Raw genomic sequence first — 72,089 nt, forward strand, 5'->3', positions numbered from 1 at the left:
GCGAGACACTGTTTGCAGTGAGACAGCGAGACACTGTTTACAGAGAGACAGCGAGACACTGTTTGCAGTGAGACAGCGAGACACTGTTTTTCAGAGAGACAGCGTGACATTGCTTACAGCGGCTCACAGCGTGACACTGTTTGCAGTGAGACAGCGAGACACTGTTTACAGAGAGACAGCGAGACACTGTTTGCAGTGAGACAACGAGACACTGTTTTCAGAGAGACAGCGAGACACTGTTTGCAGTGAGACAGCGAGACACTGTTTACAGAGAGACAGCGAGACACTGTTTGCAGTGAGACAGCGAGACACTGTTTTCAGAGAGACAGCGAGACACTGTTTGCAGTGAGACAGCGGGACGCTGTTTACAGAGAGACAGCGAGACACTGTTTGCAGTGAGACAGCGAGACACTGTTTTCAGAGAGACAGCGAGACACTGTTTGCAGTGAGACAGCGAGACACTGTTTTCAGAGACACAGCGTGACACTGTTTGCAATGAGACAGCGAGACACTGTTAACAGAGAGACAGCGAGACACTGTTTGCAGCGAGACAGCGAGACACTGTTTACAGAGAGACAGCGAGACACTGTTTGCAGTGAGACAGCGAGACACTGTTTTCAGAGAGACAGCGAGACACTGTTTGCAGTGAGACAGCGAGACGCTGTTTACAGAGAGACAGCGAGACACTTTTTGCAGTGAGACAGCGAGACACTGTTTTCAGAGAGACAGCGAGACACTGTTTGCAGTGAGACAGCGAGACACTGTTTTCAGAGACACAGCGTGACACTGTTTGCAATGAGACAGCGAGACACTGTTAACAGAGAGACAGCGAGACACTGTTTGCAGTGAGACAGCGAGACACTGTTTACAGAGAGACAGCGAGACACTGTTTGCAGTGAGACAGCGAGACACTGTTTACAGAGAGACAGCGAGACACTGTTTGCAGTGAGACAGCGAGACACTGTTTACAGCGAGACACTGTTTACAGAGAGACAGCGAGACACTGTTTGCAGTGAGACAGCGAGACACTGTTTACAGAGAGACAGCGTGACATTGCTTACAGCGACTCACAGCGTGACACTGTTTGCAGTGAGACGGCGAGACACTGTTTACTGTGAGTCAGCGTGACATTGCTTACAGCGACTCACAGCGTGACACTGGTTACAGAGAGAAAGCGAGACACTGTTTACAGAGAGACAGCGAGACACTGTTTACAGAGAGAAAGCGAGACACTTATTACAGAGAGACAGCGTGACATTGCTTACAACGACTCACAGCGTGACACTGGTTACAGAGAGACAGCGAGACACTGTTTGCAGTGAGACAGCGAGACACTGTTTACAGAGAGACAGCGTGACACTGGTTACAGAGAGACAGCGAGACACTGTTTGCAGTGAGACAGCGAGACACTGTTTACAGAGAGACAGCGAGACACTGTTTACAGAGAGACAGCGAGACACTGTTTGCAGTGAGACAGCGAGACACTGTTTTCAGAGAGACAGCGTGACATTGCTTACAGCGGCTCACAGCGTGACACTGTTCGCAGTGAGACAGTGAGACACTGTTTACAGAGAGACAGCGAGACACTGTTTGCAGTGAGACAGCGAGACACTGTTTTCAGAGAGACAGCGAGACACTGTTTGCAGTGAGACAGCGAGACACTGTTTACAGAGAGACAGCGAGACACTGTTTGCAGTGAGACAGCGAGACACTGTTTTCAGAGAGACAGCGAGACACTGTTTGCAGTGAGACAGCGAGACGCTGTTTACAGAGAGACAGCGAGACACTTTTTGCAGTGAGACAGCGAGACACTGTTTTCAGAGAGACAGCGAGACACTGTTTGCAGTGAGACAGCGAGACACTGTTTTCAGAGACACAGCGTGACACTGTTTGCAATGAGACAGCGAGACACTGTTAACAGAGAGACAGCGAGACACTGTTTGCAGTGAGACAGCGAGACACTGTTTACAGAGAGACAGCGAGACACTGTTTGCAATGAGACAGCGAGACACTGTTTTCAGAGAGACAGCGAGACACTGTTTGCAGTGAGACAGCGAGACACTGTTTACAGAGAGACAGCGAGACACTGTTTGCAGTGAGACAGCGAGACACTGTTTACAGAGAGACAGCGAGACACTGTTTGCAGTGAGACAGCGAGACACTGTTTACAGAGAGACAGCGAGACACTGTTTGCAGTGAGACAGCGAGACACTGTTTACAGAGAGACAGCGTGACATTGCTTACAGCGACTCACAGCGTGACACTGTTTGCAGTGAGACAGCGAGACACTGTTTACTGTGAGTCAGCGTGACATTGCTTACAGCGACTCACAGCGTGACACTGGTTACAGAGAGACAGCGAGACACTGTTTACAGAGAGACAGCGAGACACTGTTTACAGAGAGAAAGCGAGACACTAATTACAGAGAGACAGCGTGACATTGCTTACAACGACTCACAGCGTGACACTGGTTACAGAGAGACAGCGAGACACTGTTTGCAGTGAGTCAGCGAGACACTGTTTACAGAGAGACAGCGAGACACTGTTTACAGAGAGACAGCGTGACATTGCTTACAGCGACTCACAGCGTGACACTGTTTGCAGTGAGACAGCGAGACACTGTTTACTGTGAGTCAGCGTGACATTGCTTACAGCGACTCACAGCGTGACACTGTTTACAGTGAGACAGCGTGACACAGATTACAGCGAGACACAGCGTGACACCTCTTATAGTGAGACACAGAGTGAAACTGTTTACAGTGAGACACAGCGAGACACTGTTTACAGCGAGACAGACTGAGACACTATTTACAGTGAGACACATCATGACACTGTTTAGAGTGAGACACAGCGAGACACTGTTTACAGCGAGACAGACTGAGACACTGTGTACAGCGAGACAGACTGAGACACTGTTTACAGGGAGACACATCATGACACTGTTTAGAGTGAGACACTGTTTACAGGTTGACAGATTACAGTAAGACATGCTTGATATTGAGGACCCGTTTACAGCGAGACGTTCTTTACAAGCAATACGTGTAATATGAGAATACTACGGTATGCGTTGCATTGGATTAAAACTTAATATTCTCCTCATGAAAAGATTTGACACCAGCCGGTACCAGTCAGCAAGCCAAGTTAACACCAGTCACATGAAAGAAACACCGAACAGTTAGTGTAAAACTATCTTGTGGATGCATTGTGTCCATTGAACATTACAAAATGAACGCTTTTAGCGTGGCGATCCTTTATGACATCATATCCGCTTGCGGTTCTTTCAATGTAGACAACTGCAGTGTCGAGAAATGTGAGATCGTATTTTTGTATTGGTGGCGTCCCATCATGGATATTGGGCGCTTTTATTCTTGCACCAAATGTCTGATGTTCACTTTCAACATTTTCCTCTGGGTAAGTAGACTAATTTGCCTAATTTTGCACAAATTAATATGTTACTGGAGGCAAAGCAACCCCTTTCCCCAAATCATTGTCAACCATATATGCGTGGCAATTGTTAAACTGTTGTCGTTACAGTCGACGTAAGTCTGGATCGAGTGATGTATTTTGATCCTTGATGTAGAGAGCTGGGGGAACCATGCAAGTAGCAGAAGTACTGTAAGTCCCCATGGTCCCCAGCATGATGTCCTACCTTTGGTTCGATCCCCTGTCGCGTCATACCAAAAGATGTTAAAAGATGGGACTTGTTGTTACCCTGCCTGGAGCTCGACGTTAGGGGGATTAAACAAGGACTGGTCGGCTCGGTTCGGTGTATGAATACTGTGTCTGAGTGGGGTATTCATGTCTCTCTCTCTCTCTCTCTCTCTCTCTCTCTCTCACACACACACACACATACAGTCTCTCTCTCTCCACACACACATACAGTCTCTCTCTCACACACACATACACACATACACAGTCTCTCTCTCTCTCTCACACACACACAATCACATACACTCGTCGCTATATGAGTGCAGTAATCTTGGACGCGACTCTCTCCCTCTCACACACACATACAGTCTCTCTCTCTCTCTCTCTCTCTCTCTCTCACACACACACATACAGTCTCTCTCTCTCACACACACATACACAGTCTCTCTCTCTCACATACACACACACATTCTCTCTCTCTCTCACACACACATACAGTCTCTCTCTCTCTCACACACAAATACAGTCTCTCTCTCTCACACACAAATACAGTCTCTCTCTCTCACACACACATACAGTCTCTCTCTCTCTCACACACACATACAGTCTCTCTCTCTCACACACAAATACAGTCTCTCTCTCACACACACAAATACAGTCTCTCTCTCTCTCACACACACATACAGTCTCTCTCTCTCTCACACACACATACAGTCTCTCTCTCTCACACACAAATACAGTCTCTCTCTCTCTCACACACACATACAGTCTCTCTCTCACACACACACATACACAGTCTCTCTCTCTATCACATACACACATATACAGTCTCTCTCTCTCTCACACACACATACAGTCTCTCTCTCTCACACACACAAATACAGTCTCTCTCTCTCACACACACAGTCTCTCTCTCTCACACACACATACACATACAAAGTCTCTCTCTCTCACATACACACATACACAGTCTCTCTCTCTCTCTCTCTCTCTCTCTCACACACACACACACACCCACACACACACAATCACATACACACGTCGCTATATGAGTGCAATAATCTTGGACGCGACGTTAAACCTTATGTCACCTTGCCTCCTGCCTTTGGTTGCTGGTGATCTATGGTCCATTTTTATATTGTATTGTTATGTATGGTCACATTATTTTATCGTTCCATGCTAGTTTCAAATACAAATCTGTGACTAAATGTATTATTATTAATGAGTAGCTTGTTTGTAATGTATTGACAATGGTCTTGATATATATATTTTACGTATGCTTCGGTACACTTTTATAATAGCGTATGAACACAACCATCTGTACTGAATGTAGTCTGCATTGCCTGAATAAATCAGTTATCGTGTGGAGTGGCCGTGCTGCCGCTGGAGGTGAGGTGAACGTCGTGGGGTTTAACGTCGCGACCAAGATTATAGCACTTATATATACGTGCATGCACGTGTGTGTGTGTGTGTGTGTGTGTGTGTGTGTGTGTGTGTGTGTGTGTGTGTGTGTGTGTGTGTGTGTGTGTGTGTGTGTGTGTGTGATAAAAATAAAAGCAGTTATTATCCCCCGCCACGAGTGGTAGGGGGATATAGGAATGGGTGCTGTCCGTCCCTCCGTCCGTCCTTCACGTTTCGTTTCCGATGCAGTACTAAAAAACATGAGCGATATCTTAACCAAACTTTGCACATAGATAGGTCTAGTGGTGAACTGGTACCTTTTGAAGGTTTGGGACTTTTCAAATAAATATTTTCGGGTTTCCATGGCAACGATTTTGATTTAGACCGGACATGTCATATTGGCGGGGGATATGGGTATTTCATGCTTGTTTTCAATATATTACAGTTCCTGGGAACGGGAGTTCTGACCTTTGGAATTTGGAGTCGTTTTGAACTATGGCAGAGCCCGGTCAACAAAGTCATTTCCACCATTGCCGGAGTATACATGACAGATTACATGTATATTTTTATTGGTTGTATTACGGTCATTCTTGGATCTTGCGGATGTTGCGGAGCTGTCATGCACAACAAATTGTTTCTGACAGGGGTGAGTGTAGTCGTACACGCTTCTGACGCCAATAGTACAAACTGATTTAAAGCAGACGTCTGTGGTCGTACCTACAAGCTGTAGGTGATATCTGTACAAGCTGTATGTGCTATGTGCACACATGTACGGAAGCGTAGTAGGGCCATGGTGAATGTTTTTGTCTAAGTATCTCCTACGTAGGACTTACTATCTCCTACGTAGGACTCATTATCTCCTACGTAGGACTTAGTATCTCCTACGTAGGACTTAGTATGGCCAAGAATAACTATCTAATCCTACGTAGGAGATAATAAGTCCTACGTAGAAGATACTAAGTCCTATGCAGGAGATACTGAGACAAAAAAAATTCACCGTGGCCCTACTACGCCCCCGTACACATGCAATACGTAAACAGAGACAAACGTACTTTTAAGTGTGTTTGGTTTTACGTTGCTTTGAACAGTATTTCAGTTATTTCAACTTGATGTGGGAGGAAAGCGCGAGGTGATTTACCACTATGGTGAAACCACCGAGACGGTGTGGTGTTGACGAACCTTGACATAATTCGAAAGAACGATCAAAGAATTGTGGCAAGCCTAACAGCAAATTAGATGTCTACGACTGGGCTAGCCGTGTTTCCGGTTTTAAAGGCACGTTTTGATAACAATAATAAGAATGAAGACAATTTTTGTGTTTGCAAATATGTCACAAAAGCTAAATTAGAGAAAAGATAAATCACGAAAAAAATTCAACTTACCCCATGTTTTGATCTTCTGACCGCCTCCGTGGTCGGGGTTCGATCCCCGACCGCGTCATACCAAAAGACATTAAAACTTGTTGTTACCCTGTCTGGCGCTCGGCATTAAGGGACTGAAACAAGGACTGGTCGGCTCGGAGTCAGTATACTGTGTCTGAGTGGGGTATTCATGTTAAACTGTGGCATGGTATCTTAGTGAGCTAGCACTATAAATCGGCATCAGTCCGGACTAGTACAAGCAGCTACACACACACACACACGTGCATGCACGTCGCTATATAAGTGCAATAATCTTGGACGCGACGTTAAACCCCATTTCACCCCACCTTTGATCTTCTGTTGAAGTCACCGAACCACAACCGAGACACTATAGCTTGAAAATTGCATTGGACCATTTAAACGTTATCGACACGTTTCTAGTCTGAAAACAGTCCCCGAAACACGGAAGATCCCAAACACAACTACATGTCGTAACATGCATGAAAAACATCACCATCAGATAACCATTTTTTCTTTGCCTCATTTTTAGCCGTGAAGATTCCGGGGTAGAATAGGTCTTCAGCAACCCATGCTTGCCGTAAAAGGCGACTATGCTTGTCGTAAGAGGCGACTAACGGGATCGGGTGGTCAGGCTCGCTGACTTGGTTGATACATGTCATCGATCCCAATTGCGTGGATCGATGCTCATGATGTCAATCACTGGATTGTCTGGTCCAGACTCGATTATTTTACAAACCGCCGTCATGTAGCTGGAATATTGCTGAGTGTGGCGTTAAACAACAAACAAACAAACAAACATTTTTAGCCGCCATATAATATGGGTGTATACCTTCTTTTGCCTGGCGATTTATGTTAGACAATACGGTACTAATACATCCATTTCAGATATCTTTAGGAGCACTTGTAACATCCGCCGCAATGGTTGGGATCGGTGTGAACATTCTGGCACAGAGGGATAGGGTAAGTACTACCCTATACACTTTATGCTTTGTTTTATTTATTTTTGAGGAAACTGTAGCCCGCAAGTGAGTGAGTGAGTTAATGCTTTACGTCACATCGGCAATATTTCAGCCATATCGTGACGAGAGCCCGCAAGTGAGCGTGGCCTTATTGTTTTCAGGTTTATAGAAACATTACGCAAAAGATTGCTTGGTTAGCTAATCAAATGCCATGAAATAACATGCAATTCATTTATATTACGGCTTCTCAGCTTAAAATGTTTGTTTTGTTTGTTTGTTTGTTTGTTTGTGTGTTGTTTAACGCCGCACTCTTTCAGCAATATTTCAGCAATATGTCTGTAAATACAAATGTCAAAACGGTCTAGGGAATACAGTCTGACATTTCTCGCTATCCTGACATTTCTAATCATAATGGAATAATGTTTAAAAAAATCGCGAGACAGTTATTCTTGTGTAAAATGTGCCAGGTGTAAATTGACGCTTACCTTTATGAAACAATTGGTATACGATGAAATGCATCAACCAGGGCAGTGAGCCTGACCACGAGCGGCTGACTGATAATTGGTGTCATGTTCCTGAAATATTGTCTATGGCTGTTTCAACAGATAGGCACAATTTGATGTATTACAGTAAACTACAGTTATAACGAACACGCTTATAACGAACTGACCGATATAACGAACAGTCTTATTTTTTAGTCCCGGACATTTGATGTATATATGCTGTATATAATTATGCTTATAACGAACTACTGTTATAACGAACTAAAATTAGCGGTCCCTTTGAGCTCGTTATAACCGTATTTTACTGTATGTTTTAAAGTGATGATCCTTAGCAAACTTTGAGTAGTATATATGTGTTGATGTTGATATACTCTGCGTATACTCAGTTGGTGATTAGTCGTATCTATAAAAAAAATTATGACCATTGTTTTTCTCTATGAGCAATGTATTTTTTCCTCTCGTTATTGTTTTAGTTGTTTTGTTAGTAATCAATTGCTCTTTCATGTAGTAGCTTTCAATTAAACTGTTATATATTTTTCAGGTGAAAGCGTCTATTGATGGTTTACTGCAAGATTATGTCAGGAAGATTAACAACCCTCAACATGATAAAATAACCATTGATCGACTCCAGAAAACGGTACAAGTCTTTACTCTATATCTTACTTTTCATTTGAAAATATTTAATGTTCACATTTTTCTAAAAATATTGAGTAGTGATAGGTATAGTATAGAATAATACATCACGGTATTGTACAGTATAGTATAGCATAGTGAGTGAGTGAGTGAGTGAGTGAGTGAGTGAGTGAGTGAGTGAGTGAGTGAGTGAGTGAGTGAGTGAGTGAATGGAGTGAGTGAGTGAGTGAGTGAGTGAGTGAGTGAGTGGGTGGGTGGGTAGGTGGGTGGTTGGGTGAGTGCGTGAGTGAGTGAGTGAGTGAGTGAGTGAGTGAGTGTGTGTAGTATAGTACAATATAGTGTGTTAGAGTATGGTACATGTTTAGTATAGTAAAGTGTAACATAGGTTTGGTTTGTTTGCTTGTTGTTTAACGCCGCACTCGGCAATATTCCAGCTATATGACGGCGGTCTGTAAATAATCGAGGCTGGACCAGACAATCCAGTGATTGATATCATGAGCATCGATCCACGCAATCGATGACGTGCATCAACCAAGTCAGCGAGCCTGACCATCCGATCCCGTTAGTCGCCTTTTACGACAAGCATAGTCGCCTTTTACGGCAAGCATGGGTTGCTGAAGACCTAATCTACCCCGGATAGTATGTCCCATGCTGTATAGTATAAAAGTGTTTGTGTGTGTATAGTATAGCATGGTACCGTACCGTACCGTACAGTGTAGTGTAGTGTAGTGTAGTGTAGTGTAGTGTAGTGTAGTGTAGTGTAGTGTAGTGTAGTGTAGTGTAGTGTAGTGTAGTGCAGTGCAGTGTAGTGTAGTGTAGTGTAGTGTAGTGTCGTTGTGTGTATAAATATGTCTATGGTGTAGTATAGTATAGTATAGTATAGTATAGTATAGTATAGTATAGTACAGCACAGTACAGTACAGTACCGTTGTGTGTATATATATGTCTATGGTGAAGTATTGCAAAGTATAGTTAGTAGTTAGTACAGTAGAGTATAGCGATAGGGATTTTAAGCCTCACTAGCGGCGGTGGTGGGCGTAAGGGTTCTCTTAAACTTTAAAACAACACATTTTTCTGACAACTAATTTGTCTTGTGCCATTAGTCTGGGACTGGCTGTCTTTGTGTAAAATCGTATCCCATGTTCAGGTGTCCATAGTAACTGTTATTGTGTACATTTCGCAGTAAAATGGCCTACTTTAAGTACAGTAAACTTCGTTTAAAACGAACTCAAAGGGACGGCTTATTTTATTTCGTTATAACCGTAGTTCGTTATAAGAATATATACAGCACATATACAGCAAATGGCAGGGACCAAAAAATAAATTCGTTATATCCGTCAGTTCGTTATAAGCGTGTTCGTTATAACCATAGTTCACTGTATCTTTAAATGTCATTTATTCAGATGAACTGCTGTTTTATCCACCATGTTGGCAATTACTCCTCATGCACACTGGACAACTTAAATAAGGTATGGCATTTCGTATGCAGAGACAATTATGTATACATATAGGATAGCAATAAAGATTAAGGGGTAGAGGACCTCGTGAAAATTGTAATAGTGGCAGATAACAATTTTATCGCTAACATTTTTGTTTGTTGGTTTGTTGTTTAACACCGCACTCGGCAATATTCCAGCTATATGACGGCGGTCTGTAAATAATCGAATCTGGACCAGACAATCCAGTGATTGACAGCATGAGCATCGATCCAAGCAATTGGTATCGATGACATGTATCAACCAAGTCAGCGAGCCTGACCACCCGATCCCGTTAGTCGCCTTTTACGACAAGCATAGTCGCCTTTTTACGGCAAGTATGGGTTGCTGAAGACCAATTCTACCCCGGAATCTTCACGGGTCTTATCGGTAACAAGAACGATGGACGTTGGGGAGTTGGGCCTATATTTATTGTCTATGTTTTTATGAGATTCTTAAGCCTAGTCGTATGACGTCATATTAAGACTGTAGCAGTTTCTTGTGTTGTAAGTTGTATCTTATTACATGTTTTGTTTCTAGTCTTGTGCTGATCAGATGTTTATCGTCACCTCCCAGAGACACAGGGTTATAGCTGACGTGGCGATAGGATGTGGGTTAGTGATGGTGAGTGTGGTGAACACATCAGTACTTGTTAGCACTTACACTTAACTATGACGGGGATGGTGTTAAGCCCATCGTCTCGGTTGGTGATGGTGGTGAAATTGGGTTTAACGTCGCGTCCAAGATTATTGCACTTTTATAGCAACGTGTGTGTGTGTGTGTGTGTGTGTGTGTGTGTGTGTGTGGCTGCTTGTTCTAGTCCGGACTGATGCCGATTTATAGTGCTAGCTCACTGAGATACCATGCCGCAGTTTAACATGAATACCCAACTCAGACACAGTATGCTTACTCCGAGCCGACCAGTTTTAGCCCCTTAATGCCGAGCGCCAGACAGGGTAACAACAAGTACCATCTTTTAACGTCTTTTGGTATGACGAGGCCGGGGATCCATGGTCTCGGAAAGGATGCTATATTCATAGGTGTCTACATGCATGCACTTCGTTGTTATCCTGACTGCCTCCGTCTAGTCTAGTGGTTGTGAGTGAGTGAGTTGGGTTTAACGCCGCTTTTATCTGTATTGCAGTTATATCAAGGCTTGTCAGCTTAATGTTGGAGGAAAGCTCGAAGTAATGTAGGTGTGAGACGTTTACCACTTCAGTGAAACCCACGAGCACGGTATGGTGCGGACAAATCTAGAAACATAATCGGGGCGACCTGGGATTCGAACCCGCAATCATAGGTTTCTGGCGTGTCCAAGGGACGAAACTCTGCACAGCGAATCGCGGCGCCTTAGACGACTTGGCCACCTGTGCCTCCTCTAGTCGTAGAGCGTCCGGCCGGAGAGCGGAAGGTCCGGGGTTCGATCCCCGGCCGCGTCATAAAAGACGTTAAACGATGGTACTTGTTGTTACCCTGTCTGGTGCTCGGGATTAAGGGGCCAGGGGCACGGGTGGCCAAGTCGTCTACCTGAAAACACCTGGATCTGCCTCTGATAATTAATAATCAATAATAAACATTTATCCAAGAAAATTAACACAAACACTTTTGTTCACGTTGACATTTATCGTAAAATTATTCCCAGGGCAAATACAATTGCTTGATATTTTTTATTGGTGAATTTTCATGACCAAGACATCTTCATTTAATCATCTATCCTGTTAAAACAGTGTATTTTATGTACGTAGTAATGAGAATTAACTTGTTTTATATTATTTTAAAAATGAGAAATCGATTAATTTCAGGGATTGTAGTAACTATGCACACAGAAAATTCTAACCTTCAAGTCTAATGTACCAAAGACGTCTTACAAATGTAATAGTGTTCATTCTGCATGTTTTGCCATCATGAGCATGGATCCACGCATTTTGGACACGATGACATGCATCAACCAAGTTGGCGAGTCTGACCACCCGATCCCGTTAGTCGCCTCTTACGCCACGCTGACATCGCTCTAGCCAAACTTTCCTCCTCGCTAAATCGTCCATTTCGCATGTAAATTTGACGAAATGACACTCTACTTTTGTTTGATGATTTAGTACACACCCACGCAACACAATACCCCATTTCGCGTCTTCATTACGCCGAGGTTAACGAAAAATCACTAGATTAGTAATCACTGTAAACAAAAGAAAATGGCGGACGTCTCTCCGCTATGACGTCACAGCTACCGCGTGGCCTCTAGCTTGGGTTTCGATTTGACTGCGCGCTGGTTTTGGGATCAGTGCAATTGTTTCTTCCTATTAGTATAATGAAATCATGCGTGCGTGCGTGCGTGCGTGCGTGCGTGAGTGCGTGTTTTTCATAATAGATCTCCTATAAGACCAGCATAGGTTCCTGAGGACCAAGCCTCCCAAGGGTGTTTGTGATTTCTTCAATCACACGATTAGTTTAAATTCCGCTGTTAGTAGAGGAAAGCTAGGTGGTTGTCACTATGGATCTACATTTGTGTGTGGAGTATAGTCAACAAGTTGTGTTCTTTTTGGCAGGGCTTAGGGATGATCATCTCGATGTTATTACTGTGCGTCATCAGAGAGATAAGGTGAGTGTTTCGTGTCAGTTCCAACTGATTTGATAATGACAGTTCAACAGGAGTACTGCAGTAGAATTGCACAATTAACGCAGCATCAATGCTGAATAATCGCGGTTGGTTGGTTGGTTGGTTGGTTGGTTGTTTAACGCCGCACTCGGCAATATTCCAGCTATATGACGGCGGTACGTAAATAATCGAGTCAGACAATCCAGTGAATAATATCATGAGCATCGATCCACGCAATTGGGATCGATGACATGTATCAACCAAGTCAGCAAGCCTGACCACCCGGTCCCGCTAGTCGCCTTTTACGACAAGTATAGTAGCCCTTTACGGAAAGCATGGGTTGCTGAAGACCTATTCTACCCCATCGCGGACGTTCATGGAATTGGCGCCTAACATTTGCGGAATGACCGAGGTACATTTGCGGATATACTGTAACGTACTTGCGCGGTATCGCAGACATTACTCAGATATTCCGCGGAAATATAAATTCCTAAAAGTAAATGTGTTTGAATATTTGTTTGGCCATTGTTTTTCTTTCTCGGAGAAGCTGAACCATTCTTTGCGCTTCACTCTTCAGGGCTTCACCATATCCAGTGAACAACTTTACGTTGTGGTTTTTTAGGGAAAATTGTGTTATATACTTCAGTGTGAAAGACTGAGTTTTCTGAAGTTGAGAAAAGTGATATTTTCATTGCAGTGAAGATACCTGTAACACTTGGTATTTCACTGTAGCGAACACGAAATTATTGTTATACAAGAGTTACCTCCCTGCAAATTGTCTCCCTTTATCGTAAGTGTCCAGCCCGTACACAAACTGTTGACTTCCTTGTTACGTTAGTTCCACACTGACAAGACAAAATAATGACAGATGGTCATTTATGGAGATTCCTGCCTTTTGTTTTTCTCTTGAAAATGTTTCGTTATAAACTGTAGATTTCCCATTTAATTCGTCATTCAAGACTGTTCGTTTCGCGATGCACCATTTTTGTTACTTGAATAGCGTGTATTCTTTCGCTTCCCACATCAATTTCATGAATATTATTTTGTTGAAGTTGATTTGGTATACATGTATAATCACATCTAAATGTATGCTAAAGAATGCTGGTGACCCGAAATATTTTGTGTAACTTTTGTTTATATTTTTAAAGATTTCTGTCGCAAATACAATTTACGGAATTTACGTTTCAAGGTTTTACATTTGTAATGAAATAATCTAATTTTCCGGTAGACAACAGCACAAACAGTATACGCCACTCGTGAAAATATCTTCCTCCCTCCTTCACTCGATGAGAGAAACGTGATATTTCACACGACACAGAAAATATTCTCCATATGTTTTCCCGTTTTTATTTTCCGGCTAATCTCTGACTCATGTTTGTTTTTATTTCAGCACGCATCCATACACAGAAACCTCCGTACTATATGTGTCTCAAGTGTGAATGGGGGGCACGGGTGCCCCATTCGTCTAGGGCGCCGCGATTCGCTGTGCAGAGTTGCGTCCCTTAGGATTTTGGGTTCGAATCCCGGTTCGCCCCTATTATGTTTCTAGGTTTGTCAGCACCATGCCCGTGCTCGTGGGTTTCACCGAAGTGGTAACGTCTGAGACCTGCAACACTTCGGGCTTTCCTCCCACATTAAGCTGACACGCCGTGATATAACTGGAATACTGTTAAAAGTGGCGTTGAACCATACTCAATCACTCAACTGTGAATGTCATCAAGTACTTTTATGCATTGCAGTATGTATTCACGTGTCTTTTGCGTGTCAACATCGCCTGTCATTTAATATGTGTAACGCAATTTATGATGTGTTATAAGTCAAATTTCACGTTGCATTTTTTTATATACATTTTTTCATGTTCAATGTTGACTATGTAATGCATGTATACAGTGAAACCTCGTAAGTCCCGAACTCTTCATTTCGGAAACCGCGTAATCCGGACAAATACTATTAGGAAGGCCTTTGATAAGGTCAGTTGACATAACTACTAACCAATGATTATCCGGAAATTCGTTAATCCGGACGATTTCGTTAAAAACGATACCTTCCGGATTAACGAGGTTTCACTGTATCATAGAAATTACGGAGGAGTGCATGAGGCTACAATTGCGGGGATTGATATCAATCACTGGAATGTCTGGTCCAGACTCGATTATTCACAGACCGCCGTCATATAGCTGGAATATTGCTGAAGCACGATGTGTGAAGCCCGATTCTGGTGCATCGGATCAAAATCGTAACAATGTCCTGTGTTATCTCGACGGTGTCTTATGGATCAGGACGCTGTGGTGATGAACGGGCAAGAATTGTTCATTGCCGCTTCTTGTCGATTGAGTCCAGATTGCGTCCAGATCATGCCGAATGCGAACCGTCTTTGTCGGTTCACTGTCTGATCTCTGTCGGATCGCATTCGGTAGAATCGGGACGCTGTCGGGACAGATTCTGTCGTTTTTTCACCATGCGGAAGATACAAATCGGATCAGATTCGGACTGAGAACGGGAGAATCGGGACGCATTCGGCTGAAAACGGCTGAATCTGGACGCTTCCTGAACAATATCTGATTATTTGTAAATTTCCCGCCACAAATCACAGGATCTTGATCAGACTTTTGACAAATTGTAATCGGGAATGTTCCTATCAAGGCGGCAGTAAAAATCCTGAGTGTTTGACTGAACCCTTACACCAGCTCTACAAATAACTGATTAATATCATAATTGATGTATTGTTTCAGTACTCAACAATGTAAACATAATATAAATAAAATAACATGTACTTCATATCTTCATTGTTATGGTCATTGTATTCGTCTATGCTATCAGAATACAAAGCAGGGATGTAAACACACACTGAAATTGTGTGTGTGTTTGTGTGTGTGTGTGTCTCTGTGTGTGTGTGTGCGCGCGCGTGCGTGCGTTCGTGTGTGTGTGTATGTGTGTGCGTGTGTGTGTGTATGTGTGTGTGTGCGTGCGTGTTCGTGCGTGCGTTCGTGTGTGTGTGTATGTGTATGTCTGTGTGCGTGCGTGCGTGCGTGCGTGCGTGCGTGCGTGCGTGCGTGCGTGCGTGTGTGTGTGTGTGTGTGTGTGTGTGTGTGTGTGTGTGTGTGTGTGTTTGTGTGTGTGTGTGTGTCCTTCGCCTAAGGCGCACGCAATTCGACGCCGGTGACATAAAACCATTACAAAACAGTATTTAGATGCTCGATATCGGGGATGTATTTGAACAATGTGAGCATGTTACTCTGTCTACACAAATCAATCTGTTCGTTTGAAAATTAATACAGGAACCGATTCAATAAATGATTTTTTATATACATATGGTACATATGGAGGAAGCGGTTCTGTTGCTTCTTTCCTTAGCCATTGTGATATTTCACTCAGCCGTCTCGTCAGTTGGCATCCCTCACAGCAAGATCTTCCTGGGTTTGATTTAGACCTGGAGACGTTCCTTGGTGACGAACCAGTACAGATCTGGAAATATATAAGGTCAACACAGGAAAATAACCAGTCTCGATTATCTCCCGAATCAGATTCCATAAGGGCGTAAAATGTAAAATAGTGGTAAAAAATGGATGATTTTGTTTGTGTGTTTGTTTGTTTGTTGTTTAACGCAGCACTTAGCAATATTCCAGCTATATGACGGCGGTCTGTAAATAATCGAGTCAGGACCAGACATTCCAGTGATTAATATTGCTGAGTGCGGCGTTAAACAACCAACCATCCAACCAACCAACTTAAAACCGAATTCAGTCACGCCTACACGTGAACATTTGATTTATACGTAATCAGCATCAATTTCAATGACTAGAGAATCAGCATTTTCAAAATAATGAGAAGTAAATGATAATACATATCGAATAACAAGGAAAGACATTAACAGTAATCAATGCAGCGGTCGAAGTGATGAGGAAGTCAGATACAAATACAACATGATATTTCAATAGCGAAACCAACACATGACCTGAATACAAATGTAGTTTTTGATTACGAAATGTTTTGTTTTGCTAGATAAATAATAAGAACGACTGCCTGATCATAAATCTCAATACCTATTTTTGAAAATGGTCAAGCCATTAATTTGATCTGTGTAACGATTTTCATCTTGGGGAATCTCCTTGATTGTCTTCTGATCCATTTCGCAAAATTAAAACCCGGAAATAATTGAAGTAGGACTTTCCTGTTTGGCGCTATCGTACTTTCGTTTTGTGTGTCAGCGCATAGAATACTTTGCGTATCTCAAATCAGTGTGTTGGGTTTATCTTGAAGTTCTGTCAATGCTGTGAACAAGAGTGACATTCTGGAAGTGCCATTTTGGTTGCCTACACTGTCACTGTACTTGGAACCATGAGAACAGGATTATGTCACACTCGGGTGAAGTATTTGCTGCTTGCGTTCAACTTTTTGTTGTGGGTGAGTAAGGTTTTAGTAACACTGATTATACACTCTCGTCACACAAATTAAATACGCTACCTCTGGTTGACATACCCAGCAGGCCATCCCACATGATGCGGTGGAAGTGGTGGTGGGGGGTGGGGGATGGGGGATGGGGGTCACACAGAAATATAGGAAGTTACCAATGGGCAGATTAAGGATCATTTTAAGAAAGTATAGGTTAGACCAGTTAAAATACTGGGTAGGGAGCGAAGATTTAATGGTTATATCTTAATGCTTTGTGAAATCTGTGAAAGTTAACCTGTTTTGGCTTGAACATGAACACTTCGACTTGACTATGGTGACTACGGCTTGACCAGGGTGACTACGACTTGACAAGGGTGACTAGGACTTGACCAGGGTGACTAGGACTTGACAAGGGTGACTAGGACTTGACCAGGGTGACTAGGACTTGACAAGGGTGACTAGGACTTGACCAGGGTGACTAGGACTTGACCAGGGCGACTAGGACTTGACCAGGGTGACTAGGACTTGACCAGGATGACTACGACTTGACCAGGGTGACTACGACTTGACCAGGGTGACTAGGACTTGACCAGGGTGACTACGACTTGACCAGGGTGACTAGGACTTGACCAGGTGACTAGGACTTGATAAGGGTGACTAGGACTTGACCAGGTGACTAGGACTTAACCAGGGTGACTACGACTTGACAAGGGTGACTACGACTTGACAAGGGTGACTAGGACTTGATAAGGGTGACTAGGACTTGACCAGGTGACTAGGACTTGACCAGGGCGACTAGGACTTGACCAGGGAGACTAGGACTTGACCAGGGTGACTAGGACTTGACCAGGGCGACTAGGACTTGACCAGGGTGACTAGGACTTGACCAGGATGACTACGACTTGACCAGGGTGACTACGACTTGACCAGGGTGACTAGGACTTGACAAGGGTGACTACGACTTGACCAGGGTGACTAGGACTTGACCAGGTGACTAGTACTTGACCAGGTGACTAGGACTTAACCAGGGTGACTAGGACTTGACAAGGGTGACTAGGACTTGACAAGGGTGACTAGGACTTGACCAGGGTGACTAGGACTTGACCAGGGTGACTGGGACTTGACCAGGGTGACTAGGACTTGACCAGGTGACTAGGACTTGACCAGGGTGACTAGGACTTGACAAGGGTGACTAGGACTTGACAAGGGTGACTAGGACTTGACCAGGGTGACTAGGACTTGACCAGGGTGACTAGGACTTGACCAGGGTGACTAGGACTTGACCAGGTGACTAGGACTTTACCAGGGTGACTAGGACTTGACCAGGTGACTAGGACTTGACCAGGTCACTAGGACTTGGCCAGGTCACTAGGACTTGGTTCCTGTACCAATATTACACTCTATAAATGGCTTGGCGAGTACATAAAGTTAAATAAAGGACAGTTTCAGGGCAGACGGTTCTTGAGAAACAATAAATTATTTTTACAAGTCTACATTTATAACCGACAATTGATTGAGCTCATAAATCAAAATAATTTCGAACAGTCACACGGAAGTATTTGCGTCAGAAACTATGAATATTCTTAAAGAATTCATATTTCCTGACTTAATTCTTCCCTGTGTCAGATTCAATTGCTCTGGTTGCAAACTTTATCATTTCAAATGAACTAACAATAATGCAACACTTAAACACAACTTTCATGAACTAACAATAATGCAACACTTAAACACAACTTTCATAAATAACAACGAATGCCCGTGTATGTTTAGCAACAAACACCCATGAGTGTACTCATCTGGTATCCATAGAACTACCTATACATAACATGTTTGTTTGTTTGTTGTTTAACGCCGCACTCAGCAGTATTCCAGCTATATGACGGCGGTCTGTAAATAATCGAGTTTGGACCAGACACTCCAGTGATTGACATCATGAGCATCGATCCACGCAATTGGGATCGATGACCTGCATCAACCAAGTCAGCGAGCCTGACCACCCGATCACGTTTGTCGCCTCTTACGACAAGCATAGTCGCCTTTTACGGCAAGCATGGGTTGATGAAGACCTATACCATCCCGGATCTTCACGACTGGTGCAAACAAAAGCAAAATAGCGGTGAAAAGTTATGTGAATGGATAATTGAAAATCCGTGGTGGGTGGGACTGGAAATTTTAATTTAGAATTTTATGGCAGACATTTTAAAACAAAATATTTTGTTCAAATATCAAATGGTCGGTCCCTTGCAATATTTGGTTCTGTCCTTGCCATATGTTGGAACTTGAGGATCGATGCTCATGATGTCTATCACTGGATTGTCTGTGATCCAAACACGATTACTTTACAGACCGCCGTCATATAGCTGGAATATTGCTGAGTGCGGCGTTAAACAACAAACACACAAAACAAAACAAATCCTTGCATTTTCAGCTTCATGGGATGGCAATCGTGGGTTTTGGGATATGGATCCTCGTCTCAATCCCAGAGGAGGGATATACTGAAATTAAAGATGACGAAGTTGACGAAGTGCTGAAGATTGTAGGTGGCACGCTTATCGCTGGGGGTTGTGCCATCGTCATCGTCGGAATTATCGGATGTCATGGAACCATCAAGGAAAACCCGTGTCGTCTCCTTGGGGTGAGTAAAGGTCGATGTTTGATAAGGGCTTCGTTTAGACAAATGTATCTGCACAATTTCATATATGAAGGATTGTTTCAGATTCGAAAATAGTAGCACCGGTCGTAATATAGCTAAGGTTTGCTGAGTGCGGCGTTAAGTTTGGTTTCGTTTGTTTGTTGTTTAACGTCGCACTCAGCAATATTCCAGCTATATGACGGCGGTCTGTAAATAATCGAGTCTGGACCAGACAATCCAGTGATTGACATCATGAGCATCGATCCACGTAATTGGGATCGATGACATGCATCAACCAAGTCAGCGAGCCTGACCACCCGATCCCGTTAGTCGCCTTTTACGACAAGCATAGTCGCTTTTTACGGCAAGCAGGGGTTGCTGAAGACCTATTCTACCCCGGAAACTTCACGGTTTGCGGCGTTAAGGAACAAACAGCTACACTATAACACGAGGTGTGGATGTAAAATTACATTGTGACATGACATTCAATGTTAGCGGTTCTCCGGAACATGAGCAGGTATATTCGACCTCATTTGACATTTTAGTGCGATGCAGGTAAAGAGAGTTTTTGTTTCTTTTGTTTGTGGTTCAACGCCGCACTCAGCAATATTTTAGCCAAATGGCTGCGGGCTGTGTAAATAATCGAGTCTGGGCCAGACAATCCAGTGATTGACATCATGCGCATCGATCTAAGCAAATGGTTGTTTAACGCCGCACTCAGCATTATTCCAGCTATATATGACGGCGGTCGATGCTCATGATGTCAATCACTGGATTGTCTGGTCCAAAATCGATCATTTACAGTCAGACGTCATATAGGAGGAATGTTGCTGAGTGCGGCGTTAAACAATAAACAAACAAAACAAACAAGTAACAACATACGGCAAGGACAGAAGTTGGCTTCATGCTGCCGAGAAACCTATGGCGTATATAATTCTAGTAATGACATGTGGCTGAAATATTGCTGATTGCGGCGTTAAACAACACACAAACAAACAAACAAAAACAACAACAAATGACATGTGCATATGTGTTGACTTCACAGTGGTGGTGTTTGGGTAACCTGAGTATTTATGTTTCAGTACTCTATAAGCTTGTTTATCATCTTCGCCGGCCTACTGGGAACTGGAGTTGTGATAATCATCAAAAAAGACAAAGTAAGTAATATTACAGTTTATTTGATTGTTTCTTGTTTAACGCCGCACTCAGCAATATTCCAGCCATATGACGGCCGTCTGTAAATAATCGAGTCTGGTCCAGACAATCCAGCGATGGACATCATGAGCATCGATCCACGGATTTGGGATACGATGACATGCATTAACCAAGGCAGTGAGCCTGACCACCCGATCCCGTTAGTCGCCTCTTACGACAAGCATAGTCGCCTTTTACGGCAAGCATGGGTTTCTGAAGACCTATTCTACCCCGGATCTTTAAGGGTACATTACAGTTTAACATCATGACGAAAAGGCATAAGTGAGTATAGTTTTACGCCGCTTTTAGCAATATTCTAGCAATATCACGGCGGTGGACACCAGAAATAGTCTTCAAACATTGTACCCATGTGGGGATTGGTCGTATTTGGCGGTCTAACGAACGAGATTATTTCAGGGCAACAGAGTCGGATAAAGGGAATGCTATTTTGTAGTGATGTCGGTAACAATCCAGTAGGATTTCGGGAGAGAATTTGTCCCTAGCTATAGTGACATAATGGGTCGGCTGGTAAGCTTGCTGGCTTGGTTGATGCATGTCATTGTATCCCAATTGTGTAGATCGATGCTCATTATATCAATCACTGGATCGTCTGGTCCAGACCCGATTGTTTACAAACCGCCGTCATATAGCTGGAATATTGTTGAGTGCGGCGTTAAACAACAAAGAAACAATTGCGTGGATCGATGCTTATGATATTGATCACTGGATTTTCTTGTCCAGACTCGATTATTTACAGACCGCCGTCATATAGCTGGAATATTGCTTAGTGCGGCGTTAAACAACAACAACAACAAAAAAAGCGATGTAAACGTCGCCAAACTAAATCTTCAGTACTAATGAAATAGTGTTTAATATGATGATAACACTGATGTCAATAAACACTGTTTTGACGTTTTTCTCACTGCTGTGTTTGGCACGTTTACAAACATCGCAACATAGCAGGCCCGTGAAGATCCGGGGTAGAATAGGTCTTCAGCAACCAATGCTTGCCGTAAAAGGCGACTATGCTTGTCGTAAAAGGCGACTAACGGGATCGGGTGGTCAGGCTCGGTGACTTGGTTGATGCATGTCATCGGTCCCAATTGCGTGGATCGATGCTCATGTTGTCAATCACTGGATTGTCTGGTCCAGACTCGATTATTTACAGACGGCCGTCATATAGCTGGAATATTGCTGAGTGCGGCGTTTAACAACAAACCAAACCAAAGCATGTTCCTACCAATATGGCAACCACTGAGTACATTGAGAATAACGTAATGTCTTCTTGTGCTTGTACAGATTGAAAGTAAGGTTAAAGAGACGCTGAAAACAAACAGTTCAATTTTGACGGTCCTGCGGAAAAAGGTATTTGTAACCATCATACAAATATATACTTACACAACGTTTTAGAGCTTTGTTTCATCATTATCATAAACGGCCATTATCATAATCGGCTATTATCATAATCGTCCGGACTTGATATAACATTGACTATATGTTGTGAATGATAATATATAACAGACGCTAATCAATTCCAACGGTTGTATCAATATCGAGGAAGTGAGTGAGTTGGGTTTTACGCCGCTTTGAACAGTATTTCAGTAATATCACGGCGTGTCAGCTTGACGTGGGAGAAAAGCCCGAATCTTGCAGGTCTCAGACGTTTACCCCTTTGGTGAACCCCCGTGCATGGGTAAGCTGAAAACAATTCAAGAGTAATCCAACATGTCTTTTCCAAGCAATATACGCATGTCAAAATAACATGATGTTTACTGCATTACATATGTTATTGTAGTGCCCCAATGCGACCGAGGACGACGTGACGGTAAGTTGGCGAATTTTTACTTATCTCTTTCAACTTATTTTAAAATTATTTTAGATTCATCATTCCTTCTGTTTGTGACATGTTCACCAGGATAACATAATTCTATCAATAGGGATGATCAACTTCTTTATTACAGTTGTAGCGAAGTTTTTTTAGTAGATTATCATGCAAGTGACTATCGCCTGTAATATTTGTTTGTTTGTTGTGTATCGCCGCACTCAGCAATATTCCAGCTATATGACGGCCGTCTGTAAATAATCGGGTCTGGACCAGACAATTCAGTGATTGACAACATGAGCATCAGCCCGCGCCATTGGGATCGATGACATGCATCAACCAAGTCAGCGAGCCTGACCACCTGATCCCGTTAGTCGCCTCTTACGACAAGCATAGTCGCCTTCTTTCAGGTAGCTGAAGACCTATTCTGCCCCGGAATCTTCGCATGTCTTTACCCTGAATTGTTGATTAAGTGAAAGGACACTTACATTGAGACATATTTATCTATTAGTAAACTGTCTTTACCTAAAACGCGATGTTTCGCGAACACCTGTTTCAGTGAACCAATCATATAATTTCATCACCAATTGACGTCAGGGGCTGGCCATTTCATTATGTAGGTGGCGTGATTATTGGGTCACATAGATCTTCCCGAGGCAATGGAGTTAACTGATTATAAAAGTCCTGTGGAAACTGGACTTTTTAAGTCAATTAACTCTCTTACCTAGGGAAGATGCAAAACATACAGCTATTTCAAAAACACATTTTCGTTTTAACGAAGTCTGAAAGAAGGAGGCGAACAGCTGTATTTTTGTAAATCCCGAGGCAAAATGATATTTTTCCAGCATTTACATGAAAAAAAGAAAGAAAAAAAAAAGACCCGTGAAGATTCCGGGGTAGAATAGGTCTTCAGCAACCCATTCTTGCCGTAAAAGGCTACTGACGGGATCGGGTGGTCAGGCTCGCTGACTTGGTTGATGCATGTCATCGCTCCCAATTGAATGGATCGATGCTCATGATATCAATCACTGGATTGTCTTGTCCAGATTCGATTATTTACAGACCGCCGTCATATAGCTGGCATATTGCCGAGTGCGGCGTTAAACAACAAACCAACCAACCAACATGAAAAAAAATGTTTGTTTCCGTAATCTCAGCCCTTGAAGATGTTACAATGTGAAATTAATTATTATCTCATCGCTGGCGGATTCCGGGGTAGAATAGGTCTTCAGCAACCCATGCTTGCCGTAAAAGGTGACTTTGCTTGTCGTAAAAGGCGACTAACGGGATCGGGTGGTCAGGCTCGCTGACTTGGTTGATGCATGTCATCTATCCCAATTGCGTGGATCGATGCTCATGATATTAATCACTGGATTGTCTGGTCCAGACTCGATTATTTACAGACCGCCGCCATATAGCTGTTATATTGCTGAGTGCGGCGTTAAACAAAAAAACAACCAACCAAGAACTGTAGGAGAGATGATTGATAGTAGAAGCTGGGAGTCTATTACATGGTACATTATAGTATGTGAATAACCAAAAATGTTTGTATTTTATGTGTGATTGTTTAAACTTTAACAGGCCTGTACAGCCACCATCATGAGATACCCTACTATAGTGGCTGGCCTTTCCATCGGTTTTGCCCAAGTCATGGTAAGTTCAAACGATGTTAACATACATCTTATGTTTGTTTGTTAGCTGCTCTCAGCAATATTCCAGCCATATGACGGCGGTCTGTAAATAATCCAATCTAGTAAGATGTACTGATAAGTTGTGCTCTATGTCATGGGCTTTCTGCTACCCTGGGCGGAAGCTCATTTATGTAACAGGTGCGTCTTTCTAAAAATAAAAAAATAATCCAATCTGGACCAGAAAGTCCTGTGATTGACACCATGAGCATCTATATACGCGTTTGGGATACGATGATATGCATCAACCAAGTCAGTGAACCTGACACCCGATCCCGTCAGTCGCCTATTCACACATTGTGCCCATGTGGGGAATCGAACCCGGGATTTCGGCGTGACGAGCGAACGCTTTAACCACGAGGCTACATCACCGCTCGGGAATAATACGGAGTACGGTTTTAAACAACACACTAACAACAATGTATATTTTTATTGTAGTCTCAGTATGTACAAACATGAACACAACTTACACCTCTCTCTTCCCAACAGATTCTTGGACTGGTGTTCTCACTATCATTCCACTGCACCAAGTGACGACGCACCACCAGAGGGACAAGACGATGTGTGTATTCACGACTGGAGAGAGAGCTTTATTTCAGTAAAGGGGCCATGGCCCATTATACAATACATCATATAAGAGTTAGACAATTTCACGACTGCTCTTGATTCACGATGTTTCTGTCCGGCGCCAGGCAACAAACAAACACTTACTTTTTTAAGCAAATTGTGTTAATTGTGTTAATTGTTGGTGCCACCGGCAGAGGGGGACATGCTTACCATTATACTGGTTTTCATTGACCAATTCTATAATATTCACAACTATTTTGCCTTTTACACCCAGTACGTTATATATTCACGATGGCTTACATCCGGCGGTGATGAGCTGTCATTTATGTCCTCATGTTCCTTGAAAGTGGATATATATATCTTTATCGATAATATCGCCTTAGAAAAAAAAAATATTTTGAAAAAATTGGTTAAAGACTTGCATATCTTCAAATATCAAAAGAACAAATCACGGAAGCCTTTAAAATCAGCCCTGCAGACACAGCTGTACTTACATATACATTTAAAGTGTAGTTTTGTCCAAAACACTCATGATTTTCAATGACCAGTTCACATGATTTTTATCACACCTTTTACGCCAATTTGTTTCGGGTGATAATTGAGACTCATTATTTTCAATTGAAATTAATAATGCATAGTACTCATCCATATGAACATATCTAATGGCAATTTCTAAAGCTTTTTCAATGTCCGCAATTTTGAAGATCCAGCGGGACAAACGGGGCTCTTATCACTCCTTGTCACTTTAATCTCAAGAAGATATTCAGTTTGTGTATTGAGTTCGTTTGATCAACTGACGGGGTTGTATGTTATCTCGAATAATAGGGAAGTAGAAACATTTCATTTGTATTTTTGTATACGCCGTTGTTCAAACTGTAAATATATTTGCGAGGGCGTGAACGATCTCTATGGTGAACCCCTATACGGGTTTTCCAGATTGGTAACGCACTGAGCCATTGTTGTGTCAGAGTGAGTGAGTGAATATGGTTTTACGCCGCTTTTAGCAATATTCCAGCAAAATCACGACGGGGGACACCAGAAATGGGCTTCACACATTGTACCCATGTCGGGAATCGAACCCGGGTCTTCGGCGTGACGAGCGAACGCTTGTTGTATCAGAAACTATCACCTGCATTTACATGTACAGTAAACTACGGTTATAACGAACACGCTTATAACGAACTGACGGATATAACGAACTTACTTTTTTGGTCCCGACTATTTGCTGTAGTTATGCTGTATATATGCTTATAACGAACTACGGTTATAACGAACTAAAATTAGTAGTCCCTTGGAGTTCGTTATAACCGTACTTTACTGTACTTTCTTCTCTCACCCGTGGTTTCCGAGGAGGAATATAGTCCCCAACAGCCTTTGCTTTTCCCGAGAGGCGGGACTGCTTCCGTGCTCTAGTAGATAGGCGTGTGCCTGGAGAGCAAAAGGTCGGTGGTTCGATCCCCGGCCGCGTCATACTGAATGAATTAACAGATGGTACTTGTTACTCTTCTTGACCCTCAAAATTGAGGGTCTAAAACAAGGACTGGTCGGTTCGGAGCAGTGTGCTGAGTGGGGTATCCATGTTAAACTGCAGCGGGGTATTTCAGTGGGCTAGCACTATACAGCCGATATTAGTCCGGACAAGTACAGACAGCCACACACACGCGCGCGCGCGCGAGCCACACACCCACACACACACACACACACACACACACACACACCGCTCTATAGAACGTTACGCTTAAACCCCATTTCACGTCACTTCACCTTAAAAGGCGGCTTAATGGATCGGGTGGTCAGGCACAGTGTACAGAACTAACGTTATTTTCTATCATGTATCATACATCAAGCATAATAAAGTAGTTTCGTTTCAAATGTATGTGACTTATTTTTATGTTTAAAAGACACATAATGTCAGTAATCCATCTAATCATTACTTTCAAAAATGTTTTGGCGACTTGGGTATCATTTTTGCCATCCATCACACAGAAACTTGTTTGTTGGTGTTGTCGTTATCATTTGCAGATTAAAACATATAAATCCTTTATAGAGGGTTTGGTTCATCCTGGCAGTCAGGCTGGTTAGGCTCATCATCAGCTCAGGGCCCGTCTACACGCAGCCCAGACGGCGAATGGGACTTCTCCCAGGAAGCACTGCCTAGTCAAACCCACCCAAAAGAATGTGAAGACTCACAGACACTGCAGCCTTCACCATTACCCAGATTGTCAGAAGGGCTGTATTCCTGGTAGCAAACCCGGGTACTCTCCCGATGTCAGTCAACAGATTTGGAGGTACCAAACCTAAAGCATCGAGAGCAATGGGGAGTCGGACAACTTGGTGTTTGGGATGCAAGCGTGACATCTCGAAAGCGAGGTCTGCATATTTGCCATGTTTTTCCTTAATCTTGTCAATCACATTTCTGTCGAAAGGGACTGAAAATTCAATGATATAAATAAATGATTTCATTGGATTTATCAAAAAGGAAAAGATCAGGTTTGTTGGCCTGGATATGTCCGAGGCTGTATACGGGCATATTCCAAAGGATTTTGGATTCATCATTTACCATGACGCCCTCCGGGTCGTACCATGGAAGGACCTATTTGTCAAAACCACAAGCATAGCGAAGACGGTAATAAAATGATCGAGCCCACCTATCATGTCGCTTAAGATACTGTGTCTGTGCCAAAGCTGGGCATCCACTGACAATGTGTTAGACAGTCCCATTAAATTCATTACATAATCTACATTTCATATTCACATTTTAATGCAAAAACACGCACTCACGGAAGTGGCTGGGCTTGAACAGCAAACAGAAAGCCTTCTGTTTCACTTTTCAGGACAGACGATTTCATCCAAGTGAAGAACAGCAGGATTACTGATGTTCTCAACACACTGCACATAAACTCGATGCAGTGGTCGTTCAGACAACCTCTAGAGTCTGGGCTGATTTGATATGGCACTTCGCTTGGTTGACACTCATTTCTGTACCGTCCAGCAGTAAAGAACCATCAACAAAATTAACACTGACATTGAGATTATGTACCTCATCCTTGGCTCGTTTTAGAAAACTGTGGAATGCCTTGTTTTCATTATGAGTCTTGACATGCTTCACAAGAGGATCATCAGACAAATAAATGTGTGCAAAAGTGCACAAAACAATTCTATCATGAAGAGCCTCCGCATTAATCAAACCACGCCCTCCCATCATAATTTGTAAATATAAGTGAGTGAGTGAGTGAGTTTGGTTTAACGCCGCTTTTAACAGTATTCCAGTTATATCGCGGCGTGTCAGCTTAATGTGGGAGGAAAGCCCGAAGTGATGCAGGTCACAGACGTTTACCACTTCGGTGAAACTCACGGGCACGGATATGGTGCTGACGAACCTAGAAACATAATTGGGGCGAACCGGGATTCGAACCCACAATCATAGATTTCTGGCGTGCCCAAGGGACGCAACTCTGCACAGCGAATCGCGGCGCCTTAGACGACTGGGCCACCCGTGCCCCCTGTAAATATAAGCGATTGAGGGAAGAGCGAGGGTGGTGGGATCTATTGTCTGACATGATTCTTCGTGTGAGGGTGTCAATACCCTGAATTTCTTGTTTCGTCCAATCAACAACACCAGAAGAATACGAAAGGACAGGCACAGCAAAAGTATTTGTGGCTTTTTATTATTATTATTAATTTTTTTTCATCATTATTATAGAATTAGCAGTAGTTGTAGTAATCGTCGTAGAAGTAGTAGTTGTAGACAAATAAATGTGTGCAAAAGTACACAGTACAATTCTATCATGAAGAGCCTCCACGTTTGTCAAACCACACCCTCTCATTATAATTATGATAATAATAATTATTATTAAAACAGAGGATGGTCACATTATACTTCACAGGGAAACTAGGCTCCGGTCAAATTTCCCTGATAGTTTAATGCGATTTGTAATGATATATTATCTTTTGACTTTCAGTATCAATTTGATTTAAATGTATATGCATGGACTTATCTGTAAACACGGGGTACATGTCATAGTCATAACGTTTTTTATCATGGCTAGACTTCCTTGTGGAAACTGGATATTTTAGTTTATGGGTGGAACAGCTGACATGCCGATTAACTGTGGGTTAAGGAAGCAGCTTCACACTTGGCATAGGGCAACGCAATTATTACTCAATGGATCAGTGTGTACGCAACTTACATTCTCAGCTTCCTGGGGAGCATACAGCCCAAGCTGCGTTTTAGGGGTTAGGCATTGCGTTCACATTGCTGTCTCATCCTAACTGGTACCCATTCGCTGCAGGGTGAACGGAGGCATATTTCGAACAAAGTTACTTACACAAGGCGACCCGTGAAGATCCGGGGTAGAATAAGTCTTTAGCAACCCATGCTAGTCATAAAAGGCGTCTATGCTTGTCGTAAGAAGCGACTAAGAGAATCGGGTGGTCAGGCTCGCTGACTCGGTTGATGCATGTTATTGTGTCCCAATTGGGCGGATCGATGCTCATGACACCAATCATGCCACGCCTGTCCGAAAATGAGCGTCTGCGAGCCATTGGTATGCTTGAAGCAGGATCGAGCCAACGTGATGTTGCAAGACAATTTAACGTCCACAGAAACACCGTTTGGTGTTTATGGCAACGTTGGCAACAGACGAATGCAGTTGCAGGCAAAGACAAGACATGACAACTGGATTCGAACAAAACACCTACGAAATCGATTCCAGCCAGCAACAGTGACTGCAAGAAGCATCCATGGCATTCGACGAATATCTTCACAAACCGTACGTCGTCGCCTCAGATGTGCAGGGATTGTCGCCAGAAGACCCGTCAGACGTCCCATTTTGACAGGAAACCACCGTCAAGCACGTCTGCAGTGGTGCAGACAGCGTCTACGCTGGACGGCATTGCAGTGGGGACAAGTTCTATTCATTGACGAGTCTCGTTTTCACCTCAGTCACCGCGATGGACGGATTCGAGTGTACCGACGTCGAGGTGAACGTTACGTCAAACATTGTGTCATGAAAGAAGATCGGTTCGGGGGAGGCAGCGTTATGGTATGGGGTAGGACTACATAAAGATAGAGGAGCCGTTTGATAGTGGTAGAGGGAAATCTGAATGGACAGCACTACCGCGACGAGATCATCGGCCCTGTTGTTCTACCGTTTTTGCGTCGTCATGGCCCAGGCATTACCTTTCAACATGACAACGCCCGGCTTCATATTGCTCGACTTGTCCAGGATTCTCTTCAACAAAACAACGTGAATGTCATCCCCTGGCCGGCTCGCTCCCCTGATCTCTCACCAATCGAGAGGGGACGAGATGGATCGGCGCCTTCGACGTCAACCACGTGTTCCACAGACATTCCAGGAACTTCGAAACATGCTCCAGCAGATATGGACAGATATCCCACAGGACTTTGTGCGACGCCTGGTCCATTCCATGAGACGAAGATGTGTTGCTTGAATCGCAACCAGAGGTGGACACACACGCTATTGATTTGTAAACTGACATTTTGGCATGTTCATGGTTTTTTTTTATGAAATCACGCATTTTCTGAAGTCAGTATGGCAAATTAAACCATTTAAACCCTTACAGGAGTCTATTATCTGTTGCAAACCGAAATCATTTCAGATTTGGTAAACAACATAACTTTGCATTTAATCTTATTCAATGTCACAGGAACTTCTGTTGTTCAGTATAAATAAAAAATCTGGAACTCTTAATTACTAGGCCGCCTCCGGGGAGCGGAAGGTTGGTGATACGATCCCCTGCCCGCGTCATGCAAAATCAACTTGTTGCTACCCTGCCTTGCGCTTGGCGTTAAGACGATATATTCGGTATACCGCATAAGGTGTCCATGTTAAACTGCGTCGTGGTATCTCAGTGGGCTAGCACTTTTAAACCAACATTATTCCATAGTATTAGAAGCACATACGCACATACAATCTTATCAACGTCAAACCATATTTCTCGGATTTCCCGGATTTGGAAATTGTGTAAATCCAAATGCCCGAGGATACCATGCAATTTAAACCTAATGAGTGGCGCGTATATACTGGCCAATGTATTTTGTTTCAATACGAAGCTGAACTGTTGCAGGGGGCACGGGTGGCCCAGTCGTCTAAGGCGCCGCGATTCGCTGTGTAGAGTTGCCTCCCTTGGGCACGCCAGAAACCTATGATTGTGGGTTCGAATTCCGGTTCGCCCCGATGATGTTTCTAGGTTTGTCAGCACCATACCCGTGCTCGTGTGTTTCACCGAAGTGGTAAACGTCTGAGACCTGCATCACTTCGGGCTATCCTCCAACATTAAGCTGTCACGCCGCGATATAACTGGAAACCAACCCAACCCACTCACTGAACTGTTGCAGCTTCTGATAAAATTACACAGGAAATAATTCCTTTTTTAAAATTTCAGGGAAATATTTTGACGGGTTGATTGTTACATTTCAGTCCATCGCGGTACATGGGCAAACTGTATACATCCGCATAGCAAGAGACTTGCTCATGTCAATGTAGTTACACACGATGACAAACTGCGTTTCACTGACCAAGAACCACGTGGGCATGCCGAGATATTGGTATCCTATGCTGGTCGTTAGGGGCGATTTTATGAATCAGGTGGTCAGACTCGGTGACTTGGTTGATAGCGTGCCATTGTTAGATTGTTGTTTAACGTCGCACTCAGCAATATTCCAGATATGTGACGGCGGTCTGTAAAATAATCGAATCTGGACCAGACAATCCAGTGATTGATATCATGAGCATCGATCCACGCAATTGGAATCGATGACATGCATCAACCAAGTCAGCGAGCCTGACCACCCTATCACCCTTACGACAAGCATAGTCGCCTTTTACGGCAAGCATGGGTTGCTGAAGACCTATTCTATCCCGGATCTTGATTGACATCATGAGCATCGATTCATTCTACCCCTGGAATATTGCTGAGTGCGGGGTTAAACAACAAACCAACCAATCAACAAATTGCGTGGATCGATGCTCATGAAGTCAATCACTGGATTGTCTTGTCCAGACTCGATTATTTATAGACCGCCGTCATATAGCTGGAATATTGCTGAGTGCGGTGTGAAACAACAAACAATAACTATCACTGGATTATGTGTTCCAGACTCAATTATTTACATTTGTTTGTTTGTTATCATGAGCATCGATATACGCAACTGAGATACGATGACATGCAGCAACGATGACATGCACCGACATGAAATCCGACCGCGACACTGACAACCATTGCAGACGTTGGGCCAACGTCTGAATGCTATCTGGGTGTGGTGTACCAAGTGTTTCGTGTGTCCGGTGAACTAAGTGCATCTTTGTTGCAATGAGAAAAAAGAGATTGTGCACTTGGGTCACTTTTTATCCCCCCGGCATATAATGCGGGGGGGATATAGCGATCAGCAAGTCTGTCTGTCTGTCCGTCCGTCCGTCCGTCTGTCTGTCCGTCCGTAATCATTTTCCTTTTTCGAAAACCATTCAGTGTATTTGATCGAAACTTGGCAAATCTATCAGTCTCATACTGAAGTGGTACCTTTTGCTATTTAGGAATTTTATATTTTTTTTACGTTTCCATGGCAACAAGTTGGATAAGGTTCTATAAGGATGGTGTTCGATTCCGGAGCGTAACTCAAAAACCGTTAAATATGTTCTTACAAAACTTTGCATGTCTATCAGACTCATGCTGCACTGGTGCGTTTTGCTATTTAGGAATTTTAGATATTTTTAGTTTTTGCGTTTCCATGGCAACAAGTTGGACTTAGGTTCAAGAAGGGTGGTGTTCGTTTCCGGAGCGTAACTCAAAAACCGTTAAATACTTTCTTACAAAACTTTGCATGTCTATCAGACTCATGCTGCACTGGTGCGTTTTGCTATTTAGGAATTTTAGATATTTTTAGTTTTTGCGTTTCCATGGCAACAAGTTGGACTTAGGTTCAAGAAGGGTGGTGTTCGTTTCCGGAGCGTAACTCAAAAACCGTTAAATACTTTCTTACAAAACTTTGCATGTTTACCAGGCACATACTGAACTGGTGCCTTTTGATATTTAGCACTTTTTAGAATTTTTTTATTTTTTACGTTTCTATCGCAACAAGTTGGATTTAAGTTTTAATATAGGTAGGGTTCACTTATGGACTATAACATATAAACTGTTATATATTTCCTTGCCAAACATTGCATGTCTATATATAAAGCACATACTGAACTGGTGCCATTTGATATTAAGGAGTTTTAGAAATGTATATTTTAGAATTTCCATTGCAGCTTTTTTGACATGGGCTAACAGAAAAGTTGGGTCAGTTACCTGCAGCTGGTTTGGGACCATAACGTGTTAAAATGCGCGGGGGATATAGATGACTTCGTCGACTATACGCTTGTTTGGTCTATAGTCGTTTGAAGATCTCTCTGAAATAGATGCAGTATTGATGAAAGATCGGGCACTCCATTGTGATATTTGTCCATATTGTATTGAGGATTCAGTTTACATATTTAATGCTACCGATCATCCATTGCCGTAGCTGACAAAGCAACCATTACCGTCGTCGTTAACTGTCACCGCCTTCATATAGCTGGAATATTGCTGAGTGCGGCGTTAAACAACAAACAAACAAATAACAACTATCATAAAGGTTGCCATCGATCGTTCATTTCAAGCGCTGCAGACCCGTGCAGATCCGGGGTAGAATAGGTCTTCAGCAACCCATGCTTGCCGTAAAAGGCGACTAACGGGATCGGGTGGTCAGGCTCGCTGACTTTGTTGATGCATTTCATCGATCCCAATTGCGTGGATCGATGCTCATGATATTAATCACTGGATTTTCTGGTCCAGACTCGATTATTTACAGACCGCCGTCATATAGCTGGATTATTGCTGAGTGCGCGTAAAACAAAAACAAAACTAAACCAATCAAGTGGAAATAAGCATACAATCAGTTTTATTTTCCTCGACATCCTAATTACGAAGGAAATTACAATTGGTACAATGCCATGGAAATCACGCACAAGCTTCCTGTTAATAACAATTAAGAGCAGTATTCTCAGTTTGAATTGCACTTTTGTTGAAAACGAGGAAGTACTGTGTCCACCTCGTATCTATGGTAACGTTGCATTCGTTAATGCACGTAGTGTCTGGCTATAAATATCGCTTTCGCTCAGACTTCTATGAGATCAGAATTTGAAACAATTCCATCAAGGTCGAACGGTCATAGAAAAATACTGTGAGAAATCAAGGTCTGGATCCATAGTATTTAAACCTTGTAGGAGCCGACCAAACAACTGAAGGCTTGTTTTTATATACTCTGCAAAAAAAAGTAGGGGATATTTTGTTTGAGGTGAAACTAAAGGAAAATACACCAATGTCTGGCAATGGCAATAAGTGATTTATGTGGCAAGAACTTTTCCGAAAGAATGTAGCTTCCAAACACAACCTTGTGACACGTCATGAAGCACGTGACCTCAGGCAGCACGTGCAAGGGGTGGTATGCTCACTCAGACTCAGTTGTGAGCAGACGCATTTTGTTTTCTTGAAACCAACCGCTCACAGGCACATTATTAACCACTTTTAATCATTAAGGATTGGTTGGTTGGTTTGTTGTTGAACGTCGCACTCAGCAATATTCCAGCTATATGACGGCGGTCTGTAAATAATTGAGTCTGGACCAGACAATCCAGTGATTGATATCATGAGCATCGATCCACGCATTTGGGATCGATGGCATGCTTCAACCAAGTCAGCGAGCCTGACCACCCGATCCCGTTAGTCGCCTTTTACCACAAGCATAGTCACCTTTTACGGCAAGCATGGGTTGCTGAAGACCTATTTTCCCCCGGAATCTTCACGGGTTAATCATTAAGGAAGCAGGCCAGTGAAGATCCGGGGTAGCATAGGTCTTCAGCCACCCATTCTTGCAGTAAAAGGCAGGATCGGATGGTCAGAGTCGCCGACTTGGTTTATGCATGTGATCATGTCCCAACTGCATGAATCGATGCTCATCATGTCAATCAAGATCCGTGGTAGAATAGGTCTTCAGCAACCCATGCTTGCCGTCAGGCCAGGCTCGCCGACTTGGTTTATGCATGTCATCGATCCCAATTGCATGAATCGATGCTCATGATGTCAATCAAGATCCGGGGTAGAATAGGTCTTCAGCAACCCATGCTTGCCGTAAAAGGCGACATGCTTGTCGTAAAAGGCGACTAACAGGCGGATGGTCAGGCTTCCTGACTTGGTTGATGCATGTCATCGATCCAAATTGCGTGTCTGGATTGTTTGGTCCAGACTCGACTATTTACAGACCGCCGTCATATTGCTGGAATATTGCTGAGTGCGGCGTAAAACAACAAACCAACCAACCAAATCATGATGTCAATCAATGGATAATTATCTGGTCCAGACTGGATTATTTACGGACCGCCGTCATATAGCTGTAATATTGCTGAGTGCGGCGTTAAATAAGAAACAAACTCAGACGTTATCCTTTCAGCAGCAAAAAATGGTCGGTTCACCTAAATTCCAAATAATCGCAATGCAATTGTAATAAAAACGACTTTTATTCAATATTTAAAGATTAAACAATATATACAAAGATTTTGGCAAATTTGTGTCATCAAGTATATGTTGTTCACATCTCAGACATGCAAACAAAGCGCTGTTGAATTAACTAGAGCAACAACTGGAACTCACCTCTTACTTGTATTTTACAAACAGTTAACCTAAGCTTGTAGGTGACATTTTATTCTTGTAGATTAAGTCTTTGAATTTTGGCTGATCACTGGATTGTCTGATTGAGACTCGATTACTTACAGGCCGTCGTTAGCAGGAATAGCTGGAAATTTGCTGAATGCAGTGTTGAACGAAAATATTATTGGGGCGATATTCCCTTGAATTATGTCTTTAAAGCACGTGCGCTACACGTGACAATAACTCATACCCTGAAAGTATTTACAAGAATAACTGATGTTTGTCACCTAAAAGCTTACGTGTACTACTGTACGAGACGATTATCAGAAATAACACCATGTGGTTGTTAGATAATTAATCGATGACAATAATAAAAAAAATGCATCGCAAATACACATGTTGCACCTTAAATGCGAAATACTGACTGAAAGACATATATAGATTTATTTAATAACTTGTATGCTACACATCAATACAAAACCAAATGTGGCAAATCTTCGGACGGATTCATTCTGGAAATGTTTTAGAAATCGGATGTTAAAAGGTGGTTATTAAAATACCGCCTAGACATTTTGATAACTTCATAAATATACACACCCGATAAAGGGTTAAGCACCGCTTTCTCTATAGTTACATATAAAATCGTCATATTTGTTTTATAGTATCCGGCGGCTTTTTCTAACTAAATATATATTTGATTTTGTTTACAATGTGAAATGCTGCTTTTTCTGACAAACATATATTTGATTTTGTTCACAATGTGAAATGGTCATATTGAAATACAGAAAATCTAAATCGAATTTGTACATATTCCATGGCAAGAGTTAATCGCATACTTTCAACTGATGCTTCTGTCCTTATATAATGTTTTAACATGTTTTTGGAATATATAACGCGGCGGGGGATCTAACCACCGGCCTACCGCTCTTCGGGCAAACGCTCTGGACAATGGAGGTGGTCCAGTACTTGTGACCATCTACGATAACATACAGCGTTCCTTTACCAAATACAACAATTGGTTGGTTGGTTTGTTGTTTAACGCCGCACTCAGCAATATTCCAGCTATATGACGGCGGTCTGTAAATAATCGAGTCCGGACCAGACAATCCAGTGATTAATATCATGAGCATCGAACCACACGCAATTGGGATCGATGACATGTTTCAACCAAGTCAGCGAGCCTGACCACCCGATCCCGTTTGTCACCTTTTACGGAAAGCATGGGTTGCTGAACACCTATTCTACCCCGGATCTTCACGGGTCTCAAATACAACAGGTATTGGTAGTATCTAAGACATTTTACCATCAAAATGACATCAATGTGATATGTAAACGTGTCCAAACGAAACAAGGAAATACGGGATGTATAAAAAGTATAGAAGGGGCTTGTGCTCAACCTTTTCCCAGGTGCATAAACAGTCAGATCGAATTTTAGATGTACGAAATATACGTTTGAATATGCAGCGTGATATAATCTGGCAGAAATGTTTTACTATTTTCATTGAATAGACATAACAGAAACGTGTGGGAAGTAAATAGTATCTGACAATTTCAATCTACATAAAATGCTTATGAGTTTTGCTCGTCAAGATCGCCGCCTTCTTTTATACTGGCCTTGTCCTTTTTGGCTCTCGTGTCTGGATAGTTTGTTGATTTGTTGTTTAACGCCGCACTCAGCAGTATTCCAGCTATATGACGGCGGTCTGTAAATAATCCAGTATGGACCAGACAATCCAGTGATTGACATCATGAGCATCGATCCACGCATTTGGGATCGATGACATGTCTGGATAGTTTTAATAAACACGTAAAAAACTTCAAACGTAAACATATTTTGTCTATTAAAGTTGTCATTTAATCTGTAACAACTGGGGCGGTCGGGTAGCCTAGTGGTTAAAGCGTTCGCTCGTCACGCCGAAGACCCGGGTTCGATTCCCGACATGGGTACAATGTGTGAAGCCCATTTCTGGTGTCCCCAGCCGTGATATTGCTGGAATATTGCTAAAAGCGGCGTAAAACCAAACTCACTCACTCACTGTAACAACTAAGTAATGTTCAGTAAACTGGGTCAAATTGGACTCCTTCATAGTAAAAGTTACAAATTATGCTCGTTAAGTAAAAATTTCCGTAATAAAATCCACGATCGCATATTCTTGTAATTGTCCCTGGCTTAAGTGCCAGTTTATTGCAAAATGGAAAAAATTAAATACATAGTTTCGTACATAATTTCATTATTTATACAAAGGAACTTATAAAAAAAACAACTGCAAACTGTGTTTAATCATAAATAATATATAGTTTCCATACAAAAAGGCATGGACTTTCTCTGCACATCAGAAACTGTGATCTTTAAGCAGGACCTGTTGTTCATTTATATTTATGTTCCACCAAGTGTTTTAAACTATAAATCCTTTTGATAGGCTTCCCCAAATTCTGGAACTCGGCAAGAATTGCTGTTGGGACGGGGACATAGATTCTTATGTAGAAAATGAAAATTGCGTATATAATATTGTTTCAATTTTACAATGACATTTAAAAAAAATACTTCAGGCACCATGGTTAACAAATACAATTACACATAAATAAAGCACAACACGAAATGATCTAAATATAGGTTGATGACGTCACGGACGGAAGAGGCCAGGCACCTTTTTCCAACATGTGTAATCGATTGAATGATTTGGACGGAGAATCTCGAATTCCTTGATCGGCAACACTTGTTTCCATGACCCCGATGTGGTTCTTTTTCCCAAACGAGGATGTGTTTGTGATTGCGTAAGTGTTGCTACGGTAACAACGCATTGTAGACATGCACAAAACCTCCTTGCATCCCCGTCGGAAGTTCGAGTTGTAGCACAGATACACGAACGGCTTCGTCACTCCAGTTCCACACATGACCCAGGCCACGGCGATATACAACGCTGGATCCGCGCGGGACGGCTGAGCGAGACAATACCACAGTTGACAAACATAAAAAGGCATATGAAACAACACGGAAAGCAAGGTCACGATTATTATCATCTTCACGACCTTGACCTTTGTCCTTGGAACTGGGTTCATCGTCCTTTGTAATAACCTTGACCCCAGGTGGATCCTCCAAATATGTTTGAACACCCGAATGTAGCACGTTAATAGGATTGTAGATGGAATAACGACTTCGCATGCGAATACGAACAAAATATACACAATCCCGGACCAAGACCCAGTTGAGACGTACGTAGGGCACACGTTTCGCCCTGTGCCGTCAACGTCAGAAATAACGTCGTAGAAATAAAAGCAGAATCCGCTGAGGATGGCCGCAGACGCCCAGCTAAACGTGATCATTCGTTTGGCAGTGCCTTTAGTCACTTTAAAACTAAGGGGATAAATGATGGTGTAAAACCGATCAATGGCTATTGAAACCAAGGTGTACATGTTGACACAAGGCACAAGGAATTGTACAAATCGAACAAATTTGCATATCGCGTCTCCAAGCAACCAACGGCTTGTGATAACGCGCGAGGCGATGAAAGGAATACATAGTAACGCCAAAGCTAAATCGGAGCACGCCAGGGAAATGACAAAATAATTAGTTGTTGATTGAATTCTACGACTTCTGTTAATGACAATACAAACGAATGAGTTTCCCGTCACCGCCAAAATCCAGATAACAATCAAAGTGAACGTCTCGACACCAACTTGTCCGGCATCACGGTCCACAGCGAGTGCACTAATAGCAGGGCTAAGGTCATGAACAACGTTAGTTGCCCGACTTGAAACGTCTTTCATGCCTCTTGTAACGTCATTAGTATCATCGGTGACGTCAGCCATTTGGTCTGGTGACAACCATTCTTTACAAGCCTGTTGAATCTGAAAAAATACGAGAATCAAAATTTTGTCAAAGTCGATAAAGGAAAGGAAGACTAAATAGTTCGTTAGTCTTTATAATCCTAGTGTCGTTCAGGCGATCCGCTGAATGTGGGCGGGACGTCTAAGGTTTGTTTGTTTGTTTGCTTGCTTGTTGTTTAACGCCGCACTCAGCAATATTCCAGCTATATGACGGCGGTCTGTACATACTCGTCTGGACCAGACCATCCAGTGATTGATATCATGAGCATCGATCAACGCAACTGGGATACGATGACAAGCATCAACCAAGTCAGCGAGCCTGACCACCCGATCCAGTTAGTCGCTTCTTAGTTAGTCGCTTTTTACGGCAAGCATGGGTTGCTGAAGACCTGTTCTACCTCGGATCGTCATGGGTCGTGACTCTTTGTTGAAGTATGGAAATAGCATTATAGAAATCTTAGAGCTGACAATACTCTATGTGATCAATGACGATAATCGGCGCAAATCTTGAATTCTAACGAATGGTCAGTAGCTATTGACCTATCTAGGAGGTAACTGACAGGCTGGAATTTCCGGAGTTGCATTTTGGATGGACTGACTAGTCTATACATAGTCCAATCAGATTCGAATCGACATCCTGTTCGTAAACAAAATCAACATTGGTAGATTAAATTAGCAACTGAGGTTGTTAGTGGCGGTATCCTTAAAGGGGGTTTAGGTACTGTAAAATTATTGTTCCCTTGAGAGGTTACGTGTTCCACATCTTTCAAAGTAAATGCAGAACTATCACGTTTTAAATCGCAGAATATGTGTCATTTTAAAATGTTATGCTATCTTTGCCAATAACCGCCAACACTTAAGGGGTGAGGTTAATCCTGCTGTGGTCCATGCAGGTAGCAAACGTACTGTAAGTCGTCCCAATGGTCCCAAGTATGGTTCTCTACCGTCAGTGGCTGGCGACCCCTATAGTCCGTGTTTATCCTGTATTGTTATGAATGGTTGTATCCTTATTATGATTCCATACTTGTTTTAATATTTTTTTCTGTGATAAGTTATTTTACTGTCCTTCGTTGGCAGGTTTTAATATGTCTCAATTGATTTATTATGTTTAACCCTTGATAGTCACGATAGGGCTGAAATAATGCCGATATGACCTCAAACTTTAGCTCACTCACTCGTAAACAACATGGCGGCTGCCGTGAAGATTTCGGCCGATTGCAGGACTTCCAAAGCTTGCATATCGTCGGAAAAATATTTTCCAAATATTTTCATCTTAAAAACCAAAGTGGTCAAGTGTTGTGCTACAGTAAACAAGCACTGGGTTGTGGGACAGGGAATGTGAAGCAAATGAAAGTGCTATGAGGGGTGGAATCACTTGGTCACTAGGGACATTTGCAGGATAGCCAATGTTGGGGCCTCGATCGAGCCGCAAAATTCCCTGATGTTGGCCTCGGAAAATTATTTATTTCCTTTCCTTGTTATCTACAGTGACATGACAACCCACCATAATTAATATCGGTCGTATGCTGTTCTTTTGTGGCCTGCTGACCAACCTGCCACTTCTTACTTAAACCGCAAAGTACAAGCCAGGATACACCAGATAGATTTCTCAGTAATCACTGTCAGCAATGCTCACTGGATGTTTCGAGCCGAGTCACACACAGGCCTGAGAAGCACGAATCAATATCTTGTTTAATCCTTCATTCACGCGACCGCAAGTCAATCTGAACAAGCGTATAGTCGACGGAGTCATCTATATCCCCCGCCCATTTTAACACGTTATGGTCCCAAACCAGGTAACTGACCCAACATTTGTCTTAGCCGATGTCAAAATACCTGGAATTGAAATTCTAAAATATATATTTCTAAAACTCCTTAATATCAAATGGCACCAGTTCAGTATGTGCTTTATATATAGACATGCAATGTTTGGCAAGGAAATATTCAACAGTTTATTTGTTATAGTCCATTAGTGAACCCACCCTATATTAAAACTTAAATCCAACTTGTTGCCATGGAAACGTAAAAAATCAAAAAATCTAAAAGTGCTCAATATCAAGTTACCAGCTGAGTATGTGCCTGGTAGACATGCAAAGTTTTGTAAGAAAGTATTTAACCGTTTTTAAGTTACGCTCCGGAAACGAACACCACCCTTTTAGAACCTAAGTCCAACTTGTTGCCATGGAAACGCAAAAAATAAAAATATCTAAAATTCCTAAATAGCAAAACGCACCAGTGCAGCATGAGTCTGATAGACATGCAAAGTTTTGTTAGAATGTATTGAAATGGGTTTTGAGTAATGCTCGTGAAATGAACACCACCCTTATAGAACCTAAGTCCAACTTGTTGCCATGGAAACGTAAAAAATAAAAATTTCTAAAATTCTTAAATAGCAGAAGGCACCAGTTCAGCATGAGTCTGATATACATGCAACATTTTGTAGAGAAATATTTAACGGTTTCTGAGTTATGCTCCGGAAACGATTTCGGGACGCACACACACACGCACACACGCACACACGCACGGACGGAACCCATTTCTATATCCCCCGCAAACTTCGTAGTGGCGGGGGATAAAAACTGGCACAGACTAGACAGCCCATTTAAACAGGGCACTATATTCTCCTGTTTTCCTTCGGGTTCATGGTAAAACTTGTACCTTTTATAGTCGTTAACTCCACTGCCTCGGGGGAAGTTGACTGACAGCTGAGACACGCTCTGTCCCGACAGTTTTTGAAGGGGGGAGGTGTTACCCAGACGTCTTTGCTGCGCCGAAATTTCCTGTGCAGCGCCCCTTCAACATGCCATAAAATGATCGTGGGTTCGAATTCCAATTACCACTTGATAATGTTTCTAGATTTAGCAACATCAAAGGTGGTTTCAACAAAGTGCTCACCGTCTAAGACCTTCATCACTTCGGGCTTTCCTCCCTTATGAAGCTGATACGACGTGATATGACTCAAATACTTCTCAAAATGGCGTAAAAACAATCTCACTCACTCACGGGAGAACATAAATGTGGCTATTGTTCACTGGATATGTTGGATGACATCTGGTCTGTCTCCCAGAGCCTAGGGAATTTAAAAAAAAGTCTAAACTAAACCATAGAATGTTTTGGCAAGTCCTCAGAATTTAAGGATTGTTCTGGGGCCCGTTTGGATTTATTTCTTTTGTAGACATATATTTTGAATTAAGATAACTTTATTTCTGGGACTTTATGATGACACCCCTCTCACTCACCAAATAAAATAATAAAATGGATTGTTATTGATTGTTCTGTACTGCTGGTATGTACAGAAATGAGCGGAAACCAAGCAAATGCCACGTCAAACATGGCAATTGTCGCTTTCGAAATGTCACGCTTGCATCCCAAGAACCAAGTTGTCCGACTCCCTATTGTTCTCGGTGCCGTAGGTTTGGTACCTCCCAATCTGTTGACTGACATTGGGAGAGTACCTGGATTTGCTGCCAGGAATACAGCCCTTCTGACAATCTGGGTATTGCATAAGGCTGCAGTGTTGGGGAGTCTTCATATACTCCGAAAAATTCTGGGTGGGTTCGACTAGGTAGCGCTTGCTGGGAAAAGAAGTCCCATTCGCTGTGTAGAAGTCATCATTTTTTATCTGTATGATAATGATAAAAAATATATTATAATATATAAATATATAATAATGAATAGTTGCTAGCTTACAGGCCGTGGTGAAATGTTGAAAAAAAATTGCTGATTGCGGTGCAAAACAAAATTCACTCACTCGTGTTACTTACTCAGAACCCATGTGCACGACCAGAGTTAGCAAACATTGGGTCGTAATCAGTCTGAATATTGCCTCTGAACCCACAATCATAGGATTCTGGAACCCATGCTTGTCGTAAGGGGCGACTAAAGGGATCGGGTGGTTTGGCTCGCTGACTTGGTTGATGCACTTTAACGTATCACAAATGGGTGGATCGATGCTCATGACATCAATCACTGGATTGATGCATGTCCCCGTATCCCAATTGCTGGATTGGCTTGTCCAGACTCGAGTATTTACAGACCGCCGTCATATAGCTGGAATATTACTGAGTGCGGCGTTAAACAACACAAACAAACAAACAAATCTTATCAACAAACATTTACCTCACACCAGAAAACTGAATAAATGTCCTCCGATGTAATTCCAATTCCGGTATCAGAACACAAGTAACATGAATTAGTAATTGCTATAATATGTACTCCAGCAAGTTGTTGATCGATTGGAACACTCTGCCTTTCCTCCTAATTTGTCTCTTATTGTTCTATTTGCAGAGACAAGCCTTCAGTCCAAACATGGTTAGGTGTGTCATTCTCGTAATTATCTGCGTCATGTTTGTCAGTCTCCTACGGGTACATTTGTTTAGCAGACGGTGTAGTGGAGATTAACTCGAGAGGAGGTTCGTGCATATTTCATTATAGCCAGATCGCTGGCTTTTTTTCAGTGAGGGGTATGTTAAGGCCAAGGTCATCTGTGTCGGCAGAGGGCTTATTGAGACGAATAAATGTACGTAAACTCATTATACCAGCAGGTTAATGTCGCGGAAAGAATGACGATGTGCGAGCTGACTCAACGCGTGGTATTTGTGTACACGATCCAATGAAAATAGGTAACTGGGCGGGACAGATTCTGAGGGATTATGGCTCGGAATCGAAAAATCACGATATTTTGAGCTTCCAAAGGCGGTGGCTCATGGGGCCATCTGGTGATGCTCGTCTCCGAATTCTTCAATCGATTGCCATGGGCCGAATCAGCCGACTTTTTATTCGGGTGATAACTATAGCCTTTCGTTTCAAATTTGCTGGAGTAAAATTTCCTTTTATCCTCAGTCTTTGCAGCGTGGAGATTCGCTGCAGCATAAGACTGTCCTTTTTTATACTCGATGGTGGGTGGTAAAAAGGAGTGCTGAATCAGTTTTCTTTTGACATAGATTCCCAACACACTGGTTCAAAAAGAAGAGATTCTGACAAATCCTTGTCTGACGAGAATGCGCCAGTTCGTTCTGACTTGTGGCCACATTTAATGGTTATTGAACCCACCAAAGTGAATCCATTTGCAATCTCCAAAGGTATCACTGGTATAACCCACAATTTCAGATTTACCAAAAACAAAACAAACAAAAACCAAAACAGAAAAAGAAAACGATCAATTTTAACTCTGATAATTGTGAGGGCTACAATGAAACATTTTCACTCAATGAATTACATACTGCCCTTCGACAAGCTCATGACACTGCTGCAGTAGCCGACAGCATTCATTACCAGCTCCTGAAACACTTGCCCGATTCATGTCTGCAAATGCTACTCAATATATCTGATGAATTATGGACAACCGGAAATTTCCCTCCTTTGTGGCATTACTATACCAAGGCCTGGCCATCTAAGTACCGGCCCATAGCATTAACTAGGTGTTTCTAAAACCATGGAGCGCATAGCCTGGTACTTGGACATCAATACCCTCCAGAGTGACATCCAGTGTGGTCTCAGAAAAAACGGAAGTACCATTGACCAATTGGTCTCACTAAAGTTTTGATGGTTCACTTTTGTGGATGATGTCTACATTTCTTGCCGTGGTAAGAATATTCAGACGAGAGAAAGACAGTTACAACTTTGGGACAACGAAAGTGATTTACGCTTTCTAGATACAAAACTAATTGCATTCACTTTTGTCGTAAATGCAAATCGCATAAGGATCCAGATTTATTTTCAGATGGTACTCCTGTCAAGGTGGTAAGGAGACCATTTTTTTGGGCCTTATATTTGACCGTCATTTGACATTCTTGCCACACATCAAGTATCTAAATGAAAAGTGCCTGCAGGTTCTCGACTTGTTGGGGTCCAACAACTCTTCTTCACTTCATTAATACGCTCTAAACTAGATTATGGTTCGAATTACGGTTCCATTGTCTATGGTGGATCATGCAAAAGACATTGCATTAGACATTATACACAACCAAGGCCTGCCTGTTGACAGTCTGTTTGTGGAGGCTGATGAACCATCCCTTGAAAAACGACGCATTAAACTATCATTGCAATACATAACTAAATTGCATTCAAATCAGTCAAACACGTATACAATAGTGTCTTTAAAGCTGTGTTGGAAAGCCTGCTTAGATATTTATCAAACATGGTTCCACCACTCGGAATCAGAATTCAAACACACATCACTGCAGCTAAAATAGATTTAGTATATCATCATACCGACTTCTGTGTTCCACTCCTTGGCAGATGGTGAAGCCGGAGGCAGACCTTACCCTCAATCAGCCAAAACAAATCCTTTGATATATCAACAATAATATAACCAAGTACAGGCAAAGTATACCTTTTTTACAGACGGGTCCAAGGATGGTTGCAAAGTTGCAAGTGCCACCACCACTAGATCAACAACTGATTCCTCAAGAATCCCCGATAATAGTTCAATCTTCATCGCTGATGCCAAAGCTTTCTCCACAGATAAAACAACAAAATCAATGTAAATATTTCATTATCTTTCAGATTTATTGTCTTGCCTTCGGCAACTTAAAAGTGTCTCCTCGAATCATTCTATAATCCTCGACATGTAATAGCTACATAATGATCGTTCTACTGGCCAATGTGACATCGTCTTTTGCTGGTTGCCAAGTCATGTAGGCACAGCAGGTAACTCAAAAGCCGATGCTGCAGCTAAAACAGCTCTTGACAAACCTTTATCTCCACTCCTTATCCCGTACAACAATTTCGAACCAACTATCAAGAGTTATGCTCGGGATCTAATGCAAAGGTGGAACACCCAGGTAGGAATCAATAAACTTCATGAACTCAAACCAACAATCGGTCATACCTACTTGTGTTGTCAGTCAAGACATGATGAGGCCGTTTTACGACGATGTCGTATTGCCACAGTCGGTTTACTCACGAACGTCCTCATTGTATCCCTTGTGATGAAAGGTTCATTGTCAAGCATATTTTGCTTTACTGTTGACTTTGCAATTGCAAGGGATTCAGATAATCAAACAGTAAATTTGAAAGATCTTTTTCCCCGTGTGAACGGGAATCTGATCCTAAAACAACAAACAAACAAACATAATCGACTATCATCAACCAGTGTTTTAAGTTGGTTGGTTGGCTTGGTGTTTAACGCCGCATTCAGCAATATTCCAGCTATATGACGGCGGTCTGTAAATAATCGAGTCTGGACCAGATAATCCAGTGATTGATATCATGAGCATCGATCCACGCAATTGGGATCGCTGACATGCATCAACCAAGTCAGCGAGCCTGACCACCCGATCCCGTTAGTCGCCTTTTACGACAAGCATAGACGCCTTTTACGGCAAGCATGGGTTGCTGAAGACCTATTCTACCCCGGATCTTCACGGGTCCAACTCACTGCTGAGCATTCTTTAATATTGGCTAGTATTGTGATTGTGCTAGGGTATCGTGCAGGAAGCTCAGGCACCATAAGTCCCCATGATCCCCAGAGAGGTGGCCAAGCTTTGGTTACTGGTACGATAGCCCGTGTTATTAACAGCTTTAAACAATATTGTTATGCCCGAATCGGTTTCACATTTTTTTCTTAAGTATGACTTTGTGATTGTGTATATATATTTAAATATACCACAAGGTGAAAATCAATACTTCGATACTCGAAGCGTCTTGGAACGACCGGTAATTACCCTTCGTTTCTAGCTTCAATCACGGCTAACATGTCTTGGGGAATCGATTGCTATACAAGATACATATCAACGGAGGTGGATCCTGTTAAGGACATGCTAGAAAGGAATAACAAGGGGCTTAGGTGTGTTGGAGAAAGATTTATTATGGTAGGGAAAGAATTGCGAAGGAAGGTTAGGTGTGGTTGTGTTTGATAATAAAAAAATCGGCCTGACTCCCTCAAAATAAGCGTAGATAAGGTGGCCAGAGATTTTAGAATTTAAACCTGGTTGTCCGTGAGAAGAGACTCGTGGAGATTCCGGGTTAGAATAGGTCTTCAGCAACCCATGCTTGCCGTAAAAGGTGACTATGCTTGTCGTAAAAGGCGACTAACGGGATCGGGTGGTCAGACTCGCTGACTTGGTTGATGCATGTCATCGATCCCAATTGCGTGGACCAATGCTCATGATATTAATCACTGGATTGTCTGGTCCAGACTCGATTATTTACAGACCGCCGTCATATAGCTGGAATATTGCTGAGTGATGCGTTAAACAACAAACCAACCAACCAACCAACCGTGGGAAGGAAAATTTAAGCGTCTTGAGGTAAAGAAGGGAAGTTTACTGTTATGGTATGGTTAGAGGTGAGAAAGGAGAATATGGCCTGGCTCTGTCGGGTTCACTACAATCCTTGTTGTTTTTAACAGTAGTGTTATGGGAGATCGGACCTGCGTCTGGTTGATTTAGGGGAAATAAAGAGGGGTTATGACGGGAGGTGCGTGTGCGTGCGTGCGTGCGTGCGTGCGCGCGCGTGTGAATCAGGGCCCCAGTTCTACAAAGCGATTCTAGTGGTCCGACTATTTCCATGTGTCCGAATTGCAGCTTTTGCAAAAATATTACATATCGATAAATATCAACATTCCACCTACGCCTGCCGACATGTTGGTACGAACACTGTTCCTCTAGATTGGGGGGCACGGGTGGCCAAGTCGTCTAAGGCGCCGCAATTCGCTGTGCAGAGTTGCGTCCCTTGGGCACGCCAGAAACCTATGATTGTGGGTTCGCATCCCGGTTCGCCCCGATTATGTTTCTAGGTTTGTCAGCACCATACTCGCGCTCGTGGGTTTCACCGAGGTGGTAACGTCTGAGACCTGCATCACTTCGGGCTTTCCTCCCACATTAAGCTGACACGCCGTGATATAACTGGAATACTGTTAAAAGCGGCGTTAAACCAAACTCACTCACTTACTCCTCTAGATTGTCTCAAAGACTGATTCATCAATATCATGCAAATTACCAGAGGGATGCATTTATAGGAAATATAACAATTACCATGGAACAGTTCAAACATGTACATGTTCTTAGAAAATGTAATAAGTCGCTGTGCAGAGTTTCGTCCCTTTGGCGTGCCAGAAACCTATTATCATGGGTTCGAATCCAAAATTCGCCCTCATTTTGTCAGCACAATGAATAATCGTCCAAGACCTGCATCACCTCGGACCCGTGAAGATTCCGGGGTAGAATAGGTCTTCAGCAACCCATGCTTTCCGTAAAAGGTGACTATGCTTGTGGTAAAAGGCGACTAACGGGATCGGGTGGTCAGGCTCGCTGACTTGGTTGATGCATGTCATCGATCTCAATTGCGCGGATCGATGTTCATGATATTAATCACTGGATTGTCTGGTCCAGACTCGATTATTTACAGACCGCTGTCATATGGCTGGAATATTGCTGAATGCGGCGTTAAACAACAAATCAACCAACCAAAAACTGTCAATGTCGATCAGGAATTTATATCATTATACCGCACGTAACACCTGCATGGCAACACAGACAGATGTGTTTCCATGGAAATCAAAGGACGCCGTGTTGTGATCATACGTTCCGAGGTGTATTGGGGCTGTTATCAGGCTTGGCTTGTATTTGTCATGGTAGCAGTAGTAATAACTGCAACACGTTCACGCAAATACATGAACCATTCTCTACCTTTTCTTCCAAAGCTCCACATTGTGTACATGGAAGTTGAAACAACCATGAATATGGAAATATGGCTGTAAAGTAAGTTACAGACAATTATAAATGAGGATTTATTATTAGCTGTGTTGTTATTGTTAAAATAGATTAAAATAGAACATGCAGCAAAGAGGGTTTGGGTGATCCTGACACAGTCAGACTGGTTAGGCTCATCATCAGCTCAGGGCCCTTGCTCCCTCTGCACGTAACCCAGACAGCGAATGAGACTCCTCCCAGGAATGCCTAGCTGTCTGGTCAAACCCACCCAGAACTTTATTATAATTATCATTATTATTATTCGAGACATATATCAACATCAATAATGACAGCAAGTGCATGTTGTCTTGAGTGACAACGTTATCAGTTTATGTCCCGAATTCGAAAGATGCATTGATTTAATAAAACCAAACACCTTACTCCATTCCTGTCTTAAATATAAAAACCAACACAAGAGAACATCAGTCTAGATTAACCAGAAACACAGATTCCATGGGTGTAAAAGTCAATGTAGTGGTGAAAACTATGCGAAAGGTTCACTGGAAATGTCACCAGGTGTTCACGAATACCCAACGAAAACAATGCGTTGCCCGACAGGCAGTTGCACACATCTGGTTCTGTCTTAGAGTTTGGCCAAATACAAGGTTATAATACCCGACCAACTTATTAAGATATATAACGCTCCACCCGCGTCCAATTAACCTGATTCAAAATCAAGGCCAACCTTTTGAATGTACCTCATGCGTGAGTGTGAAGCATGTAATTATCGCCTTCAGGTGGTCAAGTTGATGACCAGTGTGACGTAACTGGGACTAGTCAAGGAACAGACTGTAACTATTCGGACGGCGGTGAGGACTGGGTAGTCGCATGACGTCGACCTCAAAACCAAAATTATTCACATGAAGTCCCAGTGCCGTATCCTTTGATGCTTAATCCGCTTAAATATTGCTGTTTGAATTACTCCTTGGTTTGAAGACGGCCCCCTCTTAATCCGGATTAAGCAAGCCACGTGCATGACGTCTTTCCAGGAAAATTCGACGTCCCTGCAGGGGATTAGTGACAAATCAGTGGGTCAGACACCGGTGCGAATGGACCGGAGGAGACAATAGAAAATACGCATTTTCTACTGGAAACGCACTCCATGCACTGTTGGTTGATGTACAGCATATGGTATCAGTATCTTCCGAATTTAAAAAAAAGAACTTTATGTATGATTTTTTGCATGATGGTAAATTACAATGTATTTGTATATACAATTGCAAAATAATCAGACATGTTTTTTTTACATGGGATCACCATAAAAGGATAGAGCTTGAATACATTATGATCCGTCACCTTTATTCCATGTGTGCGTTTTTTTATAATATTTCGGGAAGAAAAAATAAGGTTTCATATATATTTTCCTTTGCATATCAGTGATGTTCTTTTGAAAACGGTGACCCAATTTTGTAATGGTCGATCCGAGATTGTAAATCTTTTTGAAACGATAAATCAATTAATACCAAGACAATAGTCGATATATAATGTTAGTATGAATGATTGTTGGGGGAGGGTGTGTGTGTGTGTGTGTGTGTGTGTGTGTGTGTGTGTGTGTGTGTGTGTGTGGCTGTTGGTGTTGATGGCTGAACTCCACCTTTACCGGACACACCTTACAAGTAAACTAAATTTGTTGGATTCATAACTTGTGTGTAGCATGCATTCATATTTTTTCCAAATCCTGGATCCTCTTAAAGGATTATAACCCGTCGGGATTCCGAGTGCTATTGCTCCCTAGTAATCTTCGCTTGTCGTAACAATCGACAAAAAGGGGATCGGGTGGTTTGTTCTGTGACTTAGTGGATTGCATTTTTAACGTGCCTTGTTGGCGTGGATTGTTACTCAAACGTTTAGAGTCCTTTTGCACAGTCATCCATATATGGACGATCACGACAACAAGGAGGTCTCAGAGTTCACTGTTTTAACAAAAATGAATAAAAGGGACACGCATTGTTGAAAAAGTATCGAAAACAATAATGAGGTCCAGCTTAATAAGTTTCCTTTATTTTATAAATAACATTCTACCTGTACTGATATAATTATTTCTCCTGGGACATTGTGCATCCCTTACACGTGAATAATATCCATTAAAATTACAATGTAACTATGTCAACAGTTATTAAGAATAATGAGTCCACTGCATTGACATCTTGCTGATATCAATATCAAGCATCAATAAAACCAAATGTTGTAAATGCGCAGTTGACATCAAATATATACAACTCAGTTGTCGACATGTCATGACGGAGAAGTCACAATGCATATACTGACAAAACGGAATGAATTCTTTAAAATACAACAAAATATTATCCTACCTCCTTTCCTCATTCGTCTACACATCCTCCAAGCTTGACAACATCTCTCTGAAGTTGTTTCACCGGATCCAAGATGGCGGCGCAGTGACAGGTGTGTCGTCTGCTAGTGTGGGGTACAGACGACCGCCGTGAGTAACGATGGGAATATTGATCAGATTCTTTCTAGTAGAGATTACCGGCCAACAAGCTTGCCTAGCACAGCGAAATGACCTAAACTTGCTGTAAACCCGATGACAACGTACAGACTACGATCGATTCCTTTGATTTGAGTCAATATGGTTGTCCCTCTGAGCTTATTCAGGTTTAGGAGTCCGTTGGGTCATTGTGCCACGGTTTATCACATCCGTGCTTCCATTGAGTGTTCACATAGTTTAATGAACGTTGTTTATGCATAAACCAACACAACTGGCCTGGCACTTGTAAATTATATCAACTACCTCTGAAAAAGTTGTCAACACGATGGCGCCCACGTCAACGATGTTGAAATATCTGGTCATTCGTCTATTTATGGTTGTCATAGAGCTTGGGTGGTTGTCATGGTAATATGTCTTCTGATTACACGATGAGAATGTTTGGTCAGTATTAATAGACCCGAGGCGTAACAATATCATTCAATTTTGTGGATATATTCATGTATGCATGCACTGAGACGCTTGACTTGGCTATAATGTGATGTGGCTGTCGATGATGTGTTGTTGTTGATGATGCTGGGTTTTAAATAAACCTTAGAATATGTTTACATTGTTTTGTCATTCAGTCGGTTAGCTTTGATTAGCGATAGCGCTGGCATTATTGAATATTATGGGATGTTTGTATTGCATGTGTAAATCTGTTCTCTTTGGGAATTGATTCATGTTGTTTTGTTGGACGGACTGACTTTCATTTATATTATTACATTTGGAAGGATACAAAGATTTCAAAGCGCCTCGCTCTAGTCAAACACTCAACTTCACACCTAACATGGCTGAGTTATTCAATATTTAGAATACAGTGAAATCTCATTAATCAGGAAACCCATTCCGGGCAACTACTTTGTGAAACGTCGGCGGTTGATTTATTTATTTATGTGTGAGTATGGTTTTACGCAGCTTTATAAAATGTTCGAGCAATATCATGACGGGGAACACCAGAAATGGGCTTCACGCATTTTACCGACACATTGTACACCTGTAGAGAATCGAACCCTGGTCTTAGGACGAAAGCGTTGACGACAAGGCTACCCCACCGCCCCTGATTTATGTCAGTGGCCCCGTCTTTCAATGTCCTGGGGCGGTCGGGTAGCCTAGTGGTTAAAGCGTTCGCTCGTCACGCCGAGGACCCGGGTTCGAGTTCATGGGTACAATGTGTGAAGCCCATTTCTGGTGTCCCCCGCCATGATATTGCTGGAATGTTGCTAAAAGCGACGAAAAACCTCACTCACTCACTCACTCACTCACTTATTCTTTCAATGTCCACCATACTTATTTGGGATGATGAATTAATATGATCTTTAAAATATGGATATAATAAACGGTAGAAGTATATCACGTGTGCTGCTGATGGTTTGAACTAAATCTGGACTCAAGACGCATTGCACAATATATACCGCATATATATCTACACTCATATCTATCAACAAGTGATGTACAGTCCTTTCAGACAAGACTTGTAGAGTGATATGTAGCTCTGTGGATAATGGGGTCGCCCCTTATGAGTTCGATTCCCTTATACCTACAGTGTGTGAAGTCAATTTCATTTGTCCAACCAACCAACCAATCAATTTCACCAGACACCTGCCCCCCAATCCATACACGTCTTGTTAAGAAGGATCAGTCAAATCCCTGGCATGTGGCATGTATAACTGGGCACTCTGGCATTAATTATTCCGTATAACAGTATTTCATAACAAGCAGTGCAACCCATGGGGATAGGTCTTAGCATTGCTTGCCAGCAACCTGGGCCCCGTTCCACAAAGCGATCGTAGCGCTAAGACGATCGTAACTCCCATACTTTAACATAGACTTACGACTGTCGCAGCACTACGATAGCTTTGTGGAACGGGTCTATGAGGCGTGTTTGCTGTCGACCTCGCCAATATTCTACCAAAATAAATGCTGTGGGTACATATATATTCCGGTTATCGATAAAATTAGATTGTTCCAGAAAATGGACCTGTGAAGATCCGGGGTAGAATAGGTCTTCAGCAACCCATGCTTGCCACTATGCTTGTCGTAAAAGGCGACTAACGGGATCGGGTGGTCAGGCTCGCTGACTTGGTTGATGCATGTCCCAATTGCGTGGATCGATGCTCCTGATATCAATCACTGGATTGTCTGGTCCAGACTCGATTATTTACAGACCGCCGTCATATAGCTGGAATATTGCTGAGTGCGGCGTTAAACAACAAACCAACCATCCAACCAGAAAATGAAAATATTAATTGTGCTTATGACTGTTGAAAAAAATACATCGTCAGCCACAAAAAATACATTGTTGAAAGCTGTTTAAGTAAAACATATGGAGGCTCATAATTTTAATTAAACATATATCTGGTTTTGCAGATGTCGCCAGTCTCCATGCAAAATGCTCTTGAAATTATATCGTAGGAAGCTGATAATTGGGCTAAACTCGTAATCTGGTGCTCGTTTCCAGTGGATCGATATCACGACGGCATTGCTGAATTATATCAGAAAATGTGGTCCGTCTTTAGAAATATATCTCATAATATGACATGGAGTCGAACCTCGTTAACTCGAACATGTTACTCGACCATTAGGACTTAGTACCGATACGGATACAGCAAGGTCTAAACTCACATCGACTCACAGGACGACCTTTTGGTCACTCAGTCTCCACTATTTCATTTTTTGGGTAATATCAAGCATGTTTAGCACCTACGTGTATAGCTGGATCAGACGCCTGAGGTGCATTGTCTGGTTGCTATGCAACACTTCTGTTTATCACACTTCGGTGTCAGCAGCATGAATGACTTACGGCCATGGGAAGAGTCAGTAATTAGACTTAACCATCGCAAGCACCGCCTACTGAGGGAACGATGCTGTATTTAGCGATGACAATATATGGGTGATTGTTTAATTTGAAATATGGAATATATGAATGCATGACACTTTTTTATGGATACCAACTTCCAGGATACGATGAAGTGCTGTTTCAATTAATTTGTGACACCACAAAGTCTTTTATTATAAATCCATATATGAGTCACAGCACTCTAGTTTTTTTGTCACACTGAGTAATAAATAGAACTGTTGCCATAGTAACAACATATACACACTACCCTCTCCGCCTTCGTAAACAGATAATTTAACAGAGATTTAAAATTTAAGCCGTATCGGGAATAAGTCAGTCATTTTGTCAATTGACAAAGTAATGTATGCATATTTTCTAAAACACTGTCATCAAAGAATTAGTAAAATAACTAAACAATTGGGAAAATGAAAGTATACCCCCACGTTTGATGGTGGATTTAAAAAGAAAAAAACTAGAAATGGTTATTCGATGGTGATTTGTTTGATACGGGTATCATAGTTGTGTTTTGGACCTGTTCTTTGCAAACTGTTTTGGGCCTAGTAACGTTTTGATAACGTTCGTAATTCTTTGGTCAAACTCAGTTTTCAAAAATATACTTTCTTTTGCCAGGTAGTTTAAAGATTTGTATTTAAATGTAGTTTGTAAAGAATATGAAGAACTACCTATTAAACAACGAAATAGCATAAATCTCAGGCTATAGGTGAGGTGAGGTGAAATGGGGTTTAACGTCGCGTCCAAGATTATTGCACTTATATAGCGACGTGTATGCATGTGTGTGTGTGTGTGTGTGGCTGCTTGTACTAGTCCGGACTGATGCCGATTTATAGTGCTAGCCCACTGAGATACCATGCCGCAGGAGAAATGAAACTACAGCTGACCAAATTCTGATGTTGATTGAAAGACGTCACCGAACCGAAATGAGTAAAATACAGGATAGCGGTCATTATGTTTTGTATCCGAGAAAACGGTAGTCAGATTCGCAATGCATCGCCGGACCGAGAAATTAGAAGCCTCAGAAGTTCACCTGACGTTTACTGTTATAGAGGGTTTGTCAGATCTTTACCGAGAGAGGTATCGAATCGGAGAGAAATAACTACTTGTAATGACATTGTGGCGTTGGACACATTCACTCACACTTAATTACATTGTAATTACATTAAACATTGTATGTACATATGTCACGAAAACAGATACCTTATTTTAGTTTTGTTTGTGTATAATGTTTCTTAAAAACCAAAAAACCTCTGTGCTGGGCAAACAAAAACACCAAATCAAAAGAAACATGCGTAAATTATATATGACGTCTGAATGAAAGGCTTTGTGTTCAAGACAGTTTCAGTTGAAGTTTGTGAGTGAGTGAGTGAGTGGGGCTTTATGCCGCTTTTAGCAATATTCTGGCAATATCACTACAGGGGACACAAGAAATGGGCTTCACACATTGAAACTGATAGAGGGACAAAGGACCCGTATCATACCTCGTCCAGTTTTCACCTATGATTGTTGGTTCGAATCCTGGTTCGTCCAGATTGTTTCTAGGTTTGTCGTGGGTTTCACCGAAGTGGTAAACGTCTGAGAACTGCATCACTTCGGGCTTTCCTCCCAGATTAAGCTGACACGCCGTGATAATCACAGTTTATGTAATCTACTCAACTCCAAAAATATCAACATTGTAAAGGCTTTGGCCTTATACTTCAATGTATTTAATTTGAAATAAGACTACTTGTATTTATTTTCCTGACACCAAGTGACGCAGCAATTATTGTAATTGTAATTGTACTCTAGGCCACATGGCCCAAAATACTGAATAAAGAATCTCTCCCAATTACACCGTGATATAATTGGAACACAGTTTAAAGCGGCGTAAAACACAACTCATTCACTCGTCCATTTTCCAAAATGTTAACGGCGTTTGATCCCAAATTCAAACCTTCCAGCCTTGCACCTGTATACTGGTGCGCGTGCGTGCGTGCGTGCGTGCGTGCGTGCGGGCGGGCGGGCGTGCGTGCGTGCGTGCGGGCGGGCGTTCGTGTGCTTCTTCACGTCCGGATTAATGGCGTCTTATAGTGCTTGCCAACTGAATTTTAACATGGATACCCCCCTTGACACACAGTATACTGACGAGCCGGCCTGTCCTTGGAGAGAGAGAGAGTACGCCTCTTTTAGCAATATTTCAATATCTCGACAAACAAGTGACACCAGAAATGGGCTTCACGCAATTATTTCCGCATTAACGGGTGTTCTGGATAAACGAGGTTTCACTATATAAACCGCACATCAATGCGTTTTCATTGTCCATGGGTCGATTGCAATGCATAGAAGACATTGTAAACCATTACTTCTTTTCAACGATGCATCCATAGTGAATATTATCGATGGACGTAATAGAATTGGACATCACACATTGTACCAATAGGTATAGAACCTAGGAGTTTAAAAATAACTGAGGTGTCCGGATAAATGGGGTTCTACTGATATTGAGTCGTATAACTAATCTATTTACGTTAACGTAATATATATAACATGATAAGTTATCAATCACATTGGGTCTAGAATAGGTCTTCATGAACCCATGCTTGCCGTAAATGGCGACTATACTAGTATCGTCAAGTTTTATGTAAATGAGAGGTTAAACGGTGTTCACTACATAAATAGGAGATGAACATCAGAAGTTTTCAGATTATTTTCGACCCATGAAGATCCGGGGTAGAATTGGTCTTCAGCAACCAATGCTTGTCGTAAGAGGCGACTAACGGGGTCGGGTGGTCAGGCTCGCTGACTTGGTTGATGCATGTCATCGTATCCCAATTGCGTGGATCGATGCTAATGATGTCAATCACTGGATTGTCTGGTCCACACTCGATTATTTACAGACCGCCGTCATATAGCTGTAATATTGCTGAGTGCGACAATAACAACAAACAAACAAACAAATCTTTTCAACAAACATTTACCTCACACCAGAAACTGAATAAATGTCCACCAATGTCATTCCATACTTCCATCGCTCACAAAGAGATATATTCCTGGGTCACAAACAAACCAATCACATTGTACGTTGATAGGATGAGGACACCGTGATGATGAATGCGGCTTCAGACACGATGGAGTGAGTGAGTATTGTATTGAGGCGTTGAATGCATGCCAACAATTATCAATATTACAAACGGACTATTATTAGAAACACAATCATGCGCTGGCTGTGCCGCCAGCTATTGTGCCCTTCAAAGATATAGTAGATGGGCCAGTGACGTTTCAGTGTGGCAGATCAACGTTAACCATTATTTGATTATCATACCCTACAACGCTGAACGCTACAATAAATACCCAATTAGTACGAATACAAACAGAACGCAGCTTGGTAAACAAAGTGTTCTCGGTTTCTATATTAGCTCCGTTGGTCGTTGACCCAAGGGACAGAACGACCCAATTAATAAAATTACAAACAACAGAGAGTTAGGAAGCAAAACCCTGTTCTTGGTTTCAATATTAGCTCCGTTGGTCGTAGACCAGAAGAACAGTACGACCTAATTAGTAATCAGACAATCTACAGGCCTATAGTACATTGCAAATTGTCCAGTAGTGAGTGTCTTGCATTACAAACAAACCTTTATCCAACATATTTTCCATAATTCATAGCGTGAAATATATACATTGATAGGTGTAGCAAATGTGTAACATTTTCTGTTGACATGAGTACACTGAAGTTTAATAGAGAAGGACTGAGTGAGTTTGGTTTTACGCCGCTTTTAGCAATATTCCAGCAATATCACGGCGGGGGACACCAGAAATTGGCTCCACACATTGTACCCCTGTCGGGAATGGAACCCGGGTCCTCGGCGTCACGAGCGAATGCTTTAACCACTAGGCTACCCGACCGCCCCTAATAGAGAAGGAGAATTGCTAAACATATTAATATACTTAAGTGGTAGCTCCGAATATGTAGGGCAAACGAAAACCAAATGGTATTCGTCTTCTTCTTTGTTTGAGTTGCAACACTCACAAATTCTGTTTTCACATGGAATACCTGTATATCTTCCAGTCTCAATAAATAATTCATGTGAGCAACAACGCAATCTTGCAAGTTGTATTCTGAATTTACTAACGTTTACATTTAATAAATGTTTTTCAGTAACAAGACGCTTCTTAAACAAAGAATAGCACCTTAGTTTACAAGACAATGAAAGCGACGCATGCCAATTCTGAATATACATGTCCTTCAAGGTTTGCGAAAAACAATGAATAAAGTTCGGTGAAGAAAGTTTAGTAAGAATACAAACAGAAGAGAGTTTGGAAAGCAAAACCCTGTTCTCTGTTTCAATATAAGATCCGTTGGTCTGTTGAGTATTAGCTTCCATTTGTCCATTGTTAATCACCTATCATCGTCAATTATCTGTTGGCTTTCCTTGTTAAGTTTCAACCTTTGTTATCTTATGACGTCTGTTGTTCTTACAGGTACATTCATATGTTCTCTGCCTCATAGCATTTATTCACCTGATGAAGGAGTAAGTATATACTCCGAAACGGTGTGTTACCTCATAATAAAGAAGTTGACATCCATAATTTCTCTTCCGTTTGTGTATCACTTCTAAATGTCTTTCAACGACTTTAGCAGAACGGAGTTTAGCAAGCAAAACCCTGTTCTCTGTTTCAATATAAGCTCCATTGGTAGATCTGGACTCGATGTCTTGGTTCATGCGTGTCATCGATTGGCGTGGATCGATGCTCATGATGTCAATCACTGGACTGTCTGGTTCAGACTCGATTATTTACAGACCGCCGTCACATAGCTGGGATATTACTGAGTTCGGCGTTAAACAACAAACAAATGGTAGATCTGGACAGGACACAATGACAGTACCCGTCATCCGTTCAGCTCGGGTAATGGTTTTGGCCAAATCTTGGTTTGAAAATGTCCCTTCTGAAAGACAGGTGATACAGTTTGATAACTAACCAAATCGGTAAATAGCAAGTTGGTATTGTCAGCCAAGAACTGGTTGGTTTGTTTGTTGTTTAACGCCGCATTGAACTAATTGACCAATCAATCGCCCGTAGGGATTCCGAGTTTGAACTGGTCCCATGCAATAGAGGCTTGTCGTGTGAGGCGACCTGCTGTGAAAGTGTTGATCGTCTGAATAGGTTGGAGAAGGTGGCTCGCGTACTGATGTGTTTCCTCGTGGGGATTCCGGGTAAAACTTGGTCCCCAGCTACCTATGCGGGCCATATAAGGCAATCAAGGGATGAAGCAGTTTGGCTCGGTGACTGGGTTGATTGCGTGTCATCGTGACCCGACGGCGCGGATGGTTGCTCTCAACATCAATCACCAGATTGTGTGGTCCGGACTCGATTATTACAGTTCTCGATCATGTAGCTGGAGTGTAGTGTTAAAAAACACACAAAAAACACGATGTGATTGGGACACAAGCTAAAGAAGTGGTTGACTGTAAGGTTTTGGCCGCATCCGTGGTCTAGTGGTAGAGCGTCCGCCCGGAGACGTCATACCAAAAGACGTTAAAATATAGTACTTGTTGTTACCCTGTCTGCGCCCGGCATTAAAGGGCTAAAACAAGGACTTGTCGGCTCGGGGTCAGTATACTGTGTCTGAGTGGGTTATTTTTTTTAAACTGCGGCATGGTATCTCAACGGGCTAGCACTATAAATCGGCATCAGTACACACACACACACACACACACACACACACACACACACACACACACACACACGGGCATGCACTTTGCTATGTAAGTGCAATAATGTTGGACGCGACGTTAAACCCCATTTCACCTCATCTGTAAGGGTTGGAACGACTCACCCTGGGACGATTATGACGCTGGCAAGGCCTTGTCCTCCCTTCCCGTTACCAACTATGAAATACGTGGATCTTTTAATAAGCTATGGCCACCTCAAACACGTGATGTGGGTCTAAGTGCGTCATTTTAATGCATGCGTCCTGTAAAATATAAGATGTCGACAGACGGCGCTTTTATAGTGCCCCCGTTACTGTTTTTTTCAAAATGTTCAGACATTTTACAGCCTCTTCTTTGCTTCCGACAAGTTATTGTGCGGAACTGACTTCAGGCGGAACTTTGGCCTTTTACACAATAGACATGTTCTCTATATTTATATGTATGTATCCAGGACAAGATAAATCATCTTGTCTCCATGTCAGAATGTTGAGATCAGATTGGTTCACGTGATCTTGATAAAAAAAATATGTATCCCTCATAAATTTCTGAGCGGGTGAATATGAATAAATATGATTCTAAAATGAATTTTGTTTATTTGTGGTGAAAGATTATCAACGTCGGATAATGTTGTTTTTTTTTCGACCGCCTCCGTGGTCTAGTAGTAGAGCGTCCGCCCGGAGAGCGGAAGGTCCGGGGTTCGATACCCGGTCGCGTCATACCAAAAGACTTTAAAAGATGGCACTTGTTGTTACCCTGTCTGGCGCTCGGCATCAAGGGGCTAAAACAAGGACTGGTCGGCTCGGAGTCAGTGTACTGTGTCTGAGTGGGGTATTCATGTTAAACTGCGGCATGGTATCTCAGCGTGCCAACACTGTAAGTCAGTCCGGACTAGTACAAGCAGACACACACACATGCATGCATGCACGTCGCTATTTAAGTGCAATAATGTTGGACGCGACGTTAAACCCCATTTCACCTCATCTCTTGATAATGTTTAAGGGCAATCCTTGAGCAGATACGAGTTTAGTGAGGAAGCAAAGAGAAATATCCCTTCCGTAGATGGGAAGTTGGGTGAATGGATCATTATGTAGCTGGCACTTTGCTGCCTGCAAATGATCGAGTCTGGACCAGACAAACCAGCCATCTGCAGTGATCTAAGTCATCATGGCCGTGTATGGAATAGAACCCAATATAACGTATGCTGGCCGTAAGACTTTGGTCAGGCTCGGAGACTTCCGTCTTTGAAGCTCCAAAACCGATGCAACAGCAACCGATGCCACAATAACGATTAAATTGTGAATCATGTTAAACAGACATTTTAATTAGTTATGAGTATTATAGACAAAAAATGTATTATGTTGTGATCTATAATATTCCTAATTATATAACACTTCCAAATGCCTCTCATACAGTTCATGTTTTCTCAACCTACATGTATGGCATTTATTAAATTCTACTTAAATTTTTTTTTAAATCTTCCATCCACTCCCTACTCTGAAGCTGAGTATGGAGATGAGAGATACATATAATAATAAGGATTGATTTGGGGTCAAGGGGATCTGTATCATTTTGGATACTTGACGTCTATTATGATGATGTTGGAGATTTTAAGAGCGCTTCAAGCAGAACTGATTTTGCACTCAAGAAGGAAAGGGGCATTCAACATTCTTCTTGCTGTATTTTTGTATGAGTCATTGAGTGAGTTTATTTTTGTACATCGTTTTACAACTTACTCCTTGTATTGCCATACCTCAGCTAACAGCAGGTGGGGTACTATAAACCTAACAACTAATACAGGTGTGTAATCATACTACAAGTGTTGTTATACCTGAGATATCAGCAGCTGGGGTACTATAAACCTAACAACTAATACACGTGTGTCGTCATACTCCAAGTGTTGCTCTACCTGAGATATCAGCAGGTGGGGTACGATACACCTAACAACTAATACACGTAAGTCGTCATACTCCAAGTGTTGTTATACCTGAGATATCAGCAGATGGGGTACTATACACCTAACAACTAATACAGGTGTTTCGTCATACTCCAAGTGTTGTTATACCTGAGATATCAGCAGGTGGGGTACGATACACCTAACAACTAATACACGTAAGTCGTCATACTCCAAGTGTTGTTATACCTGAGATATCAGCAGATGGGGTACTATACACCTAACAACTAATACAGGTGTGTCGTCATACTCCAAGTGTTGTTATACCTGAGATATCAGCAGATGGGGTACTATACACCTAACAACTAATACAGGTGTGTCGTCATACTCCAAGTGTTGTTATACCTGAGATATCAGCAGATGGGGTACTATACACCTAACAACTAATACAGGTGTGTCGTCATACTCCAAGTGTTGCTCTACCTGAGATATCAGCAGATGGGGTACTATATAATTCACAACTAATACAGGTGTGTCGTCATACTCCAAGTGTTGTTATACCTGAGATATCAGCAGGTGGGGTACGATACACATAACAACTAATACAGGTGTGTCGTCATACTCCAAGTGTTGTTATACCTGAGATATCAGCAGATGGGGTACTATAACAAAACAACTAATACAGGTGTGTCGTCATACTCCAAGTGTTGCTATACCTGAGATATCAGCAGGTGGGGTATGATACACCTAACAACTAATACACGTGTGTCGTCATACTCCAAGTGTTGCTCTACCTAAGATATCAGCAGGTTGGGTACTATACACCTAACAACTAATACACGTAAGTCGTCATACTCCAAGTGTTGTTATACCTGAGATATCAGCAGATGGGGTACTATACACCTAACAACTAATACAGGTGTGTCGTCATACTCCAAGTGTTGTTATACCTGAGATATCAGCAGATGGGGTACTATACACCTAACAACTAATACAGGTGTGTCGTCATACTCCAAGTGTTGTTATACCTGAGATATCAGCAGGTGGGGTACTATACACCTCACAACTTATACAGGTGTGTCGTCATACTCCAAGTGTTGTTATACCTGAGATATAAGCAGGTGGGGTAATATACACCTCACAACTAATACAGGTGTGTCGTCATACTCCAAGTGTTGTTATACCTGAGATATCAGCATACATTGATGCGACACCTACTTGCTCAATAAGTTATTATAGCAAGGTGTCCCGGCCTTTTTTCTGCAAACAAACATTGCTGCAAATACTATTGATTTTTTAAGCAGTCCTGATACTATCTATCGCATGAATCAAGGACCACGATTTCAAAAGTGTCAAAAATACCAATTCCACAGTATATGTGTCTAGTCAAGGCCTTTTAATTCTTACTCGAGTCTGACCTTCATGGTAAACAACATAATAATTTTAATGATGTTGCAGTCATCCAATCACATGTATTACAATCTATTCAGACATGTTTACATTTCTCATCAATATTGGGGCCACGGTTCTCCCTGATAATGGTTCTAGGTTTGTCAGCACAATTCAGATCTGATTCCTTCAATGCACTTGTAATCCTCTCGAGACAGCAAGCACCCGTCAGAAAACAAGGACAGTGTGTAAAGAGGAATCTGGAAATGGGGGCAACACTCAGTGCCCATATCGGCGGGTGGACAGATGCCACTGTTCTCGGTTTACATGGTTTTGCCCGGGGACTGGCAACAAATGGTTGGTTTTACTAAAGTGCTAAACGTCTGAGAACTGCATCACTTCGGGCTTTCCTCCCGCATCAATGAGTGAGTGAGTGAGTGAGTTTAATTAAAGTCACGTCGGCAATATTTCAGCCATAATGTGACTTGAAAGAGTTGGACAAGATTAATAAAAAACTGTCGACGAAGGACAGTAGAATAACTAGCAATATATCACAGATTGACTTAAAACTAGTTGTAGAACATTAAAACTATTTGAACAGTTGGATACGACACAATATAAAAATGGGGCTATAGATCACCAGCAACAAGGTTAAGGTCACCATACTAGGGACCAAGGGGACTTACTGTACCTCTGCTACCTGCATGGTTCCCCAGCAGGATTTACACCTTTACCCAAGTTACCGGTGATAGTTGCAAGTTTAGCCAGAGATTAAAATCAACAAATATTCTGCAGTTAAAATAGAGGTAGATATAAATATACATTGAAAGAGGTGGTCTTACTCCCGCATCAAGCTGACACGCCGTGACATAACTGAAATTCACTAACTCACTCACTCAAGCACCCTCTTGCTTGTGATTCTATATTTAAAGTAAGTATGTGATCGTCATCATCATCATCATCAATCATCATCAATCATCATCATCATCATCATCCAGTGGTTAAAGCGTTCGCTCTTCACGCCAAAGACCCGGGTTCGATTCCCACATGGGCACAATGCGCGAAGCCTATTTCGGTGTTCCCTGCTGTGAGATTGCTGGAATATTGTTAAAAACGGCGTATAACCATAATCACTCACTTATCATCATCATATTTCGATATGGTCAATTTTGTAAGTTGCACGGTTTTTTCCTTATATGAAATTCATGTAAACATAAACTGTTTAAACATCAGTTGCATATTTGTTTAGAAAAACGATGGCCTCTGTAAAGTAATGCCGTCTAAAATTGCAACAGCATATTTATATGGCTAATAATCTCTATGTCATATTTGTAGATTTGACATTTATTTAAGGGGCCAACCCATCCTAAAGGCTAGCACTGAACATGTAGATAAGATAATATTTATTGCAGAAACATTCCATTACAGAACAGATGCAATTTGTTTAAAATGACAGTGAGTGAGTGAGTGATTATGGTTTTACGCCGCTTTTAGCAATATTCCAGCAATATCACGGCGGGGGACACCAGAAATGGGCTTCACACATTGTACCCATGTCGGGAATCGAACCCGGGTCTTCGGCGTGACGAGCGAACGCTTTAAGCACTAGGCTACCCGATCGCGAATGACAAAACATTATGATTCATATATACATATATACAGACAAACATAAATTCCTGTAAACATAAAAACTAATTACAAAATATAAATATCAATATTACATATTTGATGATATTATATATAAAATGTCATCGGTTGATTAAGATCAAGGGGTATTTATTGCTTGAAATGATAGACATGGAAACAAATGCAATTGATATTGATGGCTTCCTTATTTGAGGGGATGAAATAATTTGTTTTCATGTTTGTGGAAATTTATGTTTTGTGTGGATAATTTTTTCAAAAGAGTTTCGAGTGTGTTTGGTTCAGTGAAGTAGGTAGTGTTTTTCATCATCAATGGTTGAACATGTAGAGCATAGCTTCTGATGTAGTGGGGTTGGTGGCTTTGTATGTCTTCCAAGTTCAATATTTCATTTATATATTATGTTCTTATGTATTTATGTATTAATTCGTCTGACATTTCTTGTATCCACACACGATTAAGTCAAGTGTACATGAACAGCGCTTTAAGATCGATGTCAGTTTATAAATAGACCACTGCGAGTCGCGTCATCACGTCACATCCGCCAGCCTAGATCAACGCTCAGTCGTGGGTATAGCAGCTGCTGGAGCCTGGCGCTAGTGTTTACCATATTCCTGAGACGATAAAGGATCCAGTAGCCATGGGTTTGGGAGGATGTTACACCTGCATCAAGTATTTGCTTGTTGGATTCAACGTCCTATTCTCGGTATGTGAACCGCTCTCTCTCTCTCTCTGATGCTGGTAAGATCAGCATTTCTTCTGCTTACCAACGGTTGGTTCAAATGCTTGGTGCATAAAGCGAGGCAGAAGACTTATTCATAGCGTGACACGGTTCGCTGCTCTGTGTTTAATAAGCTCGTTCATCTGTCGCTGTGCGTGGATGCCACTTTTGAATTCTTGTTTACCATTCCGTCAGACTCGGCCATAAAGAAATGGCACCCAGTGTAGTCGAACCAACAGTTACCGATGTCCCTGGCCACAACAGGCCAATTAAACCGCATTGAGCACTGGCGATGCTGTTGCGCCCGCCATGTTATATATCATGTAGTTTATGGATAATTGACACAATTTTCGGAGCGGAGATTTACCAGTTACTGAATGACATTTTATCACGGCATGGTAATAACGGTTAGGTCGTGTAGTTCTCCTCATGATCATTACATACCGTACAGAGCATATATTGTATGACACAATCACTCCGATGCCATTCTTGTCCCTTCAGCTCTAGCAACCAGCCTTTTGTGCAAGTGGGTGCGCGCGCGCGCGCGCGCGTGTGTTTAGAATCACAGGTATACCTTGTGCTATTTGTTATAGTTTTTTCTGCTCCCTTTATTTATTTATTTATTTATTTATTTATTTATTTATTTATTTATTTATTTATTTATTTATAGGGTTTAAGTTTAAATTACAAACATAACCAGTGTAAATGTATCGTGGAAATAGTTTCTTGGTAAAAAAAGGTTCCATGGGAATCATTTCCTTAGAGACATTAATGCAACATTTCACTACAGGAACAGATACTCTCTGACATTTGTATTAGATCATGCTCTTGTCGTTATCTGAAACCGTCTTTGTCACAATATTACTCCACATCATCTCAAAGAATATATTCAACACACGCTGCATTACTTGAGTCAATGGGAATAGCTCGACTTCCAATAACGCGACGCCACCAAGGCGGTGCTTAGGGCATTAGCTTTGCGTGAAGTCTTTGTCCTCCAGCCCAGATGGTCAGCTGTCTGGTCAGTTCACCACAAAGGATGGCCAGTGTCTGTTTAGGTCAAACTGCATGGGTCACTGACTAAATTACAGCCAACTGGACCAAGGCTTGAGCATACAGAGGAAATATCTTAGATGAACAAAATTACGTTAACACAGAGTTTATCTAAATATGTTTCGGGGTTAACGTTAAATACGACCAGGTGGGGTGGGGAAGGGTATGATAGGGTGGGGGTGAGGGGCGTCCATATGTTATTTAGTACACGTTTACTTTCAAGTTTTGTCAACCTGTTACTGCGTGGGGACTCACAAGACGGCGTGATTCGTCGATCACAAATACAATCATTTTATTGTCTGGTCCAGACTCGATTATTTACATGCTGTCTTCGTAATGCGGGAATGTTGCTGGGTGTAGGTGTACTGTGGGTGTAGGTTAGGTGTACTGTGGGTGTAGGTTAGGTGTACTGTGGGTGTAGGTAAGGTGTACTGTGGTGTTGGTTAGGTGTACTGTGAGTGTAGGTAAGGTGTACTGTGAGTGTAGGTTAGGTGTACTGTGAGTGTAGGTTAGGTGTACTATGGATGTAGGTTAGGTGTTCTGTGGGTGTAGGTGTACTTTGGATGTATGTTAGGTGTACTGTGGGTGTAGGTGTACTGTGGATGTAGGTGTACTGTAGGTGTACTGTGTGTTTAGCTGTACTGTGGATGTAGGTTAGGTGTACTTTGGATGTATGTTAGGTGTACTGTGGGTGTAGGTGTACTGTGGATGTAGGTGTACTGTAGGTGTACTGTGTGTTTAGCTGTACTGTGAGTGTAGGTAAGGTGTACTGTGAGTGTAGGTTAGGTGTACTGTGAGTGTAGGTTAGGTGTACTATGGATGTAGGTTAGGTGTTCTGTGGGTGTAGGTGTACTTTGGATGTATGTTAGGTGTACTGTGTGTGTAGGTGTACTGTGGGTGTAGGTGTACTGTAGGTGTACTGTGTGTTTAGCTGTACTGTGGATGTAGGTTAGGTGTACTGTGGATGTAGGTTAGGTGTACTGTGTGTGTAGGTGTACTGTGTGTGTAGGTTAGGTGTACTGTGTGTGTAGGTGTACTGTGGGTGTAGGTTAGGTGTACTGTGGGTGTAGGTGTACTGTGTGTGTAGGTTAGGTGTACTGTGTGTGTAGTTGTACTGTGTGTGTAGTTGTACTGTGTGTGTAGGTTAGGTGTACTGTGTGTGTAGGTGCACTGTGGGTGTAGGTTACGTGTACTGTGTGTGTAGGTGTACTGTGTGTGTAGGTGTACTGTGGATGTAGGTGTACTGTAGGTGTACTGTGTGTTTAGCTGTACTGTGGATGTAGGTTAGGTGTACTGTGGGTGTAGGTTAGGTGTACTGTGAGTGTAGGTTAGGTGTACTGTGTGTGTAGGTTAGGTGTACTGTGTGTGTAGGTTTACTGGGGATGTAGGTTAGGTGTACTGTGGGTGCAGGTTAGATGTACTGTGTGTGTAGGTGTACTGTGAGTGTAGGTTAGGTGTACTGTGTGTTTAGGTGTACTGTGGATGTAGGTTAGGTGTACTGTGTGTGTAGGTTTACTGTGGATGTAGGTTAGGTGTTCTGTGGGTGTAGGTGTACTTTGGATGTAGGTTAGGTGTACTGTGGGTGCAGGTTAGGTGCACTGTGGATGTAGGTGTACTGTGTGTGTAGGTGTAATGTGGATGTAGGTGTACTGTGAGTGTAGGTTAGGTGTACTGTGGGTGTAGGTTATGTGTACTGTGGATGTAGGTTAGGTGTACTGTGTGTGTAGGTTAGGTGTACTGTGTGTTTAGGTGTACTGTGGATGTAGGTTAGGTGTACTGTGTGTGTAGGTTTACTGTGGATGTAGGTTAGGTGTTCTGTGGGTGTAGGTGTACTTTGGATGTAGGTTAGGTGTACTGTGGGTGCAGGTTAGGTGCACTGTGGATGTAGGTGTACTGTGTGTGTAGGTGTAATGTGGATGTAGGTGTACTGTGAGTGTAGGTTAGGTGTACTGTGGGTGTAGGTTATGTGTACTGTGGATGTAGGTTAGGTGTACTGTGTGTGTAGGTTAGGTGTACTGTGTGTTTAGGTGTACTGTGGATGTAGGTTAGGTGTACTGTGTGTGTAGGTTTACTGTGGATGTAGGTTAGGTGTACTGTGGGTGTAGGTTAGGTGTACTGTGAGTGTAGGTTAGGTGTACTGTGTGTGTAGGTTAGGTGTACCGTGTGTGTAGGTTTACTGTGGATGTAGGTTAGGTGTACTGTGGGTGCAGGTTAGATGTACTGTGTGTGTAGGTGTACTGTGAGTGTAGGTTAGGTGTACTGTGTGTTTAGGTGTACTGTGGATGTAGGTTAGGTGTACTGTGTGTGTAGGTTTATTTTTGATGTAGGTTAGGTGTTCTGTGGGTGTAGGTGTACTTTGGATGTAGGTTAGGTGTACTGTGGGTGCAGGTTAGGAGTACTGTGGGTGTAGGTGTACTGTGGATGTAGGTTAGGTGTACTGTGGGTGCAGGTTAGGTGCACTGTGGATGTAGGTGTACTGTGGGTGTAGGTGTACTGTGGATGTAGGTTAGGTGTACTGTGGGTGCAGGTTAGGTGTACTGTGGATGTAGGTTAGGTGTACTGTGGATGTAGGTTAGGTGTACTGTGGATGTAGGTTAGGTGTACTGTGGGTGTAAGTAAGGTGTACTGTGAGTGTAAGTAAGGTGTACTGTGAGTGTAGGTTAGGTGTCCTGTGGGTGTAGGTTAGGTGTACTGTGAGTGTAGGTTAGGTGTACTGTGTGTTTATGTGTACTATGGATGTAGGTTAGGTGTACTGTGTGTAGGTTTACTGTGGATGTAGGTTAGGTGTACTCTGGGTGTAGGTTAGGTGTACTGTGGATGTAGGTTAGGTGTACTGTGAGTGTAGGTTAGGTGTACTGTGTGTTTATGTGTACTATGGATGTAGGTTAGGTGTACTGTGTGTAGGTTTACTATGGATGTAGGTTAGGTGTACTCTGGGTGTAGGTTAGGTGTACTGTGGATGTAGGTTAGGTGTACTGTGTGTGTAGGTTAGGTGTACTGTGTGTTTATGTGTACTATGGATGTAGGTTAGGTGTACTGTGTGTAGGTTTACTGTGGATGTAGGTTAGGTGTACTGTGGATGTACGTTAGGTGTACTGTGCATGCAGGTGTACTGTGGACGTAGGTTAGGTGTACAGTGTTTGTAGGTGTACTGTGTGTGTTGGTGTACTGTGGATGTAGGTGTACTGTGGGTGTAGGTGTACTGTGGATGTAGGTTAGGTGTACTGTGTTTGTAGGTGCACTGTGGATGTAGGTGTACTGTGGATGTAGGTGTACTGTGTTTGTAGGTGCACTGTGGATGTAGGTGCACTGTGGATGTAGGTGTACTGTGGATGTAGGTGTACTGTGGGTGTAGGTGTACTGTGGATGTAGGTTAGGTGTACTGTGGGTGTAGGTGTACTGTGGATGTAGGTGTACTGTGGATGTAGGTTAGGTGTACTGTGGGTGTAGGTGTACTGTGGATGTAGGTGTACTGTGGATGTAGGTTAGGTGTACTGTGGGTGTAGGTGTACTGTGGATGTAGGTTAGGTGTACTGTGGATGTAGGTTAGGTGTACTGTGGGTGTAGGTGTACTGTGGATGTAGGTTATGTGTACTGTGGATGTAGGTGTACTGTGGATGTAGGTGTACTGTGGATGTAGGTTAGGTGTACTGTGGATGTAGGTGTACTGTGGATGTAGGTGTACTGTGGATGTAGGTTAGGTGTACTGTGGGTGTAGGTGTACTGTGGATGTAGGTTATGTGTACTGTGTTTGTAGGTGCACTGTGGATGTAGGGGTGCTGTTGGTGCAGGTTAGGTGTACTGTGGATGTAGGTGTACTGTTGATGTAGGTTAGGTGTACTGTGTGTATAGGTGTACTGAAGATGTAGGGGTGCTGTTGGTGCAGGTTAGGTGTACTGTGTGTAGGTTTACTGTGGATGTAGGTTAGGTGTACTGTGGATGTAGGTTAGGTGTACAGTGTTTGTAGGTGTACTGTGTTTGTTGGTGTACTGTGGATGTAGGTGTACTGTGGGTGTAGGTGTACTGTGGATGTAGGTTAGGTGTACTGTGTTTGTAGGTGCACTGTGGATGTAGGTTTGCTGTTGTTGCAGGTTAGGTGTACTGTGGATGTGGGTGTACTGTTGGTGCAGGTTAGGTGTACTTTGGATGTAGGTTAGGTGTACTGTGAGGGAATGGTGTACTGTGGGTGTAGGGGTACTGTGGGTGCAGGTGTACTGTGGGTGTAGGGGTACTGTGGGTGTAGGGGTTCTGTGGGTGTAGGGGTACTGTGGGTGTAGGGGTACTGTTGGTGTAGGTGTACAGTGTGTGTAGGTGTACTGTGGATATAGGTTAGGTGTACTGTGTGTGTAGGTTAGGTTTACTGTGTGTGTAGGTTAGGTGTACAGTGGATGTAGGTGTACTGTGGGTGTAGGTGTACTGTGGGTGTAGGTAAGGTGTACTGTTGAAGTAGGTGTACTGTGTGTTTATGTGTACTATTGATGTAGGTTAGGTGTACTGTGTGTGTAGGTTTACTGTGGATGTAGGTTAGGTGTACTGTGCGTGTAGGTTAGGTGTACTGTGAGTCTAGGTTAGGTGTACTGTGGATATAGGTTAGGTGTACTGTGAATGTAGGTTAGGTTTACTCTGGGTGTAGGTTAGGTGTACTGTGGATGTAGGTTAGGTGTACTGTGTGTGTAGGTTAGGTGTACTGTGTGTTTATGTGTACTATGGATGTAGGTTAGGTGTACTGTGTGTAGGTTTACTGTGGATGTAGGTTAGGTGTACTGTGGATGTAGGTTAGGTGTACAGTGTTTGTAGGTGTACTGTGTTTGTTGATGTACTGTGGATGTAGGTGTACTGTGGATGTAGGTTAGGTGTACTGTGGATGTAGGTGCACTGTGGATGTAGGTTTGCTGTTGGTGCAGGTTAGGTGTACTGTGGATGTAGGTGTACTGTTGGTGCAGGTTAGGTGTACTTTGGATGTAGGTTAGGTGTACTGTGAGGGAAGTTTAGGTGTACTGTGAGTGTAGGTTAGGTGTACTGTGAGTGTAGGTTAGGTGTACTGTGGATGTAGGTTAGGTGTACTGTGAGTGTAGGTTAGGTGTACTGTGAGTGTAGGTTAGGTGTACTGTGGGTGTAGGGGTACTGTGGGTGTAGGGGTACTGTGGGTGTAGGGGTACTGTGGGTGTAGGGGTACTGTGGGTGTAGGGGTACTGTGGGTGAAGGTGTACTGTGGGTGTAGGGGTACTGTGGGTGTAGGTTAGGTGTACTGTGGGTGTACGTGTAC

The 72,089-nt window shown here is 42.4% G+C and overlaps 4 protein-coding genes across 5 annotated transcripts in view; 3 read left to right on the top strand and 1 right to left on the bottom strand.

Annotated features, from left to right (window-relative positions):
* Nucleotides 1-3,296: 3,296 nt before the first annotated feature.
* LOC124151645 (CD9 antigen-like) lies at nt 3,297-14,103 on the top strand. Of its 2 annotated transcripts, XM_046524210.2 has the most exons (8): nt 3,297-3,411; nt 5,495-5,695; nt 7,317-7,391; nt 8,435-8,530; nt 9,930-9,995; nt 10,542-10,625; nt 12,548-12,600; nt 13,988-14,103. In XM_046524210.2, the coding sequence occupies exons 1-8, from the start codon at nt 3,346-3,348 to the stop codon at nt 14,034-14,036; spliced, it is 690 nt and encodes a 229-aa protein (XP_046380166.2). In that variant the 5' UTR covers nt 3,297-3,345; the 3' UTR covers nt 14,037-14,103. The 2 variants fall into 2 exon arrangements, with proteins under 2 accessions (XP_046380166.2, XP_048242530.1); XM_048386573.1 differs by lacking the exon at nt 7,317-7,391.
* Nucleotides 14,104-16,773: 2,670 nt separating this feature from the next.
* Nucleotides 16,774-26,766, top strand: LOC124151658 (tetraspanin-8-like). The gene is made up of 7 exons (XM_046524238.2): nt 16,774-17,001; nt 19,418-19,624; nt 20,704-20,778; nt 22,115-22,180; nt 22,611-22,640; nt 24,219-24,290; nt 24,815-26,766. Exons 1-7 carry the CDS (start codon nt 16,936-16,938, stop codon nt 24,857-24,859), a joined length of 561 nt encoding a protein of 186 aa, XP_046380194.2. The 5' UTR covers nt 16,774-16,935; the 3' UTR covers nt 24,860-26,766.
* Nucleotides 26,767-37,499: 10,733 nt separating this feature from the next.
* Nucleotides 37,500-51,937, bottom strand: LOC124151657 (probable G-protein coupled receptor 19). The gene is made up of 2 exons (XM_046524237.2): nt 51,414-51,937; nt 37,500-39,427 (listed from the first exon to the last, which is right to left on the bottom strand). The coding sequence occupies exon 2, from the start codon at nt 39,386-39,388 to the stop codon at nt 38,183-38,185; it is 1,206 nt and encodes a 401-aa protein (XP_046380193.2). The 5' UTR covers nt 39,389-39,427; nt 51,414-51,937; the 3' UTR covers nt 37,500-38,182.
* A 13,638-nt stretch (nt 51,938-65,575) lies between these two features.
* The window catches only part of LOC124151656 (CD9 antigen-like), a 19,695-nt gene continuing 13,181 nt past the window's right edge, over nt 65,576-72,089 (top strand). The window contains exon 1 of the mRNA XM_046524235.2: nt 65,576-65,755. Coding sequence (XP_046380191.1) covers nt 65,690-65,755 — 66 coding nt within the window. The 5' untranslated portion in view covers nt 65,576-65,689. The remainder of the gene's footprint in view (nt 65,756-72,089) is intronic.

This window comes from Haliotis rufescens, unplaced genomic scaffold, assembly GCF_023055435.1.
Source record: "Haliotis rufescens isolate VD_foot unplaced genomic scaffold, xgHalRufe1.0.p SCAF_6, whole genome shotgun sequence".
Classification (NCBI taxonomy): domain Eukaryota; kingdom Metazoa; phylum Mollusca; class Gastropoda; order Lepetellida; family Haliotidae; genus Haliotis; species Haliotis rufescens.

Coding starts and splice junctions, on each gene's coding strand:
- LOC124151645 (XM_046524210.2), top strand. CDS start 3,346: ATGGATATTGGGCGCTTTTATTCTTGCACCAAATGTCTGATGTTCACT. Junction 8,531..9,929: donor TTGATCGACTCCAGAAAACG/GTACAAGTCTTT, acceptor TCATTTATTCAG/ATGAACTGCTGTTTTATCCA. Junction 10,626..12,547: donor TAGGATGTGGGTTAGTGATG/GTGAGTGTGGTG, acceptor TCTTTTTGGCAG/GGCTTAGGGATGATCATCTC.
- LOC124151658 (XM_046524238.2), top strand. CDS start 16,936: ATGAGAACAGGATTATGTCACACTCGGGTGAAGTATTTGCTGCTTGCG. Junction 20,779..22,114: donor TAATCATCAAAAAAGACAAA/GTAAGTAATATT, acceptor GTGCTTGTACAG/ATTGAAAGTAAGGTTAAAGA. Junction 24,291..24,814: donor TCGGTTTTGCCCAAGTCATG/GTAAGTTCAAAC, acceptor TCTTCCCAACAG/ATTCTTGGACTGGTGTTCTC.
- LOC124151657 (XM_046524237.2), bottom strand. CDS start 39,388: ATGGCTGACGTCACCGATGATACTAATGACGTTACAAGAGGCATGAAA.